This window comes from Nannobrachium achirus, assembly GCF_963921795.1.
Source record: "Nannobrachium achirus genome assembly, chromosome: 10".
In the NCBI taxonomy this organism is placed as follows: domain Eukaryota; kingdom Metazoa; phylum Chordata; class Actinopteri; order Myctophiformes; family Myctophidae; genus Nannobrachium; species Nannobrachium achirus.
The window spans coordinates 46,601,568-46,661,567 of record NC_137819.1 but is presented as its reverse complement, the minus strand read 5'-3'; the positions used below and the strand labels follow the sequence as shown (position 1 = coordinate 46,661,567).

At 42.5% G+C, this 60,000-nt stretch overlaps 2 protein-coding genes across 2 annotated transcripts; both read left to right on the top strand.

Annotated features, from left to right (window-relative positions):
- Positions 1 to 25,717: 25,717 nt before the first annotated feature.
- nfe2l3 (nfe2 like bZIP transcription factor 3) lies at positions 25,718 to 41,346 on the top strand (the record flags this gene model as incomplete). The annotated part of the gene is made up of 5 exons (XM_080735530.1): positions 25,718 to 26,230; positions 28,693 to 28,764; positions 32,140 to 32,247; positions 38,782 to 39,264; positions 40,267 to 41,346. The coding sequence occupies 5 exons, from the start codon at positions 25,718 to 25,720 to the stop codon at positions 41,026 to 41,028; spliced, it is 1,938 nt and encodes a 645-aa protein (XP_080591656.1). The 3' UTR covers positions 41,029 to 41,346.
- A 2,050-nt stretch (positions 41,347 to 43,396) lies between these two features.
- On the top strand, positions 43,397 to 47,042 carry cbx3a (chromobox homolog 3a (HP1 gamma homolog, Drosophila)). Its single transcript, XM_080734389.1, has 5 exons — positions 43,397 to 43,535; positions 45,296 to 45,474; positions 45,585 to 45,741; positions 45,841 to 45,935; positions 46,528 to 47,042. The coding sequence occupies exons 2-5, from the start codon at positions 45,302 to 45,304 to the stop codon at positions 46,652 to 46,654; spliced, it is 552 nt and encodes a 183-aa protein (XP_080590515.1). The 5' UTR covers positions 43,397 to 43,535; positions 45,296 to 45,301; the 3' UTR covers positions 46,655 to 47,042.
- Positions 47,043 to 60,000: the final 12,958 nt, after the last annotated feature.

Below are 60,000 nucleotides of genomic sequence, written 5' to 3'. Positions count from 1 at the left end.
TTAAAGAGATGACTTTCAGGTTCATACCGGCACTTTCTGGCTGCTTACTGGCTGTCACTCAGTCCCTGGCTCCCAGGGGGAGGGACGGCTGGCTCTCATTGGTGTCATTCACCTGTCAATCGGCCTGACAGGCGAACCATAGGGCCCCATGTTGTGGTGCGGAAACTGTCTGTCAGCCGTGCGGCAGCTGCACATGACATCACCCGAGATCAGGTTTGGGAACACATACATACACACGCACACGTTTGTGTGCGTGCGTGTGCGTGTGTGTGTGTGTGTGTGTGCGCGCGCGCGCGGGCGCGCGATTTCGCACGTAGACGCTGAATCTGGAAATTTGGAGTGCAGCCGACCCAACCTGGACTCTGGAGGACCCCATGGTTCCTGTCAACACCTTTTGGCACTCGTGCACACACACGTGCGCACACAGACACACACACACACACACACATCTCACACACACACAGGCACACACAGAGAAACGCAGACAACCTAGACTTTCTGTGGATTGCGTCTCCAGGGGCGTCACAAGGGGGGAAACGTGGGACTGAGTTACTAGGGCCCAAGGTGGAGGGGCCTGGAATTGTTTTATACTTTAGCTATTGAAAAATAGCAGATATACAAGCTCAAGTCGTGAAAATGTGTGCAAATCTTTGAATATATGTATTTTTTAAGCGAACATTTGTAACTCAAATTTTGCTTCTGCAGGGGTCCCTGGAACAATTTTTTTTAGATGGGGGTCCGTGGCTAAAATACATATCATTTTGGGGGGTCCTTGACATGGAATAGTTTGAGCACCACTGACATAGAAACATAGGTTTTTCAAAAAACCTTAGACGGATTTCAAACATTCAAAGACTTGCACAAATCTTCACGATTTTTCAAGAAGATCTGCTTGAAGAGCAGATCTTCAAGCTCGCTGTTTTCACTACTTTTGTGTGACAGCCTTGTGTGATGAAGTAGTGCTTTACTTTGTGAAAAAAATTACAAATTTGAGACTTGGAGATACGAGTTTTCTGCCCGACAGTGACGATATATTTGCACTAAAAGTCTAGTTAACGAGAGCATGTGGTACACTGAACAAGCGGCACTCGTTAAAGCACAAAATAACGCAGTGAATCCTTGTACCCAGGGCCCAGAATTTGGTGCGACACCCCTGTGCCTCTCGTGCACATACACACCCGTCCACACACATGCACACACACAGACTCAACCTTGACTCCCTGTGGAGAGCACCTCATGCGTTTGCCAATCTCCTCCCTGCTCTCCAATAAACTTTGCTCCCCGCATGTCTGTCCAAAAGCCCTTGTTACTGGCATGACAACAAGCATAGGACATCTGCACTGCAGAACAGTCAGATGAACACACACACACACACGCACGCACGCGCGTGCGCGCACACACACAGGCCCAGACATTTGCACTAATACATTCAAACACATCCGTGCGCGGCTGCGCGCGCATGCTCGTGTGAGCACCAGTGGTGGAACAAGTACTCATATATTTTACTCAAGTAAGAGTATCAATACTGCAGTAAAGAAATACTTCGTTACAAGTAAAAGTCCGGAATTCAAAATGTCCTTGAGTAAAAGTATGGAAGTGTTGCCACCAAAATGTACTTAAAGTACCAAAAGTAAAAGTACTAAATGTTTGAAAATGGCCGATCTACAAGCTCACAACGCGTCGCGAAAAGCCTGGGTGGTATAAAATAGGGCTAAAGTCGTTAATTTATGTTTTGTGATATTATAATGTATATCTGCAAAGTAGCTAGTAACTAAAGTGTTCAAATATATGTAGTGGAGTAAAAGTACAATATTTGGATCCCAGATGTAATGGAGTAGAAGTGAAAGTATTGGAAATTGGAAATGCTCAAGTAAAGTACAAATACCTCAGTACTGTACTTGAGTGCAGTACTTAAAGTACATGTACTTAGTTACTTTACACCACTGGTGAGCACACACACAAACACACACGCCCACACGCACACATGCACACACAAGCACACAGGACAGCTGGACACAGTAAGCTATAGCCAAGATCTGTTGCAATGTGGGCCACACACCTTCAAACACACACACATATTACGTATACGTACACACGCAAACATACATACATGCACACACAAAGCTGTGAATGTACATTAGCACACATGCATGAATCTGTGATACACACACCCACACAAACACAGAGGCAGACCAGCACGCACATTAAATCTTTCTCATCTTCTCTTGCTTTCTTCTCTCTCTCTCTCACACGCACACACGCACGCACGCACACACATGCTCGCGGGACACACACATTGCGCTCATTGAGACAGTTTTGGCAGCAAGACAAGATCCATCTGTTTTGAACTAATTTAACATGGTCCCTGAAACAAAGGGGAGAAAAGGGCTGTCTGTGAGTAATGATGAAGTGACTGTCAACTGAGGAACACTTCTGGCTCTTGTGTACACTTTACTCTGTTGGTCCCCACAACACGGCAAAGGATTTTGGTTGGCGCGCAACGCACATGCAAACCATTGAGATGTTAAGATATCGTTGTGGTCGGGTGTAAACCTTGTATATCCGAATCTTGTCATTGTCATTTTAAAAATGAACTAAACTAGTGAAAACAGACGATCTACAAGCACACAACGCCTCGCACCGTAGATCTGCTGTTTTCATTACTTTTGTGCGACGGCCTTGTATGAAGAACCAGGGCTTTGCTTTGCGAAATAATTCAAAAAAATTGAAACTTGGAGATACGAGGTTTCTGCCCGACAGTGACAATGTGGTTGTTTAGTTGTGTTGTGTTCTGTTGCGTTGTGTTGTGTTGCGTGTGTGTGTGCGCGCATGCGTGCGTGCGCGGAGGGGTGGGGGTGTTTGCACTAATGCACACATGCACACACCGCACAGACACGCTCGCACGCGACAGATGGGGAAATGGGAGCCGTTGATCCATATCGTCGTGACAACTATGATGACAGATGACTGTATCATCTTAGAGTGGAGCCCCTCTCCTCCGCTCCTGTGCCCACCCCCCCCCCCCCCCCCCCCTCCCGTCCTATAGGCTATCTACCTCAGAAGTTTGATCCCTCTCACTCTGTGTGTGTCTCTCTCTCTGGGCCGCTACACCAGGGGTCACGAGGGGAAGATGTCAGAGTTCAGAGGGGTTGCGGGAGAAAGGTCCCGCGCAACGTGTGGTTAAATACAGAAGTTATATTTCTTGCAGAGACACTAGGCACACACGCACCACCATCATCACCATCAACCACAGGAGCAGTAAAAATGAGAGGTCAAATGGATGCATCGGATTCTGTGCAAAGGACAAATATGGGTTTTGTCCTGTGGCTGATTTGGTATAGCAGAGTTTTTTTTTGCTCATTTCACTAGTTTCAGACACTCGCTGGTTTAGCTGACAAACACCAACTATCAAAGGAGGCCAGTTGACGCAGGCAGGGAGAGGCCGAATAGTCTTCATTCTGAGAAGGGCAGACTGGTGGATGTCTCTGGCTCCATCTCTCTTTCACGGCGACAGTGTTCTCCATTGGAGGCAGCCAGGAGGTCTTACACATGGTGGTGGTCCTCAGATTCTTTAGATGCCTCACTCAGCTACTAGTGAAGGTTTTGGGCCGGTTGCCAGGATACCGTTGCTCATGGTTACATCCACCAGCAAGTCAGATAAAGCTATGGTTTGGATGTTTGGATGTCTGTTCAATATCGTTCAGGGGATGAGAAAAGTTATTTTAAGTCGCTTTGGATTAAATGCGTCTGCTAAATGCCTAAACTGTAAACTGTAAACTGTAAAAGAGTAATGGCTTGTTGTAATGGCTTAAGAAGTATACATATACAGTATCTAGCCCTAATGCCCTTCTACAGCATGGCCCCGCTTCACACTCGTACACACAATCCCACAAGGAGCTCACACACAATATAGGCTACTGTGGATCAAATGCCTTGCTAAACAAAAGCTTGAGGAAGGGGACAATACTTTTACTCGCCTCGACATTGTGTTTGAGCTATGCATACTATGCATACTTTACATCCAATATATTGTCGTTGGTGGGTGGAAACCTTGTATGTCCAAAACCGTTTGTTTTGTATTTATCATTTTTAAAATGATTTAAACTAGTGAAAACATCCGATCTACAAGCACACAATGCCTCGCACCGCGTGCGTTGTGTGCTTGTAGATCGTCTGTTTTCACTACTTTTGTGCGACAGCCTTGTGTGATGAAGCAGTGCTTTACTTTGCTGAAGAATTTACAAATTTGAAACTTGGAGATACTAGGTTTCTGCCCGACAGTGACGATATATTTGCACTAAAAGTCTAGTTAACGAGAGCATGTGGTACACTGAACAAGTGCTGAGCTGCTGGCTGAGAACGGCTTGCCTGTAAACCCCATGCAGGATGTAATACAGTCTTTGCACACAACTTTTCTCCTTCTTTCAAAATGCCCCCCTCCCCTTCAATTTTCTTTTATTCTTTTCTTTTCTCTGATCTGTTTCTCCTCCCCCACCCTGTAGCTCAGCGTGATGATGTTTTTCCAGACGGTGAGGTGGGCCGCAGAGCTGTATGGAAAGCAGACGGGAGGGATACTTTGTTGAAAATATGAAAATATGTCCACACGCGGACATCATTATTGTGGCTTAGATCAGTTAAGCACCCCCGAAAATTACCTCCAGGCCTTGAAAGAGACGCTCGTAAGTGCACTTGTGTGTGTTGGTACGCGTGTGTTTGCACAAGCGCGCGCGAGCGTGTGCGTGTGTGTGTGTGTGTGTGTGTGTGTGTGTGTGTGTGTGTGTGTGTGTGTGAGTGAGAGAGAGAGAGACTGTCTGTATGTCTTTGAGAGACTACATCTGCAAAGACCTCAGACATGCATGAGATTTCAAACCCGAAAACATAACAGTATGTTTCTGAGGAACTACGATAGCAAATCATAGGCCTATCTAACGCTAACCCAATTAACTTAACATCTGGCTCGGATCCCCCGACCGGCCTGTAACAACACACAGATGAAAAACTAAAACGCAAGACAAAATGAGTGAGAGAGATTCTCCCTCTGAGGCAGAGATGAAACTGCTAGAGCGTGATATATATGTCTACGCCTTGCATTCCTCCTTCACGCCACTGTTTTATCTCATTCAGATTGGCGTGGGTGGGTGGTGTGAGTTTCCATGCAGGGTCTCTCTCTCTCTCTCTCTCTCTCTCTCTCTCTCTCTCTCTCTCTCTCTCTCTCTCTACCTCCGGTGGGTCCTGTGAAAGCACCCTGGTGCCAAATGAGCGGCGTAAAGCATGCCCCTAAAGCATGGCCCAAAACGACACCCAAAACAGCAAAGCTGTCAGCCCGTGAGCCAATGCACTAAAACATGAGTGCAGTCGAACCGTTTGGTTTTACGGCCTACAACTCCCAGTCACAAGCCCTCTAATGCTCCGTTTAACAAGCTGAAAATCCTCCATTTATTCCCTCCTCGCCCCCCCACCCCGTCTCCCTTTAGGAGCTCCCGCGTCGCCATTCACAAACAAAGACTGGGCTGCCGCACGCTCCATAACGCGTGTATGCCACTGGAAATGGTGGGTGAAGGAGAGGGTGCAATGCATAAAGGAGAGGTTTGTTTGTATGTTATGTGCTCGTTTGTGTGTTCACGCATTTGTGTGTGGGTGTGCGCATGCATGCATGTGTGCGTGCTATATACAGTACCAGTGGTTCTCAAAGTGGGTGCCATGCACCCTAGGGTTCCATGAGGCCAGTCCAGGGGTGCATCAGAATACTTTGGTAATATTTGGAATTTATCGATATATTAACCCTCAAAATGTCCTCATGGCATCTTAGGGGGAAAGATTTACATATTTACGTACCGTAATTAAGCAATATTACACGGAACGAGCCGAAGGCAGCGCAGAAGTGCCGATAATCACAATAACACACACCCTCAAGTGTAATATTGGGTAACAGTTTAAGAAACACAGGATGAAATCAACATCTTATCCTGTGTTTCTTAAACTGTTACCCATAAAATGCCACATTTAACTACTACCGGTATGTCCCTGAACTTCACATGAAAACTGCTAGCGTAGCCGTGTTGGGAGAGGGAGCCCGGCAGCTCTTTCACGACGGACACGGCTGATTTCTTTGTTTGATGAGACTCGTTCCATAATGCTCGTTATCATCACGGGTAGAGAGCTATTTCAACCAATCAGATTGCTTCGGCGGAACTACCTGTTGTATAATATTACATAAACGTAAGGTGCGGTAAAGTAACAATAATAATTCAGGGGTGCCGTAGTAGATGAAAAGTTTATTTACAGGGTTGATCTGAGCCAAAAGGTTTTGAGAACCTCTGCTACAGTATATACTGTATGTGCATGTATGTGCATGTATGATGAATGCACAAATGATAAAATCAGATAGTGGGGTGAATGTGTACAGATGACGTAGCGTAGCCTATTTGTGGATCAATTGATGTGCTGCACAATATAGCGTTTTCGTATCGTTATCGTGGTGTGACCATACACAATATCAGTATCGCAAAAGGCAATATATTGCCCATATTTTGCTACACTTAGAATATATCAAATAACAAGTGTGGGAACCCAATAGCACTTAAAATCAAGAGTGATATTGACTTGTTATTATGCTTCTTTTTTTTATAATGCCTAGATTTCACTGTTGCAAAATATCAAATATGGGGGCGCCTGCTGGCCTACTGGTCCAGGCGCATACCACTTAGGCATTGCCACATTGGCATTGATGCCTGACGGCGTCGCTGGTTCGCTTCCCGATCCGGACAACCTTTGCCGCATGTCACTCCCCGTCTCTCCCCCCATTTCCTTTCAGTTTACGGTCCTATCCAATAAAGGCATAAAAGAATATGAAATTACGGTAATATCGTATATCGTATCGATATCAAACTATTTGGCCGAGGTATGACATTTTGTCCATATCGTGCAGCCCTAGTGTTGGTAGGAGACAGACAGAGGACTGTCTGGAAGAGAAGAGGGAAGAGTTGGGGTTGTGAGGTCAGGAGATGATAAGGTCAGTCCCTCTGCTCCCACTTCATGAACACAGCAGATAACATTAAGACTTTTTCAGTGATACACTCCACCAGACAGCCCTGTGACTGGTGGAGACACAGGGCACACGCACGCACGCACGCGCACACGCGCGCGCACACACACACACACACACACACACACACACACACACACACACACACACACACACACACACACACACACACACACACACACACACACTCACACACAAAATATACAAATACAAAGACAAACCAAGGCGGACATAGTCCACATAAAATAAATCATAAATGCATATACAGGCTTACACAGCAGTCGTTCCACAGTTTAGAGACACATCTGATGGAACTCAATAAAGGGTTAGTCAGAATTAAAATGACACCATTGGTAGAATCAGACAGCCTACATTTGTACATGAGGTTCCACAGCATAAGGAGCAGGTGGGTACACCGATACTGACAAACATTTGGCTTGCACTGCTGCACTTTGAGCAGCAGTCTCATGCCATCATTAATCATTAATCCACATTGAGTTTCTGCAAACTGCTCTTTTTGTAGCGCTGCTAAGTGGGCAATATACATAGGTGTGCAAATAGCTTTAAACAGTGTGGACTTCACAGAAGCTGAACACATGCTAAACTTACGAACAATCAGGTTAGCTTGTGCATATAACATTCTGTGTTGCCTGTAGATGTCCCTATCATCAGATAGGTCATTTGTTAGATAATGGCCTAAGTACTTGACCTCATCACAGACCTTGAGGGCAGTACCAGACTTAAAAAAGACAGGAAAGTATAGTTTACTGTCTTCCTTACTTCTGATAATCAAGATGTTACTCTTCTTTGCATGGTAAATTATGTCACAATCTGAGTCATATTGTGAGCAGACCCTCAGTAGCCGTTAAAGGCCAACACTATATGGACAGAGGATCACCACATCATCCGCATACATCAGGTGGTTGATGATTGTGTTACCGACCCAACATGTATCACAGCTGTTCAGCTTCTTAGATAGATCATCCATATACGTAGGCTACATATTAAAGTTGTAATGTGCCTATCCCGAACCTATTCGGGATTTATTCTTTTTTCCCAAAAAAGTGTACAGAAAGTTTATATGTGGCCACCACACCCACCAGTTCATTTTGCATGCCTGGTTGTCAGGTGGGTGGTGACCCAGCTGAAGTTAACTACACCCACAGGGTAAAAGGGGAGGGGATGATTTTATGATGTCATTAAATCTGTGTTTTTCGATCAGTCCTTTTGACTCAGAGGCTTTCAGCTTTCAGGAAAAAAACAAAAACACACATGGCAAATTTGCACATTATAACCCCACACAGTGATCTATTAGAGTAATGTTAACTCCATAGACACGTATACAAAACAAAAAAGTACAAAACTATGGCACCACTTCTTTAACGCGTTTTCTATCTATTTCTCTTTGCTCTCACTCTACCTCTGTCCTCTCCCTTCTCACAGAATACTACTAAATGATGGAGCGTGCACGGAGAAAAAGAAACGTCACCCACTGCTTTACACCTATACGAAACTGTGATGTGACTAATAAAACTTTAGATTAATCAGTTCTGATTCTGATTCTGATTGCAATTAAAGGAGCTAAAGTCAACTTTTTCTTGAAAAACGGATGCTAAAATAAAAATAATGTTTCGAAAATATTTTATAAAACAATAAGCTTCATATATGTTTGTTTACATCCTAGTCTAATAGACCAGAATGTAAACAAAGTGTCAACCCGACAATGGCCAAAATTATTATTTTATCATTATTTTACACTTTTTGTGGTCATTTTTTAATTGAAACACATATGAAGCTTATTTTTTTATAAAATATTTTCGAAACATTATTTTTATTTTAGCATCCGTTTTTCAAGAAAAATTTGACTATAGCTCCTTTAAATAGCTCTCATGGTTATTGTTACCCTGCCTGCATGCATGTGTAGACAGGATATAATAATCTTTCAGGTCTGTGTATCTGCATGTTGATTAAAGATGGTGGGAATGAGCAGTAGGCTGAGATGATTACTCTTAATGTCAGAAAGGCAAAAAGGTCAAGGTCACAATCAAGGATAATTTGGTCATGTCTCTGGAACAGAGAGAATAAGAGATATTGGTGTGGTCATGCTTTTCACCTCAGAATATTTTTAAATTGTTGAAATAGTCGATCTACAAGCTCACAACGTGTCCATGTAGATCACTATTTCTAGTATTATAAAATGTTTTTCAAAATAGTAAAAAGAAAAAAAGGCAAAGAAGTTTTGGGATAAGGGGTGCGGCACGGACGAAAATAGGGCCCAAACTGTCAACCCATACCCTGCGGTTCCAGAACACTAGTAAACAAACGCATCCCTTTCAAATTGGATTGTGGGGACTGTTTGACAAAAACTAAAATAGTAATAGAATAGTATAGGCCTAATAGAAAATAGTAAATAATAATATAGGCCTACTTGTTCCTGTAAAATCTCAATTTCTTTTTCTCTATTCAGGTATACATATATTAGACATTTCTTTATCACAGCCTTTATGACTTTGTATGCAGAAGAAAAACTTTGTTTAGGCCTGGTTTTGCAACATGTTGATTCTAATCCCCCCCACCCCCACCTCCACCAATTAAATCCAGGCTTAACGTGACATGCAAAATTGCAATTAAAGAATTCCCTATTAACCAGATTTAGCTGGCAGGGGAGATTTTCCGATGAGGTTTTTGTTTGTTTGCTTGTTTTGCTGTTTTTCCACACAAAAATATGGGGATTAGCAATGTGTTAACTATGCTTTCTCAGTGGCATAACAAGGCATCAGTCTTGGATTGGGGAACCTGTGCTTGCTTGGTGCCAAAGCGTTTCCCTCACAACCCCCTCTGTTTTATTTCAGTGAAACGTGGCAAATTGATGGTCATCATCGTTCATATGAGCGCTTACTGCTCACGGAAATAGTCCCTCAGTCGAGGAGTAGAGAATTATAAAAGAGGTTGAACCGCCTCTATTTTAGTGCCTGGCTCGATTTGAGCAAACAGCTCAGTGGAGATGATTTGATGATTTGGACCTTAAAGGAGGACTTCACCACTTTTCAACCTATCTTCATAAAATTGGTCCTCAAAAAATAGCTTTTTTTTTCTTTTTCTTTTTTTCTCAGAGGAGGGCTGTGGGCAGGTCAGAAACCCATCGTCTTGTGACATCATCGATTGGGAATCCAAGCTAATAGAAACTGCAGGCTTTCTATTCCTGAAAAGTTGCAATGTTAAAGTGGAAGACATTGTTCTCGCGATAATAAAAATCTAAATATTTTTTTCAAAGATATTGATTCTTTTTTTTTGGTGGAAAATGATGATGTCACAAGACGATGGATTCTGAACTTCCCACAGCTCTCCTAGGAGACTTGGACTGAGTAGAAAAAGATTGCGCTATTTTATTATGAACATTAGTGAGGACCTATTATATGAAGATAGGTTGAAAAGTGGTGAAGTCCTCCTTTAAATAAAAGACATCATTGGAAAACAGTAAACACTGATTGATAAAAGAGATATATGTTGCATGACACTTGGATTTAAACTTAGAGTTATTAACTCTTTTATTTTATTAACTTAAAATAAAAATGTAGAGTGGTATTATGGCACCAAAGCATATCTTAGGTTTTTACCAGGAAGCTAAAATATACCGGTATAACATAGAGTATACAATGAAATTTAACTACATACACTATGTATTGACATATTATTGACAAATGTCGGTACACTTACTAGAACATGAATCAGTGATTTTCACCAGACCACTAGAGGTGTTTACCTTAAGCTTGTTTAGAAAGCATCAGATGGACATGTTTATGTTTAATGGTGTGACAAGCCAAGGATAGAAAACCTCAAGGGCGCAGGGATGGGGACAGGAAAGATCTGAATCCCTCTCTTCTCGCTCTTTTCCTCCACACACATCAGGCAATTTTCCCCACTCCTCACCCCAGATCTTTAAAATAACAGCTTTGACACGATCCACGTCGGGTTGCCGGTAACTCGAGAGCGGCCTGCTAGAAAAGGGTGCACGGTGGAATCCCCTGTGTGTGAATGAGATCCAGTCAGCCTGCTGGTTCAGACCGGAGAGGGCGGGATCGGTGGGGATAGGAGGCCCACACAGAACCCACCGGGCCCTGGGCCCCTGCTGAGAGAGACCTGGGCCATCTGGTTAGGGTAGGGGCCAAGAAGCCTGACAGGGCAGCCCACTGTTTGGCTGTTTGGGCGACAGCAAAGAGGGGCATTCAACGCCTGCGTCCCCAAGGCTGGGGCTGGATGGAGTGGGGTAGACTGGATGGGGGGAGGGTTTGGGGGCAGAGTTTGTGGATAGGGGGTAATGATTAAGCGCCATCCAATGATACACACACGTCATTCATGCGTGTGCACACATGTGGGTACGCACACATCCAAATGTGTCCACACATACAGTCAGAGACGCACATATGCATGCACTGCACACACAGGCACTGCGTTCAGCCCATACAGGTAGACACACAAGCATACCTACAGTACATGTGTATGTAAGAACCTAATTACGAGTATGTGATACACATACAAATACTGTACCCGTACATGAACACAAATGCAAACACAGACACACAGACATGCACATGTGCGCGTGAGCACACACTCGCACGCACGCGCGCACACGTACACGCACACACACAGAAACTTGCAGATCCTTTCTCATGATCACAGAGGTGCAGTCAGGCCTCTGTAAACATCTGTCAGCCATTGCCCCCCCGCTCAGCCCTCCTCTCCAGACTCCAGCAATTCAGGGTGACCTTTGATCCCCCAAGTGAAAAAAAAGCACAACTGTGACTCGCTGCCAAAAACTACCAAAGGGTTCACTTTACTGACAAGTACCTCAAAAGGGACTATTCTATAATACCGCGAGGCACTTTTAGCCGCGTGTCTGTATATGGATAAATCAGGATTAGAACAACAAAGACGCACATGGGCTGTGTGATCCTTCCAATTCCCGAACTTGATTACAGAGAAAAGTACAACAGATCATGGGTAATTAGTTTCTGGGAAATAGAGGTCACTCGAACCACTGAGCAGTTCTGATAAGTTGAATACCTGGCCGAGTCATGTTCAAGGCTGGTAACACGTGTTCTAAAACAACCATGAGTATTTCAGCTTGAAGATAAACCGCTTTTAACGGCATAGAGCGAACTGGGAAAGTCCAGCTGCTGCAATATGTGAAACATTCTCTTGGATTTCAACAGATTTTATTTATTTTTTGTTCCTTTTTCCAGTTTAGTAAACCAGTCCGTTTCTTTTGCCTGTGGTCTGGACAAATGAGGCGTCGACCCAACAATGCATCTTGTCACTGATTAGCTACTCCTGTCTAATAGACACCAGAATCAGATCAGAACATCAGATCCAGACCAAGACGTCGTCGTTGTTGAGTGGAAACCTCGTATCTCCAAGTTTCAAATTTGTATGTTCTTTCGCAAAGTAAAGCCCTGCTTCATCGCACAAGGCCGTAGCACAAAAGTAGTGAAAACAGCCGATCTCCAAGCACACAACGCCTCGTTGTGTGCTTGTAGATCGGCTGTTTTCACTAGTTTAAATCATTTTTAAAATGAAAAATGAAAAACGAACGGCTTTGGACATGCAAGGTTTTCACCCGACGACGACGATACGCAGAAACATTTAGCTTAGGTCCCTCTCAACCCACAGACACGGGACCCCATAGGCCCTTCATCTGCTACCCAACTCCCACCTCCGGGGGCCTCAGGCTTCCCTCCCTCCCTCCCCTGCACACCCACTACAGGCCTCCTTCAACCACATCAATTACGCCCGCTCCCATAGCGCCAGCCCCTCCCTCCTGTGACCCCCGGGGGTCACCGTGTCAGGGGGTCAGAGGTCGTCCTCGCCGCAGTCACCCCAGGCATCTCTCAGAAGTTTCCGGCGCTGTGTCTGAAGCCCTGCGGCCCTGCAGAGAGTGACACCCACACGACCCTCGCAGGCAGGCCAGAGGAGACCAGCAGGGGCGTCGGAACCAGATTCTGGGCCCTGGGTACAAGGATTCACTTCAGTTATTGTGTGCTTTAACTATTGAAAAATTGCAGATATACAAGTAGATCTGCCATTTTTGAAAGATCTTGAACATTCGCGCGAGTCTTTGAATATTTCGAATCAGGTTTTTTGAAAAACCTATATTTCTATATGTCAGTGGTGCTCAAACTTTTTCATGTGAAGGACCCCCAAAATGATATGTATTTGGACACGGACCCCCATCTCAAAATATTTAGTTCCAGGGACCCCCCAGAAGCAAAATTTTAGTCACAAATGTTCGCTTAAAATAATACATATATTCAAAGATTTGCACACATTTTCACGACTTTTCAAAAATAGCAGATCTACAAGCTCGCAGCGCGGCACTCGGTGCCGCGCTGTGAGCTTGTAGATCTGCTATTTTTCAATAGCTTAAGTATAAAATAGTTCCAGGCCCCTCCACCTTGGGCCCTAGTAACTCAGTCTCACTTTTCCCCCCCTTGTGACACCCCAGGAGACCAGCATCCCCCCACCGGCCCTAACCCTGCCTCGTCAACAATGGCGCGTTCCGGCCGGCGCGTCTCAATGCATCACGAATGCACCCCAGCAGTGTCCCCCTCTCTGAGCTAATGTCATTGTTTAGTGCGTTCGGCGCAGGCGCAAGCATATTCATCACCAGCAGTGGTGGAAAGAAGTACTCACATGTTTTGCTTAAGTAAAAGTATCAATACTGCAATGCAGAAATACTGTTACATGTAGAAGTCCGGAATTCGAAATGTACTTGTGTAAAAGTATGAAAGTATTGGTATCAAAATATACATTAAAGTACCAAAAGTAATAGTACAACATGTTTGAAAATAGCAGATCTACAAGCTCAAAACACGTCACAACGCATTGACAAGTTGTGAGCTTGTGAGCTATTTTCAAATAGCCTAGGTATAAAATAGGGCCAAAGTGGTTATATCATAATTTAAAGTAACTAGTAACTAAAGTTTTCAAATAATTGTAGTGGAGTAAAAGCACAATATTTTGATCCAATATGTAGTGGAATAGAAGTAAAAGTGTTAGAAATTGGACATATTCAAGTACAAATACCTCAAAATTATACTTAATTTTCAATAATATTTTTTTCACATTGTGAAGCCAATAATTTGAGTAGACTCTTTGTAGGCCCATTGATTCCGGATGGAGACCCAAATGCATTTGGGTCTCCTTCCAGAATGTCTCCTTCTGGAATCAATGGGGGTTCATGTATTATAATCAAATTATTGTCTTAGGAATGCGACAAAAACAAAAAGATATTATTGAACTCAAGTCTCCACAGGGTGAGTAATCGATAGAAAAAAAGTCATTTTAGGGGTGAACTACTTCCTTTAAGTACAATACTTGTAAATGTAGGCTACTATAGTTACTTTACACCACTGATTTACCAGATCTACCAAGCACTACCGAGCAGCAGTATGTGTTTTTCACCACGCAGCGATTTGCTTCCAATGCCCGTTCTATACTCTGCTGTGAATCCTTACCGGTCGATCAGCAATATAGACACATTGCTTTGTCAGCTAAGTTAAACAACGAGCCAGTGACTCAGGGTGTTCTAGCCGAGCATGGGGTTTTGACGCGAGGAAAAAGCGCCTCACCCGGCGACGCTGTGTTTCTGTCGTAGCGCTTAGAGGCCAGATCTCACCACTGAGTGTCAATACCAGACACATTACCTCTAATGGGAGAGTCTGCTGCGGAAGGGAGAAGAGACAGGCAGGCGTGTCACACCAAATTCTGGGCCCTGGGACCTGGGTACAAGGATTCACTCACATTTTGTGCTTTAACTATTGAGAAATAGCAGATATACAAGCTCACAGCGCGAATATTTCAAATCCCTCTAAGGTTTTGTGAAAAACCTAAGTTTCTATGTCAGTGGTGCTCAAATATTTTCATGCGAAGGACCCCCAAAATCATACATATTTGGCCACCGACCCCCATCTCAAAATATTTAGTTCCAGGGACCCCCCAGAAGCAAAATTTGAGTTACAAATGTTCGCTTGAAAAGTACATAATTATATTCAAAGATGTGCACACATTTTCACGACTTTTCAAAAATAGCTAAAGACAGGCCCCTCCATCTTGGGCCCTAGTAACTCAGTCCCACTCCCCCCCCCCCCCCCCCTTGTGACGCCCCTGGAGACAGGGACAGAGAGGGAGGAGACAAACAGAGAGAGGAGACAGAGAGAGAGAGAGAGAGAGAGAGAGAGAGAGAGAGAGAGAGAGAGAGCAGAAGGATGCTATCTCTATTGATTAGCTGGAAGAGGACCCTCTCTCCACCCTCCTCAGTCCAGACATATGGGGTAATAAGGACCACTCTCCTCCACTGTCCACCACCACCCCCACACCCCCCTCGTTCTCTGCTCTCCTCCCTTCTACCCTCAACCTGGCTGGAGAGGCTTTTAATCAGACCCCAGGGGAAAACATGGATATGATATGAGAGGAAAAAAGGATGGGGGGGAGTGGGGGGGTTTCAAAGGGAGACGGGTGAGCAGTCCATTAGTGAAGTAGACACAATATCTAAGCTCTGCTGCAAGCGTAGAGTGGGTGGGTGTATACTTAGAGATTTCCTTCAAACACAGAAAAAGGCAAAGGCACAGAAAAACCATGTGTAGTGGATAGCGCGCCTTCCATTGTAACCTGTGAGGTTCCGTGATCAAAATGTGTGTACAGTAACCGTTGCGCCCCCTTTCGTACCCAAGAATAACACTGGCCGGGTAACCAGTGATAACCCATCATTCACCCAGTCCTAATTTGGTTAGGGCTAGGTTTTAGGGTTAGGTTTAGGCATAGTTTTACTGAGGTTAGGGTTAGGGTTTGGGTTAGGTTTAGGAATAGTTTTACTGAGGTTAGAGTTAGGGTTAGGTTTAGGCATAGCATTTTCACCTGGTTAACATTCACCAGATTCGGACTAATGGGATGTAGGAACAATGAAATGTCGGACCAATGCCATGGCACCTTCACACCAACAGCAAACATGGGCCTTTCCCAGGTCAACGCTTAGGCGCGAAAGGGGTATTAGTCATACATTGGGATTAATAGCTGGATTTCTCAGACATTTCAACACATATTGTTCTGTTTCCAGTATTGATGTTTTGTAATTTGAAGAAAAAGAGCCTTGATGCCTCACAAAGATCTGGCAAACATGTTATCACTCTTGGTGTACATACGGTAGTAGTGTGTGTGTGTGTGTGTGTGTGTGTGTGTGTGTGTGTGTGTGTGTGTGTGTGTGTGTGTGTGTGTGTGTGTGTGTGTGTGTGTGTGTGTGCGTGTGCGTGCGTGCGCGTGTGTAAATACATGTGAGGGCATGTAATATGTGCGCCTGCGTGTGTGTACAGTATAAGTGTGAGCTGATATCATTCCAACGCAACCAGGTCACATCGTACGGGGCTGTTTTTTCTGTGCGGCCGGGGCCATTTTCATCTGTTTATGTAGGGCCTATCTGTTTTCTTTTCCAGGGAGAAGGCTGCCAATCTCTGCGAGCCAGACCAGCTTTATCAAGGCGGCCATCTCAGCCTCTGACATCAAATCCACAACCGCCTCGCACTGAGAAACGTACTGTCAACGCCTCGCCCAACTGCCGGACCCTTCAACCTCGGCACTCCTGGGGTTGGGAGTGTGTGTGTGTGTGTGTGTGTGTGTGTGTGTGTGTGTGTGTGTGTGTGTGTGTGTCTGTGTGTGTGTGTGTGTGTGTGTGTGTGTTTGTGGGTGCGTTAGGGCATTAACGAAAAAGTCGACAAGTCATACACAAGTCGACTCCCACCAGAGAAAGTCGAAAGTCGAAAATAAACTTTCTATTGTGAAAATAGCCGATCGCGAGGCGTTGTGAGCATGTAGATCGGCTATTTTCACAATTTCTGCCTCTATATATTTGACAATTTGGACAATGTTTAATTTGCCATTTTAGAGGTATTAAAAAGTCCTTAAATTGGCACTTTAGAAATGTGAAGATACCCTCTCTATACAATTAAACGTTATGTTGGTTTGTTTACAGTTGAGTGAGAAAACAATGTTTCACATTAAGTTAATCATCTGGGGACCCCCCCCCAAAAAAAAATAATAATTGGGGGGTCGTGTGTGATGTGATGACGTCGTCAAACGATAAAGTCGACTTCAACTCAACTTTTTACTGAGTCGAGGCCTATACTATTTGAGTCGATCGAACGTATATTAATAGTCCCATTCAGTTTGAAAAACTGAATGGATTGCATTTCCCATGCATTTCTGTAAGGTTGAACACTGGATTACTGTTGTATGGATCTTATTTAAGGCCAAACCAACATGGGCCTTGTTGAAGTGTTGTTATGGCCAGTGGCGCCTTCAAGTGGTCAAAACTGTATTAGCAGCAGCTATTGACTGCAGCAGCAGCAGCAGCAGCAGCATGTTGTTGAATGTAGTGTGTTAAATTATCTATTAATTATAGCCTATCATTGAGTAATATTTTCTGTTGCGTGGCATTGCATGGTAATGAATACTGTAGTTATAGTAGCCTATGTTTGTGTCAATAAAGGAATTACTCTGGCAAAACAGATGTAAGTAAGTAACTGAAAGCACAAACGGCACAAATTGAAATAAATAGGTAGAGGCAGGGACATGGCCACTCGATTTCCTGTACTGCAGGACACAAAATGTTGAGAAGGTCTGTCTGTTTATTCCATCAATGTAAAACAAAGGCCCGCATTGAAAAGGATAGAAATAAATGAAAGAAAAGTGCATGGCATTTATCATTATAACGACTCATTTTGCAGAATCGAGCCCAGTCCAATTGATCCCATATGCCTCCGCTGCGGGGCGCCAAGGAGTATGCCAGAAACGTTATGGTAATTTACCCTCCCCTGATAGGCCGGAGCAGTCCCTCGTATTTCCAGCGACGGACGAATAGAAGGACTTGTATACTGAGACGGTTGTTTCATTGGCCAAATGTGGGTGTCAATCAAGCAGCAGCCGCGGCTCTCAGCGGAGAGGGTCGTCAGTTGGTTGTTTTGCACTTTGGGAGACGGACCTCCGCAGGAGAGAGGGTTCTGCTTGGAGAAGACAGCCAGAGAAGGAGAAAGCCTCTTCAAATTCACTATAGCCATTCAAACTGGATATAGACAAAACATTTCTGAAAAATTATCTATAATTCAATTGATGTTTTATTTTATAGATTATTTTTTTTATTAATTTGGTCATTATTAATTTAGAGGATTGTTGTAGCCTAGTTGTGTATGAATTTAAATAAAATAAATGTTATTGTCAGGGAATTACTTTTTATACCTTTATAAAGTATGTGAAATGTTTGTGATGGGTGGCTGCCTTCAAAATATGCTTGGTAATTTGGCATGGAACAATTCTTATCAGACATAGGCTATAAAAAAACTAAAAAAGAAACTTGTATAACTTGTAACTCCAATTTGAAGAAAATGTGTAGGCCTAATAATAAATTAGAGTAAAATAAGTGTAATTTAATAATAATAGTTATCTCAATTCAATAAAATAGGTGTGATCATTTGCAATTACTTTTGAATATATGGATTTTTGCATTGAATTTGTAATAAATGGATAGGATAGTTTTCTTTCTTAAAATAGAGAAGAACATGTTTACAATAAAAACGGCTTCGTGTAGGCTACTGTAATTGTGTAAATGTAATTCTGTAAATCTATTACTTGATCAATTAGTTGAAAGTAGTTGATTGATGGACTGATAAAACTCTCAATTAGTCTACACTTTATCCTGAGCCATGCTGTATTATTTCAGCACTGAGGTACACATCTAAAAGGGAAATAATAATCTTTAAATAAAATGTATTTATTTTATTTTGTGTCAATAGGCATTTTCCACCCAATTAATATTCATGACATATAGGTCCAAACAAATAATTGGTTAAAAGAAAAACGACTAAATTAGCTCTGTAATGATGCCTGGTTTCGATTAATAGGGAGGTTCTGAATTCACCTAGCAATTAAAATGATTAAAGTGCAGAAAACGAATCCATAGTGAGCAAAAAACTAACTTCCCAGTAACGTACAAGTGCAGTGACAGAACCATACAGCCCGCTCTGCTCTCAACTCCACTGCTCTCTGTGCTTCCCATGATCCCTTGCGGTAATGGAACCTCTGCGCATGCTCTCCAGCAGTGGTGGAAAAAGTACTCACATTTTTCACTCAAGTAAAAGTAGCAATATCGCAATGTAGTCGAAATTTACTTCAGTAAACTAAAAGTACACAATTATTGGCATCAAAATGAACTTAAAGTAGGCTACCAAAAGTAGAAAGTACTCGTTGCACAGTTCCATTTCACAAGTTTTCAAACTGAAAAGAGCAGAAGTGAGCTTGTAGGCTAGATCGGCTATTTTCAAATGGCCAAAGTGGAGTGGAGGGTGGTAAATCATGTTATTTTGTAATCTAAAGTTACGTTTACTTTTAAACTACTTGTAGTGGAGTAAAAAGTACAATATTTGCATCTGAGGTGTAGTGGAGTAGTCGAACTTGTAGTAAAAGTATTGGAAATTGGAAATACTAAAGTAAAGTACAAATACCTCAAGTAGGCTACAGTACTTAAGTAAATGTACTTTAGGCTACTTTAATTACTTTCCACCACTGCCATACGTCATGTGATGCCTAACCAATCAGCTTCGTTCTGAGGGGAGCTGTGCAGTGATTTAAGGGCTCTGCCCCAATAAATCTGTCAGAACTTCACAAAGTTGATTTAAATGTATTTCACATCGTTATGAAAATACGCGTGGATTAATCAAGTGACTACATGTTGGCGTCAGATCAATTGGGAGTAGATCGGTCTTCACAGAAGTTTTTTGGAGTGTTTAACTGCATTGTACCGGTACACACTCAGGACATGTCGCGGGGCCACCGAGACAATTTGTAAAACCATAATGTGGCGGAGCTCGAGCTTGCTTTAAAGCGCTTTGCTTTATTTATTCGGTGCTTTGGGGACTTTTAAGACAATATTGAGAGCATGCTGGATTATTTATTACGTGTCATGTCGTGTTTTTAATGGACTAAAGCCTTCTACATGGGAATGGTAGAGTGATCAGCCAATAAGGTGTTGTTGAGATCATTTGGCAAATGTGTTGATTACGTTACTAAATTACATTTTCTATACCGTACGCAATTGTGTTAACAGACACGTGTTAGAGTTCAACTGGGCTCATATAGGCCAAGTTCACATGGGCCATAGCCATAGAGCCTATATGGAGGGTTAAAGTTTGATTGGATGGGTCTTGCAACAGCCCTTAAGCCATGCAAAAGGCATATTTTGGACAAATCTGTGACATTCAGAATGTCAAATGACTAGCATTAGAACCCAAATAGCCTACTCTCGATTCACAGTCTCAGCAAGGTCATGCCAAGATGGTGCAATTACAGTATCTGCCTCTTCATATCATTGTTCTGGTGTCATATTAACAATTCGGCGTTTCTATCTAGTCACATTATTCCTATTACAGATTTTCACCACCAGGGGTCGCAAAGGTATCAGATCCGAATTTTAGGTTTAGGTTATTAAACTAATAAAGGCACAAAAAAAGAAGAAAAAGGAAAGAAAGGTAATTGGCATAATCTACAACCTGAATATTTGGTGCATGAATTATTTGTCCTTCTGGTCTTATCCCTGACACGTGACAATCTATATTAATTAATCAACACCACTGCCTTCCTTGGCTATTGCCAATAGGCTGCATTAAATTGAACTCAATTTATTGCCTGTTTAACAAGAGGTGTATTGCAATATTTGCTTTCTAAAATCTCAAACAATTCAATAAAAAAATCTTTTTAAATCTGGCACATTTTATGGCTTCACTTGTCTGTCAATAATTGTTCTCAACAAAAATGAACATAAAACGCTGACATAGTACTGTATAGTATCATATATTGACCAGTTCCAGTTGGAAAGAAGCATGCACTTTATATGAGCTGCTTACATTCTCCTAGCTTAGGCATTCTCATTCTCAAATACAACAACAGTATTGTCCTTAGGAAACCGGGGTTGGCTGTCTCACGAGGTGGTTGTCACAGTGCTACAGCCAAACTAGAGGGCGCTGTTTCATTATGTAAGTTTCATGTTGGTGTTGTTTGTGTACTTAAAGTATGTACTGTAGCAGCTGATGATTAAGCATTTCATAAACACTTAATAAAAAGAGCAAGGTAAATAGAGAGTTTTGATGGCCAATAATTTCCTGTTAAAATACACAAGTTATAAGAATGAAAGGGATACCCTTTCCAACCCAAGACCTTAAAGGAGTAGTTCACCCCAAAATGATTTTTTCCCCCTGTTGGTTACTCACGCACAGAGACTTGAGTTCAATATACTTTTTTTGTATTTGTCGCATTCCTAAGACAAAAATGTGATTATCATAAATTTACCCCCATTGATTCCGGATGGAGATCCGGATGCATGGCCCTGGTTCCATTTGTGGAGCATAATAAATGAAAGCAGAATCATACGTGGACTGATATGTCTGTGAGTGAGTGAGTGAGTGTGTGTGTGTGTGTGTGTGTGTGTGTGTGTGTGTGTGTGTGTGTGTGTGTGTGTGTGTGTGTGTGTGTGTGTGCGTGCGTGCGTGCGTGCGTGCGTGCGTGCGTGCGTGTGTGCGGCTATAGGCCTACTACATAGCTATTACTAGTTCACACACACACACACACACACACACACACACACACACACACACACACACACACACACACACACACACACACATGAATTTGAAATATGTTATAATTGTCTTTCTCTCGATGATCACCTTGTAAGCAGGTTGCAGAACATAATGTACAAGTGGGTAGATGTCCCTGATATTAGGCCTTTGTTGTTCTGGAAGCATACCATCAGTGCAGTTTCTGTCTGTATATAGGGTTAGAACCGAATGGCAGTGAATCATAGACTGTATACAGTGAATAGGGAAACTGTCAGAGTACTTTTTTTAAATGTATTTTTAATTTAATTTTTGTCTTAGGAATGCAACAAAAAACTAAAAATATTGTTCTCTCAACTCAAGTCTCCATGGTATGAGTAATCAATAGGAAAAAAGTCATTTTGGGGGTGAACTACTCCTTTAAAGCTATGTAATCTAGGAGTGATATTGTAAAGATGTATTGATGATGATGAGCAATTCATGTAAGCGTACAAAGTGTGACAACCAACCCCGGTGTCCTCTATATACATTTTACTCAGATCCCTCCCCATGCCTCTGGAAGCTGGTGATGATGTTATTATTCTGCCTAGAGACAATAGGGCTATTGACCTATTGGCTCCTCACAGTATAGTAAGCATTTATTTTAAATAACAGAGTATTGTGAAAGGAGTGAAGTTAGATTCACCATCACTGCCATCATCATATGATGATTGACATTAATCTGAATAAGATACTGATATGGAGTTTTTGGTTTAAGTTTGTTGTGAACTTGTGACAGGAATTCCAAACCCTTTAATTAGGGAAAACATGTTTAAAAAACTAGACCAGGTCAACCTGGTTGTGCCAGACCCCCTGTCTGTCATCATCATTTATGACATCATGCCTTTTGTAGGCATGTCATCATCATGTCATCATCATATATACCCTTTATATAGAAAACCCGGACAGACATTTGCTTATGTAGGCCTACCCATTTCATGGGTCTGGCAAATATATAGTGGCTCAATTGATGTCTTATGTATCTTTTTCAACCCTTTGATGCTAGACGTTACTTTGATTCAAGGAGGGGTAAATAACAGTACAGAGTACACCATGTTCTCTTATTTAGCTCTGTGTCATATTTGTGTGCTTATGTCATCGACTGGCCTGAGATGTATTCTCACCTTTTGCACTCCCAGCCCAGGTTATCCGTTGCATAACCATGCAGTATAGTTACCCAGCTTATTTACTGTTCACTTCAGTTCACAACTTTGTGTTTGTTTGGTTTACTGGGGTTAAAAACATAAATATTACACCTAACGGAAGCTCTTTCAATGGTCCAATGGTGTTGAACTAACAACACCAAACAAATATTTCATGTCCAAACAAACATACCAGGCATGTTACGTTACATTTGAATAGCAGTGTAATGTAGGAATGTCTAATTAAATTGCCAGGCAAGCACTAATTATATGAAATATTTCACATGCTGTTTGAGTACTAAAAAGTATGACATAAGTAAAGTATCACAGTTTTGTACCTTATATTACCAGACATCATGCTGTTACATATGACAGTGGTTCTCAAACTGGGGTTCAGGGACCCCAGGGGGCCTTGAAGGCGTTCCAGGGGGTCCCCATCATAGCTGATCTAAGTTCATAACACATTGCATAATGATGCCTTGTGAACTAGTTTTGAAAAGTTCTGGAAAAATCTTGAACGTTTTTGAATGATGTTGTAGAACACTTTTTAACAACACTAAGATTATGGGGTCACTGCCACCAAATCGTTTCAATTGGGTGTCTGTGGCTAAATATATATGCACAATTTGGCAATAGCAAACATCTGAACCACATTGAAACAAATCACAGATGCAAATAAATATATGTTATATGAAACAGGTGCAGTCACAATGTGTCCTCAAGAAGTACCCTACATGTCTGGTATGGAAAATGAAGACCAATCAAACCAGTTTCTGAGAGTCCTGAAGTTTGTTCCATTTGTGGAGCATAATAAATGAAAGCAGAATCATACGTGGACTGATATATCTAATGTGTGTCTGTGAGTGAGTGTGTGTGTGTGTGTGTGTGTGTGTGTGTGTGTGTGTGTGTGTGTGTGTGTGTGTGTGTGTGTGGCTATAGGCCTACTACATAGCTATTACTAGTTCACACACACACACACACACACACACACACACACGCACACGCACACACACACACACACACACACACACACACACACACACACACACACACATACACACACACCACACACACACACACACACACACACACACACACACACACACACACACACACACACATACACACACCCATGAATTTGAAATATGTTATAATTGTCTTTCTCTCGATGATCACCTTGTAAGCAGGTTGCAGAACATAATGTACAAGTGGGTAGATGTCCCTGATATTAGGCCTTTGTTGTTCTGGGAGCATCCCATCAGTGCAGTTTCTGTCTGTATATAGGGTTAGAACTCTCAGAAATCCCTCAGACCTTATATGACTCTGTTGTCATGACAACAGAGTCATTTGATTAACTGCATTTAATCAAATTAGATAAAACTAAAGGCTATGTAAGCTTACATTACTCCAGTTTCAGTTAGATAAGAACTGGCAGAACCAGAACACAGATTTTGCACAAGGTCTACTGAGTTGAAGTTCAAAGTGTAATTCACCCACTCACCAGTAGGATATCAGATAGGCCTAATACATGCAGGTTGTGTGTCCAGAACTAGCAGTTCCATAATAAAGCCTGAACGAATACTATTCTGTTGCTTGCTTAATGAGTTGAGTGAGTATTTCAAAACAAATATCTGTTTAATATGGTGTAAAATTCTGTGTCCGATTACATCAAATGAACTCATCCAAACGACCATCCATAATGCTTTGACAAAACATTTTGATGTGCTTCTTTGGTTGAAAATGCAGAGGTCATTGACCATTTATCTATCATTATGTATTTGCTTGCTGTTTGTTTGTTTAATTAGTAATAGTGAAACAATGTAATCTATGCCTATTCCATCCCATGGTGACGTTTACAGTGGCGTCATCTTCAGCGCATGTTTATAACAACAATGAACCAATCACAGAATAAAGCCATACTTCGTCACACGGTCGTGTCGCGCGAAGAGATCTCCAAGCTCACAACGTGTCTAAACGTGAAGCGTTGTGAGCTTGTAGATCTGCCATTTTCGGAGCTCAACACGAGCGTAAGACAGAGAATAACGCTGTAACTGTCATTCCGGGTCACTATATACTCGCTAGCCAATAACAGAGCTAGTGCGGCCTTCCATTCTATGGGATCTAGACTCCGCCAATAACAGCTAGCTAACAACAACTTCCTCCTGGCAAATACATAGAAGCAGCTGTACTTCACTGTTTGTTCAGAGGTTTCATACGAAACTGATGAAAGCATAAAGTTGCCACATTAACCAGGTGATGGGGATCATATAGGCCTATAGAATATTTAGACTAGTAAGTATTCGTCGTTACAATCAGGAGATCCTAAATCTTCCACGGCAACAGAGTTTGATTGGATGAGAAAGAAGCCAGCCAGTTGTTTTTAATGGAAACCACCGGCATTTAACCCCTGCCACAATCCCCCCACCCCACCAAACCACAACAATGAAATCAACAACAAGGGATGATTTGAACCAATTACACATAATTTAATTCTAATATCATGTGTCTAAAACGTGAGTTCCAGTAAAAATGTAGGCAGGCTATTGATATCTATAAAGTCAGTAAGTTGATAGGATGGATGTGCTGTGTGCCTAGACTGCCTACTTTGCTGTTGCTGCCCAACAACCAATGTGTCAATCACAGCGCCTTGTCCGTCCCTCCGGGCCATGGGATCGTTACTATAGCCCAACAGTTTTTGCCGGCTCGGGCGGACCTCTTTGTCTGACAGGGGAACGCATGCTCTTTTGTTAGTCTTTTTCTTTGTTCAGACGGGGAAAAAGGGGGTCGGTTGAGGGATCACAATTTCTCACCCGTCGTAATTCTCCAGAGTAATATAGAAAATGCAAATCGCGAAAAAATATCTCACAGAAGGTCTGATCCAGTTCACGATCTTACTCAGTTTGATTGGAGTTCGGGTGGACGTCGACAGCTACTTGAACGGCTACTTCACGCCTCACGAGATTAACTTGGGACCCAGCTCAGCCTACATCCAGACCCCCTTCCACAGCCTGAGAGACAATCTAGATGGATACAGCGTCCACCCCAAATGTCCCGAACTGGACTATTTCTTCGCCAGTCGCCGGCTACTGGACGAGGTTCGGACACTCGGGTCCCCGCGGTTCCCCACGCAGCTAAACGCGTGGCTGGTCCACCAGGTGCCTGACACTGACAGCACCGGGACCGACGAGCACTCGGACAACAGCGACGGCGTTGACACCGTCCCTGGGCTGGACGGCACCGGGGAACATGCCACCGATGACGGTCATCAACACCTGCCTGACAGGGGACAAGAGGAGTGCCAAACAACAAGGCCTTGCCCCACCGGAGCCTGCAGTGAGGAGGATCTGCAAGAGGCAAGTGTTTGCAGTCAGTGATTCTCAACCATTTTAATTTCAAGGACCCCCAGTTTGACATGCATACGCTACGGACCCCCATTTAATGGTATTTCTATCTAGGAGACCCCAATTTATATTGTGAATTCAATGTTAATTCAACTGTCGAGGGTACAAATGGAACCAAATGGGCCCCTTGTGTCCATTTTGTACATTCTGATTCTGATCCAGAAGTGTCCATTTGGTTATAATTTAGCTGGGGACCCTCTGAAACTCCCTCAAGGACCCATGGGGGTCCCCGGACCCCACTTTGACAACCAATGAGCTAAGTGATCTAATGTAGGCCTATGTCGGATCACTGCTGCGTGGTGAAGATAAAGTTCCTTTAGGTAGGTAGGTAGGTAGGTCTACTCAATTAATCCCCGAGGGTAAATTCAAGTGTTACTTTACTGATGTTAAACCACAGGCCAACTGGAGCTGATGCGTGAACTAAATGTTTCACATGTGGCTTTAATACTATGATGGAGAAGCCAGAGGAGCTGCAGTTAGCTATATGTGTTGTTAGCTTGCTAACGCCAGTCTATGAAGTTATGCAATGATTGGCCATTCCACAGGTCACTTATGTTCCATACACAAGGAAGCTGAACTCAGCATACAGTGCATTCACATTTTAACTTTCACTTTGGGTAATGTAAAATCAACTGGTAAAGGTTGACTGATTTAAACGTGGGTATCTGTGATACTTTAAATTGCACATAAATGCAATTGTTATGTACACAGTTACAGTATTTAGGCTTAACCCAGTCTTACTGGTTCATTGCACATCTTTGCAAGTCTCCCAGCTGAATGTCCAGTGCACCTGTTAGCCCTCATTGTTTAACAAGCCCATTGTAATAGGCTAGTAAGGCTACCTAACCCACAAGTCAGAACCTTTTGAATTGTGACTTTTCTCCCAGATTAAGTCATATTAAGCTACTTCCTCAACAATTCAACTATATTCGCTGTGAGTCAACTATTCTTTTGTGCCTACAGTACATCGTTACTGTTTACATCAACCAATCAGCAATCCGTGATTCAGATTGGAGTTCCTTATTGGCGCAGATACCTAGATTGCATTTTTATGACCATGAAGTTGTGCCACTGATAGATTGTCATACTCATACAATGTCTATCTTCGTGCAGTCGTTCATAAAGCCCACCTCTGATTCCCCATAGTGAGCCAGTTTTTCTGGTTCATGGGAGAGACAGCTGCTACATATAGGCTCTATCTATGTGATCCCAGAGGCCTGTCCTGACTCTGTAACTGTATCCCTCTTGTCTGGCTGCACCACCACCAGCTGCAGGGCTGCAGAGAGGTGGAGAAGTGAGGCTTAGTCACACACCCTGTTTGCTTACACAAAAGCAGTGGACCACACTCACACAGCCCTCCAAGGAAAGTCCTGGGGACAGAGATCATGTTGACATATCTTTGATTCTTCACCTACTTCTTCTGCTCAATATTTTTGTTAAAGAGCCTACATTTTGTGTAAATGTTTTCTAAATGAGGCATGAGTGAAGGACTACAGTTGAACTTAGTGCAGATTATCAGAGGCATTTTGGGCTGGACCAGCATCATCATCAGAATTCTGCAAGTCCAGACAGAGAGCCTGCTTAGAACTTTCCCAAGCATTTACATATACCGTATGTCAACATAGCAGGCGCTCCCCTTGACTCCTCTCATAGCCCCATAGCTTATGTAATTGGGGCAATGAATTTAGAAATGAGAAGAACATTCTGTCCTCGCAGATAGGTGGCAACCTACATTTAATGCTGCAGTAAGGTGACTAGGGTGTTGTTGCTGACAGGTGGAAGTAAGCGCTTCCTTTATGATTAGCCTTATTAAACACTTTTGAGAGTTAAAGAGGACCAAAGGCCTAGTTTTATATGGGAGAGTGTTTTTTGCAGGTCTTTCAGTCTGAGTGTATCAAAAAAGCACCTGGTGGCATTCACCAGTATCGGCAGGTTAGCATTTCACCAGGTTAGCATTCACCAAGTGCCGGCAGGTTAGTATTTCACCAGGTTAGCATTGACCCACTCACACATTCCTAATGCAAAGTGTCCTGGCGCGCGCACACACAAAGTCCTTGAGTTCATGTATCAGGAGTCAGGACTCCATGACCACAGTTGACCGGCGGCAGATAATAACAGTTGTGTCTGACAGTGAGTTAAGCTGGGCTCAGCTCCTTGAGCAGTTACAACCACTGCTCATTACAACAAACTCTCTGCGCCAGAACAGACTATGGATTGTTGTCTCAGACATCCAATTAAAAAAATTGCTGGATTGGGCTCACTGAGCCAGAAATACAATGATCTGCATTAAATTGCTTGCAAACAAACCAATAGAATGTTTCAGTTTTTCCTTATTTTTCTCTTTTCTTTGTTGTGCTGTTTGTCAACTGTATCTTATGTTTTTCTTTCTATCTGCATTTCTTTGCCCCACCTAGGAAGATGACACCAAAGAGGAGGAGGCCATTGTACTCAGTCAGCTGACGCATAGTTCTACACTGGAACAAGAGGTGAGTGTCCAGTGTTCACCTCCTTGCTTTATCAATTGGGGCCGATCCTGATCTTGCAGAGTCCTAGACCCATTGATTACCGATCGGTGGGTGACGGAATAACATCAGTATGTTATTCCAAAACTTCATAGACCAAGGTTATTCTCCTCAAAGAAATTACCGACAGTACAAAGGCAGGGCCCATAGCCACTGAGGAGCAGCCAATGGATAGATCTTTGTGCCCATACATGGTGTTCCATGCAAGCCCACACTGTTTCGTAGGAACACTTATTTCTAGTTTGAGAAGTGTTATCACAGGTTCTCCAGAACTTGTATCATGAATCAACAGAGTATTCCCCATTAGTTACAAATGTCATCCTAACTCACACAAATGTGAAAAGTTTTGACAGAGATATTAGGTTCTCACGAGTCTCACAACCCAGTGGCACTGGGGACGCGGGAAACCAAACGCATTGGCAACCAAAACAAGATTTTTTCTATCAAGAAATGGTAAAAAAAGAAAGAAAAGTGAGGTCCTGGCGACCAACGTGAAGAGGACAGCTACTTGACTCCTCAGTCCTCTCCTCCTCATACATACATCTGTTCCGCTTACACCGACGGAACAAGCAGCAAACGCAATACACACCCACAACTGTTTCAGCTGTTCATAAACGATTTACTTGGGTATTATGTTCAATATGAGCGGGTGGTACAAAATACAAATACATGGACCATGGGTCCATTTCGTTCCATCTGTACCCTCGCAGAGTTAATTTTATATTGCAATGACGTAACGTTACCGAGTGGGGAGATAATTCTCACAGACAGACAACCAGTTACCAACAGCTGATGCAATAGAGAAAAACGCCACAGATAAAATCTAGAGCTGGATCAAGAAACTCCGGTTGCTCCTGGCTAGAATGAAAATGCAATATGTTGTTACACTTCTAGCAACAAATATTGTCTAAATGCTTCAGTTTACAAATGTGTGTGTACAGAACCAAGAACCCTCGTAATACTGATGTGAATAATCCTAATTTATTGTGTATCAGCAAAATCTGTACTTGGCTTTCCGATAACAATCTGTCATTACACCTTGGTAAAACGGAATCCATTCTTTTTGGGTCCAAACATTCCCTTAGTAATGTAAATGCAGATGATTTCAAGGTCAGAGTTGACAATATAATCATCTCAAGCAAAGAAGAGGTTACCTGTTTAGAGAGGTTACCTATTTGGGCTGCATTCTTGACAACAAACTGATTGGGAAAGAAATGATCAAGAAAGCAAATCAAAGAACAAGATTCTTGGCCAGAATGTCCTCTGTCAATAAAAGTGCTCTCAAGACTCTTGCTGTACCCCTCATTCAATGACTAAGCTTGCACTTCTTGGTTCACCAACATCTAAATGTCACTACAGTATAAACTAAGCTTCAGACCTCCCAAAACAAACTGATCTGACTACTTCTCAGCCTAAAGCCCATGACCCACCTAATTCCAACACACGTTATAGTCTGGGATGGGTCAGGGTAGAATACTGGGTTAATCAAATAAAAATGGGATTGGTATTTAAGATGGTCAAAGGGGCAGTAAGGACAGAGAGAGGCATGCACATCCCCAAAAAAGTGGTACAGGGTGCTGGACTAAAAATACGTACATGAAAAAGAAGGTGAAGTCCGCACACTGGTGGCTTGCTCCCGAAGTTGATACTTTATTAATACATTAAAATCGACAACGTTTCGACGCCCTTCGGCGTCTTCATCAAAGGGGCAGTACCCTCAATACCCTCATACCTGACTAACTACTTCTCCAAAGTGAGTGACACCCACAGCCACAATACTAGAGGGAGTGACAACAATCTGGTGCCACCCAAATATAGAACAAACATGGGAACATTCTCATTTTACAACAATGTGAATCACTGGTTTCTTTCAAAACTAGCCTGAAAAACTATCAGGAGACCACAAGGGGAGGTAAATGCAATTTCCCATAGAAAAGCGGTGTTATCAGGGGTTAAAGTTCTCCGTCCTGGGGACGGATTTCCGTCCTGGGGACGGATTTCCGTCCTGAGGAGTCCCTAGGGGCTATTTATGAGATCAATGGAGATTTGCAAAAAAAATAATAAAGGGAGTGGGGGGGTGTAGCCATGACCGCGATGTTAATAACATGACCGAAATCGTCAAAATGCAGCATAATACTTGCTAGTCAAGTCAAGTGATCTCCAAATTACAATGCATCCCTCCCGAGCGAATTATTTTAAAACATCTATGTGACTATGTATGAAGATGCGCTGCTCAGATGTGCAACAGGCTGGCCGCTGCCGCTGCCCAAGCAGCTGCTGTAACTTGACACCATTCACACCAAGTCAAGGTCCAAGCGTTAGCCATTAGCCTCAGTTAGCTTAGTTTTTAGCCCTGGTTTGTGGCTGACTGGCTGTGTTGTGTGCATGACGTGCAGATGTGCAAGCTCATAATGTGTACTTCGGATTTTAACGGTGAAGTTATGGAATTCGCTCTGTATGGATAGCAGTGTCCAAAATATGAAATCACGAGAATAATGGAAGTCACAGGAGTTTTACACCATGTAAACAGCAGGTAGGCTATGGCTATCTACACACAGGGAAGGCAGCAGTAATTGACAATAAACGGTTGCTTACGTTCTCTTGCATTAAAATAAGCAACTGAACACTTGTTATGTTTGCCAATCAGAGATTCGGGGGGGTTTACTTGTCACTCACAAAAGTTATCCATACAGATGCTAATTCAAAACTTCGGGGCAGTGTTTCATTTGGGACCGACGCAGCGTAGCCTATCATGATTGGTGCTCATGGCTGTACTAGGTGGAGGTTTCTCCACTACGTGGGCAGTGTTTCTCATAACATTACCCACGTGTGGTGGTTCAGTCAACAATATGGAGCGGTTTAGTTGTGAATGAAGACTCGTCTCGGACGTGCTTAGCACAGTCAAAAACAAATGGAGGTGGCCAGACTCTATACTAATGCAGCGAACTAACTGCAGTACTGTATAGCATCCCCACTTTGTTTTAACATGGGTGGATTGTTTAGCTGTGGTTGGCTGGATGAAACGTTTGACACAGGAAAGCCATTCAGGTCCCTGTTTCTGTTGGGTGTGCAACAGAAAGCTATGTTATGGCATCAACGGTAAAAAGACGCTTTTCAAACGGCGGCGGGGGGAGGGGGAATACATTTCCGTCCGTCTTGGGATTTCTTTTTGCTTTAACCCCTGTGTTATTCATTGCTGATACTGACTTAATTTTTTTCTTCTCTTTTTCTTTCTCTTGTGTTATTCTTTTTGTGCTATGTTGTCATGTTGATTAATTGAATACATACGACCACAAGCATTCATGCTGTCAATGTTGTGTCTTGATTTGCCTTTTTCAGAACCTGCTGGATAGCCCTGCTACCCTTTCTGACCTGGTGCATCCTCATCCCATTGACATTGACCAGCAATGGAGCAATTTCCTTGCACTGCCTGTCACCGACCTAGATGTAAGTTATCTCCATTTGATAATGTCAGATGTCTAAAGGTGGCTGCACACCAATGCAGACACACTGTCTGACAATGTCTCAGCTCAGATTTGCTATTTTGTTAAACAACAGAGTAAGCAATGTTTCCCCATGTATTTCAATGATCCTCGTCTGTTGCCCTGAGTGTAAAGGTTGTTGCATTTCAACATTGTGAGCATGCACAAGAAGAGGCTGAGACAACTACTACTACTGCTACTACTGACAACTCATCCAGCAATGGCTTGCAATAGCCAAAAAGCTGTTTATTACAAAGTAGAATCAAATAGCAGCAGGTCTGCTCAACAGCAACCAGGCGTGTAGGGCTTGAACAAGATATAGCTACTATGCAGACAGACATATTTAGTTTTTGTTTCGTAGCTTTTCTTTTCTCTAAAGTGCCCTCCAGACGATACGCGTTTGCCGTGGGGGCTGCCGCTAGGATCAGCGGTGGCCATGCCGCGGTGAGACACAAACACACTCGTTCAGTGAGTAAATGCCGCACGGTATTTCACAAAGATGAACACAATCCATCTCTCACCGCCCAGCGCCCGCATGCACACACAAGCACGCTCGCGGGGATTTTCACGGGACTGCGCCCGCTCGCTTCGCCGTCTCTAAACTTCGCTGCGTGGCTGAAATAGCCTCCCGCCTCTCATTGAATATGAATTACTAGGAGGCGGTGACCGCGTATCGTCTGGAAGGCACTTAAAACAAACGTTAAGAATGTGATATAGATAGCACGATGCTTTGCTGACCTAGTTTCAAATGTACAGAATGTTATTTGGATAGCATGTTGGTCTGCCTACCATTGTGTACTTGATTGTCCAGTTTCTTTGAGGCTCTTTCTAGTTTAGATTGTGTTTTAGATCAATTGTATTTATTGCGACCATAGGTCGCAGTTAACTTGTCAGTAACGTCAGAGGGTAACGCCTCAGGGTCTATATAGCCTCAATGTCTATAGCTGACCTATGACATCACATTGTTGTGACATCACATTCCGTCCTTGTCCCTTGTATGCCCAAATATGGAGATCCCTGATGCCATCAATATTAAGCTCATAACTTGGAATGCCTGGTCTATAACATAAGACATCTATGATATCAGACGTCAGTCATATCCATATATGGGGAAATATTTTGTCCACATTTTGTCCAACTTAAACAACCAACCGCAACATGAATCACACTTGCAAATGAATTCCGTCATGTACGAATTCCGTCCTGCGCGGCCTCTCCCTTTTCGCCCTTAGGCGTCTTACTGGTGTATATATACTGTTAGTATAGTTGCGACCGTCAGGTCGCAGTTTAGTATCAAAACCTCCACCGGCCGTCCGTCGGTCACACGTCACACGTCACACCTTTGCCCTGCTCATATCTCCGCATCAGTATGACATCACACTGCTTGGTGTGTGCCGTCAGGGTCATTTGTGTACGGTGTGATGTCATACTGATGTCAGCAGTGTGATGTCATACTGATGTCAGCAGCTATGTCTCTATATATGGAGTTATATGTTGTTCGTGTCCAAATATGGGGCTTGTGAGGTCAGACTTAGTGAGATTCGTCGGTTATCTCCATATATGGAGGGAGAACCAGCTTATGAGCCGATGAGTTGTGTCAGAGTCGAGATCCTGCTTGCATCTAATCTGTCGGTAGATAATGCCGGTCTTATATAAGGGTCATTTGTGTACGGTGTGATGTCATACTGATGTCAGCAGTGTGATGTCATACTGATGTCAGCAGCTATGTCTCTATATATGGAGTTATATGTTGTTCGTGTCCAAATATGGGGCTTGTGAGGTCAGACTTAGTGAGATTCGTCGGTTATCTCCATATATGGAGTGATGTGTTGGTTATCTCCATATCTGGAGATTCAACCTTCAACGATTTTGACATCTTGTTACTAATCTGTCGGTAGATAATGCCGGTCTTATATAAGGGTCATTTGTGTACGGTGTGATGTCATACTGATGTCAGCAGTGTGACAGGAGATAAGCGACCAACGGTCGCTTATCTCCCGATTAGGGAGTCTTACTGGTATATATCTATCTATAAATGCGACAAATCTCTGTCTGTCTGTCTGTCTGTTTGTTTGTTTGTAATCCGCGTATCTCGAGAACCGTTCGTCCCACCGGCTTCAGATTCGGCACGCGCGTTCCCCGCTGCGGCGCGGAGTGCAGTGCCGGGCCTCGGCCCGACTCGGCATGCGGTTTTCCCGAAGCGGCGCGAAACGTTCGGAATCTCCTTACGCGGAGCTGATTGTTAACATCAGGCTGTTCCTGAGGAAATCGGCACAATCGCTGACTCATTGTGACATCACTTCATAAAAGGCTCTGACATCAAGTACGCCAGGAGTCAACAAAAAATCTCTGTTAATGTGTACTGACTCATTGTGACATCACTTCATAAAAGGCTCTGACATCACGTACGCCAGGAGTCAACAAAAAATCTCTGTGAATGTGTATGTATGTATGTGAATCTCGAGAACCGTTCTTCCCACCGGCACGCGCGTTCTCCAGATATGGGCATAAAATGAATCCCCGAATGCGGAGCTGATGTCTGACATCAGAGTTTTCCGCATCCGGTACTGTGTGTGCAGAGATCTCCATATATTGGGGTTTGCATTAAAGGGTGGGGACAAAGGCTAACAGAAGGCAAACAGATGGTCAAAACGGGTCCTATGACAACATGACAACAGGTATATTGGGGTTTGCATTAAAGGGTGGGGACAAAGGCTAACAGAAGGCAAACAGATGGTCAAAACGGGTCCTATGACAACAGGTATATTGGGGTTTGCATTAAAGGGTGGGGACAAAGGCTAACAGATGGTCAAAACGGGTCCTATGACAACGGGTATATTGGGGTTTGCATTAAAGGGTGGGGCAGGCATAAAATGGACGCAAATAGACAGATATCTCCATATATGGGCATATGGGCATAAATGGGCATATGGGCATAAAATGGACCCAGAACTATATCTGCAGTGATCTCCATATATGGACATAAAATGGACGCCGACAGACAGACAGATACAGATATCTCCATATATGGGCATAAATGGACACAGGCAAACAGATGGTCAAAACAGGTCCTATGACAACAGGTATAATGGGGTTTGCATTAAAGGGCGGGGCATTCATTCTCCTTACGCGGAGCTGATTGTTAACTCATACAGTGCCAAACGACTTTTAGATCAACTTTCTCACTATGGACTTCCCTGCCAGACGACTTAAATCGACTTTTACTTAGAAAAAAACAAAAAAAAAAATTTTTTTTCAAAAAAAAATGTTTGGACCCCATTAAATCTAGTAAACATGATTTCAATCGCGATTTTGCATGTTCCACCCCCATACAACCCCATCTTTCATACAGGATAGCCATCTTTGCTTACATAACATGTAAAACATAATGGCTATTATCTCAAGAATGCCTGAACGGATTTCCAATCTGTTTTTTTTTGTTTGAAAGCTGTGAACAGCCTGCACAAACATGGTGCATGATCTGTGCATGGGCGTGCATGATCTGTGCACTATAAATTACATGGAAGTCTATGGAGAGGGCTGGCAGGGAGAACCCAAAGAAGGCATATTTAATTGGCAGTAACTGAGTTAACATCAGGCTGTTCCTGAGGAAATCGGCACAATCGCTGACTCATTGTGACATCACTTCATAAAAGGCTCTGACATCACGTACGCCAGGAGTCAACAAAAAATCTCTGTGAATGTGTATGTATGTATGTGAATCTCGAGAACCGTTCTTCCCACCGGCACGCACGTTCTCCAGATATGGGCATAAAATGAATCCCCGAATGCGGAGCTGATGTCTGACATCAGAGTTTTCCGCAACCGGTACTGTGTGTGCAGAGATCTCCATATATTGGGGTTTGCATTAAAGGGTGGGGACAAAGGCTAACAGAAGGCAAACAGATGGTCAAAACGGGTCCTATGACAACATGACAACAGGTATATTGGGGTTTGCATTAAAGGGTGGGGACAAAGGCTAACAGAAGGCAAACAGATGGTCAAAGCTGGTCCTATGACAACAGGTATATTGGGGTTTGCATTAAAGGGTGGGGACAAAGGCTAACAGATGGTCAAAACGGGTCCTATGACAACAGGTATATTGGGGTTTGCATTAAAGGGTGGGGCAGGCATAAAATGGACGCAAATAGACAGATATCTCCATATATGGGCATATGGGCATAAAATGGACCCAGAACTATATCTGCAGTGATCTCCATATATGGACATAAAATGGACGCCGACAGACAGACAGATACAGATATCTCCATATATGGGCATAAATGGACACAGGCAAACAGATGGTCAAAACAGGTCCTATGACAACAGGTATAATGGGGTTTGCATTAAAGGGCGGGGCATTCATTCTCTATTTACATCGTTCCCGAGTTGGCCAGGTCGCCGACTAGACGCTGGGCCGCCCTTCGGGCGGCCCAGCTTCTAGTCTATCTATAAATGCGACAAATCTCTGTCTGTCTGTCTGTTTGTTTGTTTGTAATCCGCGTATCTCGAGAACCGTTCGTCCCACCGGCTTCAGATTCGGCACGCGCGTTCCCCGCCGCAGCGCGGAGTGCAGTGCCGGGCCTCGACCCGACCCGACTCGCGGTTTTCCGAAACCGGCGCGAAACGTTCGGAATCTCCTTATGCGGAGCTGATTGTTGACATCAGGCTGTTCCGGAGGAAATCGGCGCAAGGGCTGAGTCATTGTGACATCACTTCATAAAAGGCTCTGACATCACGTACGCCACATGAGTCAACACAAAATCTCTGTGAATGTGTATGTATGTATGTAATCCGCGTATCTCGAGAACCCTTCTTCCCACCGGCACGCGCGTTCTCCAGATATGGGCATAAAGTCTGACATCAGAGTTTTCTGCAACCGGTACTGTGTGTGCAGAGATCTTCATATATGGGCATAAGTGGACAAAGACAAACAGATGGTCAAAACGGGTCCTATGACAACAGGTATATTGGGGTTTGCATTAAAGGGTGGGGCATTCACGTGCATATGTAATCCGCGTATCTCGAGAACTCTTCTTCCCACCGGCACGCGCGTTCTCCAGATATGGGCATAAAGTCTGACATCAGAGTTTTCTGCAACCGGTACTGTGTGTGCAGAGATCTTCATATATGGGCATAAGTGGACAAAGACAAACAGATGGTCAAAACGGGTCCTATGACAACAGGTATATTGGGGTTTGCATTAAAGGGTGGGGCATTCATGGGGTTTGCATTAAAGGGTGGGGCATTCATTCCCTATTTCAAATTCGGCACGTGCGTTCCCCACCGCAGCAGGTAGTGCAGTGCTCGGCCTCGACCCGACCCGACCCGATACACGATTTTCTGGAACCAGCACGAAAGGTTCGGATTCTGATGTCTGACATCAGGATTTTCCGGAACTGGCACTGTGTCTGCATAGATCTCCATTTATGGGCATAAAATGGATGCAGACAGACAAATACAGATATCTCCATATATGAGCATAAATGGACACAGGCAAACAGATGGTCAAAGATCTCCATATATGGGCATAAAGTGGACGCAGACAGACAGATACAGATATCTCCATATATGGGCATAAATGGACACAGGCAAACAGATGGTCAAAACGGGTCCTATGACAACAGGTATAATGGGGTTTGCATTAAGTTTGTCTCCTCCTCCATCTGTTTGTCTGTGTCCCTTTATTCCCATTATGGAGATCTCTGTATCTGTCTGTGCCACCGACTGTGTTGCAGACACAGTGCCGGTTCCCCCTTTAATGCAAACCCCATTATACCTGTTGTCATAGGACCCGTTTTGACCATCTGTTTGAAAAAGCGACAGAAATCTCATATATGGGCATAAAATGGACGCAGATAAACAGATATCTCCATATATGGCATATATGGGCATACAATGGATGCAGAATCACAAAGATCTCCATATACGGGCATAAAAGGGACACAGACAGACAGATACAGAGATCTCCATATATGGGCATAAAATGGACGCAGATAGACAGATATCTCCATATATGGGCATATATGGGCATAAAATGGACCCAGAACTATAACTGCAGTGATCTCCATATATGGACATAAAATGGACACCGACAGACAGACAGATACAGATATCTCCATATATGGGCATAAATGGACACAGGCAGACAAATGGTCAAAACGGGTCCTATGAAAACAGGTATAATGGGGTTTGCATTAAAGGGCGGGGCATTCATTCCCTATTTACATTGTTCCGAGTTGGCCAGGTCGCCGACTAGACGCTGGGCCGCCCGAAGGGCGGCCCAGCTTCTAGTACTATATAAATCAGTAAGACATCTAAGGGCGAAAAGCGACCTCGCCCTAAAGGGCGAGGTATTGATGTCACCTGTCATGTCACAGTGATGTGTCAGGGGAATCACAGTGTTAGGCGTTACAGCCAGGCAAAGATACGGTCAACCACGTTTATTATTTATTGTAACTGTGCTGTGCAGTCAAATTGATTATGATCTCCTATTTAGGACTTGGACCCTTTGATTATGGAACGACTTTCTGATCTCGGCTCGGACATGGGCGGAGCCATCAGCCAGGATGTCAGTCTGCGTGATGCCATGGTAACCAGGGCCGGACTCTACGGAGCCATGTCGGAGAGGCCTGAAGGCAGGCTGGCAGCCCAGCGCCCGCCGCCATTCTTTAGACTGGAATCTGCCAATGCCTCTCACTCGCCGTCAGGGCTGAGCCTTGGCAGCGGGGTGCTCCCCTTTGCCTCGGTATGTAACGCCACAAGGAATGTGTCATCGTCCCATGGCACTCTGGATGGTTGTCTGGACGAGGCGGTGTTCGAGCAGATCAACCTGCTGGGTCTGGAGGGCCTGGATACCATGGACCACCAGATTATGGAGAGTCTAGGGAACATCGACCCCCGAGTCCTGGAGGACCTGGACTCTGATTCTGGTCTTTCCCTGGAGAGCAGCTCCCAGGGTCCGACCTCCCCAGGTCAGTTGGTCTGTAGTTATTCCCTTGATGAAACGTCCTCAATGTAGTAGTCTGGAGTATGGCTGGAGTATGGCTGGGCGATATGACTTTCAATTAAACTAATATTTCAAACGTTGGTCTCGATTACGACTAATAATTACTTTTATATGGTTGGCAGAGGGACAGCAGAGCCCAGGATTACAGTTTAGGCAATTGGCACCGGTTGAAAAAATGGGTTACAAATTTGTGGGATAAAATGTTTTAAATAAATAAATAATAATAATGACTTTTATATGTAGTATACTGTAGTATACTGAAAATAGCCGATCCAGAGATGGACTATTTTAACTGATTTGTACGCCACCATTATACAATGAAGTATAATACCATGGTTAAGTGGTTAATCACTAATCAGTCTAATCCAAGGGTCTTCAACAGGGGGTCCGGGACCCCTAGGGGGTCCTCAGAGTTACTACAGGGTGTCCTCCAAATCTTTTTTTTTTTTTTATATTAACCACTTGAATCCTAGCGTCCATATCCTGAGAACTTTAGCCAAAAATAGCAGATCTACAGCGAGGCGTTGTGAGCTTGTAGATCGGCTATTTTCGGCAAAGACGTTTGGTCTAGAGGGGAAAAAGAGCAGAATAAGTACAGAGTGAAATGTCAAGTTAAGTATTGACGGTTCAAGTGGTTAAATGCGTATCTGAAAAAACAAATTGACATGAATCCAAAATACAATGATGATTGTGCTGTCAAACAATTAAACTATATGGAATCTATGAAAAGGTTGTGGGAGCCCCTGCTTCATCTCACTCTCATCTAAGGGGTCCTTGGCTTGAAAACGTCGGTTGAAGACCCCTGGTCTAATCTATTTATTCGATTATAATCTAATAATATTTTTTTGTGTCGATTTGTTCATGTGTAAGGAAAAAAGTATACAATTAAAAAAAGTTTTTATATGTTTTCGGTAAATTGCCCAAACATCTGATAATCATTTTGAACTCTTCACTCGCCCAGGTACATTGGAGGAGGTGTCATCGTCGTCGTCCAGTTCATACTGTGGAGATGAGGGCGGGGCGACGGGCTACAGCAGTGAGGTGGACTCCATCCCCACCAAAGGCGTTGCCGAGTACACCACACTGTGGTCACCTGTGGATCTGAGCGAGAGTGTGTGGCACGACCACAGTTACTCCTCCCCGGCTTTCCTCCACCAGCCTTCAGCAGCAATGTTCCCCCACAAAGGCATCAAGGAGGAGCCTCTGAGTGAGGACGAGGACCAGAGCATGGAGGACCGGGAGATGAGCCGCGACGAGATGCGCGCCCGATCCATGTGCATCCCCTTCTCCGCCCTGCAGATCGTCAACATGCCCGTGGAGGAGTTCCTGGAGGTCCTGGAGGGCCACGGCTTCTCGTCCGACCAGGTGACCCTCCTGAGGGACATCCGACGGCGCGGAAAGAACAAGCTGGCCGCACAGAACTGCCGCAAGCGCAAACTCGACGCCATCTCTGGGCTCCAGGAGGAGGTGGCGAGGCTCCGCGCCCAGAGAGACAGGCTGCTCAGGGAAAAACAGCTCACCACCAAGACGATGGGCGCCGTGGGTCAGCAGATACAGCAGCTCACCAGGGACGTGCTGTCCAGGCTCAGGGATGAATCAGGACAGGCCCTGAGCTCAGAGAGATACACCCTGCAGTGCGGGGCTAATGGAAGGGTTGTAGTTCAGCCCATAAGAAAACCTACTGTCTCCTCAACAGTAGGAAGTAAAACGGACAAGAGGAAGAAGGACAAAAAGTGAAGCAGCGTGGCCTGCTGGGACATGGGTGTTTTGTAGGTTTTTGCATATTTGTGAAATCACTTGCCTTTCTCTGGTTTGGGGATTTCCTTCTTTGAAAGATTTGGGATTCAACTCTGTTGGGAGCCCAAAAAGGGCAATAACTGAAAAAATACAAACTCAACATATCTGTAAATACAACTCCTTGGTTGGGGAAAAACGTAGCTTACACACTGGACAGTTATATTTTGCGTATGGTTTTACATGGGCTATTTGGTTACTTGTGGGTGATACACAAGTGATGATACCAATGACTTTGTCATCTCCTACAAATTTTACACTGTTGACCGAGGAGACAGCCACATTGTATAAAGGTCACCATAGCTAACCACATGAGCCCTAGCGTCCCTATTATTGGGCAAGCTTTTGTTAAAAATGGCAGATATACCTGTATAGTTCACAACGTGACCTGTTGAGAGCTTGTAGATCAGCTATTGTCTACAAAGAGATTTGTTGTAGTCTGGGGAATGGAGGGTATCGTGTATAGAGCCTTGGGGGACCCCGGCCATTAGCGTACCGTATATAGGCTTGAATTAACAAAACAAAATGGAGGTTCAGATTTGGTTCACTCTTGAATACAATTACAGTATGTGTTTTTGTGGAAACAACCTAATATCTGTAATCACAGTACTGTCTCTCCAGGAGATGCAGAGTAACTATTTGGAGTCTGAAAAGGTAATTTTTCATTCTTAGATCGTCAAAAGGCAGCATCAATGCATTTTGCTTATAGAGCAAATGTAACTTGTACTGTATGTGACAGAACATTTTAGATAATCATTTCACATTTGTGAGGAATTCAGAGATCAAAGGTAGTAGACAGTTATAATGCTGCCCCTATTTCTTGTCAAAGGTAACTTACAACAAAATACCAATGACAAATCTCAAAGGCCTTAAGTTAAATTTGTATTTTGATTATTGTGTGTATCAGAGATACACAGTTGTGCGTTTGTTATAATGTCTTATTTTTTTTAAGTGGCTACCTTTTTGTGTTATTTAAATTTAAAGCACAGTTAATTTGAAGCATAGTGAATTTTGCTTATGCCCCTCATTTGAAGTACTTTTGTTTGCGTTTTTGGGAGTCAAAATGTACTCCCTTTACCTCATCCACAATTTATTACATGGTATGATGGTATGATTTGGACAGAGTTTACAGAATACCATTTATATTTCTTGCCATTGCATTCGTATAGATGGGAGTTGAGGGAACTGCTATTACTTCACAACATATTGTCACTTAAATGTACCAAAATCACTTATGTGTGGAAACGCCTATATGTGTGCTATGTGAGACGATACTATCACAAAAAATATAAGATATGTTGTATATTTCAATTTCAGCATATGAATAGAATAAGTTGAACAGAATGTTTGGAAACTGAAAAGGAAAATATGTTACTGGTTTAAAAATTAAGATTTCAAAATTGTGGATACAAATATCCATAATGCAGTTTGTTTGTATGTGCGAGTGAGTGAGATATTGAGAAAAACGCACTAAATATACTAATATGTTTGTGTGGTCTTCAACCTTGAGGTAGTTTTATTGAGTCCTCATAAATTCATATTTATTTTTTAATTTCCTTTTCCTTTCATTTTTTTTCTCTTTTTGGTCTGACCAAATTCTTTCATTACATTTTTTTTTCCTGAGTTGGAAATTAGTGATTTTTTTCTTTGTTTTGTTTGTCTGTTTTTTACTTCAGTATGCATGGTGATTGACAAATGTAGAAATGAGTTCTCTGAAGAAAGTGCTGTTCTTGCACTTTCATTCTTTCTGATTAAAAGAACTAAAGGAAAAATGAAGCCTGTTATTTTAGAACTTCGCAACTGCTACCGTATGTGTGTGTGTGTACGTGTTAATGATAGATGTAAATAGTGTATAAAGTGAACACTGACACGAAGAATGTTGAAAAATGGCATACAAATCCGACATGGCAATAATGTTATGGAACTGCACTGTATCTGTAAAATGTTAGTTTATAATCAGGGGCAGTGATATGACAGGACAATGGACCTTGATGTGATGATCATCTGGGCCTTAATGGGTGGGTGGGAGAGGTAAATGCCAAAGACAGTTGTGGTTAAGATCCCAGAAGTTTGAAATTAATATCCTTTTTTCGGATTTAGAGATGACCAAGGCCTGGGTTGGTTGTTTGAGCTGGGTTTTACATGATCAACTGGCACTAGAGTGGGATGTATTTCGTATTATGGACTTTGAGGGGCAGCATTTAGCCGAAGGTCGCCTTCTAGCCAGCCGGAAATACCCGAAGAAGCATTACCTTCCTTGGGTAGCGCGTTTTTGTGGCTTCACGGCTCCCGTAGAAAATAGTTAGTTTGGCGCGTAGGTGCAATCAGAGAACAGAACGCATACAGTAGGCAGAGTCTTCTCTCTTCATCCCAATCCACGCGGTTCTGCAGGTCCAACACAACAAAACAACTCTACAAACAGTTTTCTACTTTTTTGGCAAGTAAACAAGGTATGTATGCATGTTAAGTGTTGTGTTTTTTTTTTTCCGGAGTAACGCGCGAGCACACTGTAAAGGCTACCAAATAGTTTAACGCATGCTTGTAAGTTTGGAGACGCCGCCAACAGACAATGCATTGTCTGCAGAGTTGCTAAGTTGCATGCTAGCCTAGCCTAGGATATTTAAACCACGGCCGGTGTGTTTTTCTTGCGTGCTTATCGTGTTTATGAACATGCAAAAAGTGTATGGCCCATGATGTGAAGCAAAACGGACGATGTTATCCCTTTTAGACATGAGGCCGAGTCTACAAATGTCTGCTAAAGGCTTTTAGAAAAACTTATCTTTCAGTGGTTCTCAAACCGTTTCATGTCAAGGACCCCCAAGACTTATGTATTTGGCAGCGGACCCCATCTCAAAATATGTTGTTCCTGGGACCCCCAGAAGCAAAGTTTTTAGTTAGAAATGTTCACTTGAAATATATATTATAATATTTAAAGATTTGCACGTAATGCACCCAGACGAGGGCGACGCGTTGTTGTGAGCTTGCAGATCTGCTCTTTGCGCGAAAACGACACGCAAACAAATGTAATTCAGGCTTTTGCTGCTGGCTGACTGCGAACGACAAACCCCTGTCTAATAACGCACGGATATTTAGCGACAGGCGGTCTATTGCATCGAATTATACTTTAATTAACTTTCATTGATGCCACCTGCCAGGAGAAACTCCAGCATAAGTTTAAATGTCCATCTAATCTAGGCCTGCGTCTGGTGGCTAACGGCTAATGCTAGCAAGCGGACCATCTTTTTTCAGCTGGCCCATCCTACCCCATTGAGTAGCTTATTACCGGTGGTTCTCTAACTTTTTCATATCAAGGACCCCCATATTGGCACTTGGCTATAATAGCCCGCGGTTCCCCATTTTAAAAGATATGCCAGGGACCGCCGCGAGATTTTCTTAGCGGCTCCAGCCTCCAGGAGTGATTCTCAACCATTTTAATTTCAAGGACCTCCAGTCTGACATGCATTTGGCTACGTAGTACGGACAGACCCTCATTTAATGGCATTGCTATCTCTGTGACCCACCTTGATATTGTAAAAGCAATGTTATTTTAGCTCTGGGTACAAATGGAACCAAATGAACCCGTTAGGGTCCATTTGGTTCCTAACTATCATTTAGCTGGGGACCCCTTGGAGCTCCCTCAAGGCCCCCTGAACCAATGCTTATTAGCAGTTTGCATAAGAAAAGCACAGGACAGTACTGTTCACATACAAGGTCTACTAATAGGATTTAAACCCAAAAGCAAAGCACACTGGCTTGGGGTCCTCTTGTACTCATTGGAGACTAAAGTGTATGGTTAATGTGTACATGAGTCTTTCATGTCAAGTACCCCCAAGTTAATATGTATTTTTCCATGGACCTCCATCTGAAAATGTTGTGCTAGGCACCCCCATACAATATTTGTTATTAAAATTCTTCAAGAAATATATTATTTAAAAAAAGAATAAGAAAAAAAATCTATTTCCACATAGTGTGAAGAGCTTTTGCTTGAAGCGTCGCTGCTTTTTGGACGTATCTCCTTGTTTTTTTTGATCGCCGACCCCTCAAGGTGGTGCACCACTAACAAAATAATTAGAGAAACTAAATGTTGATAATAGAATAATAAGCCTGTGTGAGATGGGCACCACGGTAACCGATTTGCGCATTTATATGTCTGAATTGTGCATCTATGCCAGTTTATTGCACTTTAAATCAAAGTTTTCTCCTGTTTTAGTGCAAGATGGGCAAAAAGCAGAAGACAACAGCAGGAACCAAGTCGAAGGACGCCACTGCGGCGACGACGACGACGGCCACTATTGAGGTTCCTGAAGAATTTGTTGTGGAGAGGGTTATTGACCAGCGCATTGTCAATGGCAAAGTGGAGTTCTTCCTCAAGTGGAAAGGATTTACAGAGTGAGTTCACGGTGTCCCTGCTCCTGCACCCCTGAGCAGGACGTTCTTCCTTTGTGCATGTGAATGTTGCTGTTTATGCTCATTGTCGTCATTGTTGCCATTTTCTTCAGGGCCGACAACACCTGGGAGCCAGAGGATAATCTGGATTGCCCTGAGCTGATATCTGCATTTCTTGAAGCACAGAAGGGCGTGACGGAGAAGCCTGTACCCGTCAAAAGAAAGTCTTCAACAGAGGATCCTGAGACAGACGCTAAGAAGAAGGATGTGGTGAGTTTCATAACATTCTACCTTTTCCTGGAACATGAGCCATGACCATTTATTGTTTGATAAATGTTCATTGCGTTTGTCGTTTTCTTCTTCTTGTAGAATGAGAAGCCCCGTGGATTTGCCAGAAACCTAGATCCAGAGAGGATCATCGGTGCGACAGACAGCAGCGGCGAGTTAATGTTTTTGATGAAGTGGTGAGTTACAGATAAGCAGCAAGTCATTCACACAGCTGAACATATAGCAATGATCTGGCAGATTTGAAATTAATTCACATTTCATTAATTTGAAGCTCTAAAGCAGGTCTAAGCAACCTTTTTGATATAACATTAAGTGTCATGTTTTTTTGTTTTTTTCTCTCTCTTCTTGATAATTGGTGCCATAGCCATAGCTGACCCCCTTCTCAAAGTATTTAGTGCCAGAGTACACGATTTGTAAAAAAAAAGAAATGTCTAGGTTCTCTTGAAAATGGTATATCTAAATGCTCACAAAACATTGTGAACATGTAGATGGGCTGTATTTAGTATTATAGAGGTTACCCCCTGGTACCCTCACAAGGACCTGGGGGTCCCCGGAACCCACTTTGAGAACCACTGACACAACAACGAAATACCATATGCTGTGAATATAAGGAAGTGTTATGTGCAGGGGGTAATTTGAATACAGATGCGAGGGGACGTAAATTAATTGACTACATTTAAAAGAGAAATCCTCTAACTTATGCCAGTGATGACGTTCCCATTTTTGCCTAGGCCTGCTCTAATACTTAACCTCTTCTCTGCCCTACAGGAAAGCCTCCGATGAAGCAGACTTGGTTCCAGCCCGAGAGGCCAACACCCGTTGCCCTCAAGTGGTCATCTCTTTCTATGAAGAGAGACTGACATGGCACTCATGTCCCGAAGATGAAGCTCAGTAGTACCTCCCTCTGCCCCCCCCCCCCCCCCCCCCCCTCTCACTCCCTCAATTTTCCTCAGGACTGACATTTACAGTTCTTTCATGTTTCGTTCATGGGGTTTTCAAAACATAGTTTAAGAGGTTTTCAAAACGTTTCTAGTTTGTGTCAGGCACAAACTCTTCATCTGGAAAGAACCCAATGGAAATAGTTGCATTGCACAGTGAATAGAACTGATTTGCTTATTACATGTGTTATGAGGTTTCTTTTCTTTTTTTTTTTATAAATAAACATGTTTTTATTTCATTCTTGTACTGGGTTTTTGTTATGAAAAGCAGCACATGTTCCTCCTGTTTTGTCTATTTGTTTTGTTTGTTCCCATTTTACAACTGATGGTTTTTAAGTGCATTATGGGGTGTATATTTTATTTCCCTTGAAGTATTTGCACTTGGTCAAATATAATAAAGTTTATATTATGGCTGTCACTTGTTTTTCCTTGATGTTTATTACATGAGGTGAGGGTGACTTGTGGATATTATAAACTGGAGGTCAAATCTCTCAAAAAAGATATATGCACAAATAGTCCTGACTCAAAATCATACTTCTAATGATGTCTTTAGTAACAAAAATATGAAGGAAAAACAATCATTGTGTGACTACCTAAGAACTGAACTACTGTGCTATTATTACAGAAGTTAAATGAATTGAATGACCCCTCTGGGCTAGAGCTAAAAGCACACTGTCTACTAACATATTAACATCTAAAACCCTTCCGTTGACAGGTGTCACCCAGGGATCTAATGGCCAACTTTGGTCCCGCCTTTTAATCCTGCCACCAAATCTCTGCAGAAAATAGCCCACAGTGATGATGGGTGATAGCCCAATGTGCATCTTGTAGATCTGTTTTTATTGCAGAATGTTTGCCTATTATGACATGCCCAGAATAGGGACGCCATAGGGTTCATGTTGGTCAAATGTTTCATGATTAAAACCATTACTTTCTCTGTGTTCACAAAAACAAACTATTTGGCATGTACTGGGTGATAAGGTCAATACAGCACAAACTATATTTGTGTAATTGACCTCAGGCAGTTATCAGTTGTTTACATAGGTAGATAAACCAACCTTTGTTGATACTTGGGGAAATTCAGGTGTTATAGCAGCACCGCAGTAGGCTTTAAATATACAGGTAAGAGTAGTGAGATACACAAGATGTATAACTATATAGGTAACAATAATTATGTGTAAAATACATTTTACATGTGGGCCAAAAGGATTGTATTAGTATTTTTTACATGTAGGCATAAATATGGGTGGCTGGGATAGAACAGAGAAGACATGATAGGCCTACTACAGAAATAGTCACAATACAAATGTGCACACCCCATATCCATGCAAGACCTACAGTAAAGCTATTAGAGTGCATACATGGACAGAGCGGTAATTTACAGACAAGTAGCGCTCCCATAAATAAAAGAGAGGTAGAACTCTGTCACTTGTGAAATCAGCTGAAATAGCCTATGTAGCTAAAACTCTATAGATGGAGCACCCTTAGGCTATTTGAAGAAAAATGGGAAATAAATAAATGCAGATAGAATTGTTTTAAAATAAAAATAAATATGTATATCTTGTAAATATCTATAGATTTCTATAGACCTTTATTCATTCCAAGCGAAATTCAGGCGTCATAGCAGCATCACAGCAAGGTAAGAGATAAAATAGGTAGACCTACATTATTTCAAAAATATAAACAAGAATAGTTTTAGATGGGTAGACTCTAGCTCTGGTCCAGACAGAGTTAGGTAGACTCTTGCTGAGCCTTGGAACCTTTTTACCTTGATATTGTTGACAATAATATAAATGGGTCTATTCAATTAGATTAAAGTTAAGGTTTCTCCTCCCTATATGATAGACCTATCTAATGTTTTTAATATCAAATTATTGCTATTTTATCATGTAATGCAACACATAGGCCAATATAATGGTATAATGTAACAACAAAGAATCTCGTGTTGTATGCCTTTTGGAAATAGATTATGTGCGCTCTATTGCTTTATTAGCCTAATTCTCTCCTCTTGAATGACTACCAGGTGATTGATTGCAGTCGTGCGCAGGTGGACATGATGATGATAACTCATAAAGGATCGAGGACTGGCAAACAAGCGTGTTTTTAGCTTTTGGCGCTGCAGTGCTTAGGCCTACCTTTATGCAATTTTAACTCCGTAGCAATCACATTATTTAGACATTTTACTATGCTGTTTTGGAGTAGGAGGCCTAGAAGTTTATACGTTTTAACCGGAGAGCCACTCCGAGCATTTGTAATCAGCCGAGCCGATATCAGTCTGAGTCTGGACTCTGGAGCTCAGCCCCGAGCTGCAAACACATGACCACGTTTGGTTGTGGTTTTCCCGTTCGAGTATAAAGAAGGTAGGGTATGCTGACAACTTGTCAAATCACATCACTTGTCAGTGACAAGTGATGTGATTTACGAGATTATAAAAAAAAACTGCAACGCTCTCGAATGTAGTCTACATGCAGTCATGCGCTGCTCACAATGTAAAGGTTTTGGGAATAGTTTGTTATGGTGCTTCTCTCGAGGTTTGAACATAATTGATCAATCAAATGATGGGCTATTCAATTTGTCTCTGCCAGGCCGAAAGGCATGTTTTGCATCTCTATGGATTTGCCCAGTTCTTCCATGTGTCTGTCTGTCTGTCTGTTACAAGCTAATCTCCAGCACTGTTGGCTGCCAAACTATGCCACACACTTTTCATATGGGCCTGTTCTAGCGCCACCATGAGGCCGATTTTTGCTAAACATTCTTGGACAGTAGCCTACTCCTACAGATTTTGTTCAAAAAATCCCACAAATCGGTAGACAATCTAGTCATGTGATCAACATGGATCTGTCAGATTTCCCAAATTCCATCCTGAATTCCAGATTGGCTAAAATTGGCTTCCAAAGTTTGCATGCAATTTTGGTGAAATTGTGCACGCAGCCACGCACATTACTACTAGGCCCAGAAAGAAATGGCACTTATTTTTTTCAAATCGGCTTCATGGTGGTGCTATAGCAGGCCGATTTGTGTTTTTATAGGATAACTCCACTGATCAGTGTCAAACTATGTATGTGCACTCCATCAAGGCTTTTTATAGTGCCACCAGGAAGCCGACTTTCAGTATGTAAAACCTTTTTAAAACGTATTACTCCAGTATCCAAAACAAATAGGCCGGGAGTGGCTTATTGTCGGTATGGGGCTTTTAAGCCTGACATCATTTTGTAGGCAGAGGAGAATCTGCCCCCAGAGCATTTTCTGTCCCTCGCTATTTCAAAAAACAGCTACTAAAAAATAACGACTAAAGTATAATTCTAACACTTTCCTTTCAACAACAAAGAGAAGAAAAATGTGTAAATAGTAAAAAGATTTGCACGACCTGCCAAGCCGTGCTACTCATACGCTGAGTTGGTGGTGCCCGGATTCGAACACATGACCTCGTAGGCCAAAGGCGAGAACTCTACCGAGTATCCAAAAATCACGCGAATTAGTACACAGTATCTCTATAGTAATGTGACCAAGACGGATCTGTCCGATATTTCATATTCTCTTCTGATTGGCTAACATTGGCTTCCAAAGTTTGCAGGATTGGTCAGTTTTGAACAAAATGCCTCAAATCAGAACGCAGCTTGCCAATGCCACTTGTGTGAAACTTTGCATGCACATTCCCTGTCTAGATCAAGGAACAAATGCCACCCTTTTCACATTGGCCTGTTATAGCGCCACCAGCAGGTTGACTTTTGCTTAACAATTTTTGGGAACAAAATGCCTCAAATCATGCATGCAGCGTCTGATTGCCGTGAAAGGCCGTAGACATGGCACCCTTTTCACATTGGCCTATTATAGTGCCACCACGAGGCCACAATAACCTACCTGACCTTGCGGAGACATTTGCTCGGAAGAACACTGCTTCTAATTCTGAAGTGAGCTTAAGTCTTTTTAGGCCACAATGGGGCTTACATAGATTCAGTCTAGTGTTGATGCAGAAGATCTAGTGGTTAATGGGAATAGTCAAATCATTAAGCAGTCTTGAAATTGCATTCAAGAACATAAACGTGTAGGTCATATAGACCTATCTACAGAAACATAGCCACATAGCACATGACATGATATAACTAATTGTGGTCCCTTAAAAGATTGATACACTTTATTTCCCCTTTAAAATATTTTATTTACTTCATCTGCCCTTTAATTTTGGAAGTGCAATCTTCAATTATATGATTAGATGGAGAAACTATTCTGTAAATAGAAATGTAAGTTGAGTGCTTCTACCTAATTCCACGACTATACCGTTAAGTTAATAATGGTGAGACAATCTACCCTTATAGGCAAGTGGCTTCATGTGATATCTGTGGAGAGTTCCTGCAGTGAACTAACTGTTTGTGCTTATTGATTAGTTGTTTCACGTGTTGTCTGTGGAGGACAAAAGGTGATGTTACACATTATCTACTCTAATAGATCATTCCAGGATGCTCACACATTCTGGAATGAGGAACAAGATTAGTTGACATCCATACTGCAAGTGAGTTGCTATTTATTTTTATTTTTTTCATAACTAGAGGAAATTAGTAGAGTCAAATGTTGGGCTGGTTAGCCTTGCAATGTGCCACCAGATGCGTCATACATTTTAAATAGTGCTGACTGTTTGAGTTTATTTATGGCCTGTTAATGGCTTGGCCTTAAAGGAGTAGTTCACCCCCAAAATGACTTTTTTTCTATTGATTACTATGGAGACTGGAGTTCAATAATATTATTTTGTATTTGTCGCATTCCTAAGACAAAAACTGTATTAAAGTAAATTTACCCCCATTGATTCCAGATGGGGACCCGAATGCATTTGGGTCCCCATCCGGAATCAACCCAAAAATATTATTGAACTCAAGTCTCCATGGCATGAGTAATCAATAGAAAAAGTCATGTTGGGGGTGAACTACTCCTTTAAAGACAGTTCTATGCCAATCAGAAACGCTTGTGTGGGTCCTCGACTCCTCGTAGGACTACAAATGAAACCCATGATGGCATTGACTTTTCCTACCTGAGCAGCAGGCAGGTTAAATCTGTAAGGTGAAATCTATTGCTGGTGTTTGTCATTTTGCCACACTAAACTGTTTGCTGCCCTTTTCTGGTCCAGGCATGGGGGGAATCTTTCAGGTGAATCCCAAACTCATGGTTTAGCCATTGCCATGAAACTGACTAAATGCCTCCATTTCTTTTTCAGGTTTCTTTACCCAGTATGGAAAATATTTTGGACAGCCTAACTGAAATTGAAACGGTGAGTGGCAGCTCTTCACACAAGAAGCACAATGATGGCTTTGAACTAGTTTCTAGATGTCTCATGCTTTGTGCAGTTAACCCTTTAACGCTGGTATACCTTTTTGGGCAAATCTTCAAACTTTTTTTAAATCTTCAAAAATATCTATAAAATACAATCATTTTGATTATTTGTCTTAAAGTTATACTATGTAACTTTTTTTATAAAACATATCTTAAAATTGTCCTAACTATTAAATCGCTAAAGTTTTAGAACCCCCACTCCGTTAATTTCAGCCCCAAAAGCCTTTTCTTTATATGTTTTCTACTTAGCCGTGACAGGGGCGGGATTTCGCGGCAAAATGACGTCATCTGCATCATCCGTATACGTTGTGTATACGTTGGCCAATCACATTGCAGATCATACACACATGATACACTATCGGCCAATGACAGTGCATCTTGAGGTCTCTTCAGGAAATAGCTTGCTTCAACAGCTTTGTTTACACTGGTCTAGAAGTCTAGCCTGTAAACCTCCCCAACGCCGGTGCGCAGAGGGACACTACGGATGCGAGGCGGACGCGGGGGTCTGAAGGCCCGGTCCGCGGCGAAAAACGGCCGAAAAAAGCAGACGCGACCGCGGTTTGCTATAGCGCTACTGACCACTAGTTGAGCAACTTACACAGTATAGCTTTAAAGTATATTGTGCCTAAGTGTTTTTTATGCCTTGGCAACATTTTACGTGAGTTCTAGAAGTTGGCGCTTAAAGGAGTAGTTCACCCCCAAAATGACTTTTTTTCCCCCTATGGATTACTCATGCCATAGACTAGAGACTTGAGTTAAATAATATCTTTTTGTGTTTGTCGCATTCCTAAGACAGGCATTGACACTAAGGCTTGCCCACCTGCCCCCGGCAGGTAAATAAAACTTTCCCAAAAAAACTGTTTGCTGCCCTTTTCTGGTCCAGGCATGGGGGGAATCTTTCAGGTGAATCCCAAACTCATGGTTTAGCCATTGCCATGAAACTGACTAAATGCCTCCATTTCTTTTTCAGGTTTCTTTACCCAGTATGGAAAATATTTTGGACAGCCTAACTGAAATTGAAACGGTGAGTGGCAGCTCTTCACACAAGAAGCACAATGATGGCTTTGAACTAGTTTCTAGATGTCTCATGCTTTGTGCAGTTAACCCTTTAACGCTGGTATACCTTTTTGGGCAAATCTTCAAACTTTTTTTAAATCTTCAAAAATACCTATAAAATACAATCATTTTGATTATTTGTCTTAAAGTTATACTATGTAACTTTTTTTATTAAACATATCTTAAAATTGTCCTAACTATTAAATCGCTAAAGTTTTAGAACCCCCACTCCGTTAATTTCAGCCCCAAAAGCCTTTTCTTTATATGTTTTCTACTTAGCCGTGACAGGGGCGGGATTTCGCGGCAAAATGACGTCATCTGCATCATACGTTGGCCAATCACATTGCAGATCATACACACATGATACACTATCGGCCAATGACAGTGCATCTTGAGGTCTCTTCAGGAAATAGCTTGCTTCAACAGCTTTGTTTACACTGGTCTAGAAGTCTAGCCTGTAAACCTCCCCAACGCCGGTCCGCAGAGGAACACTACGGATGCGAGGCGGACGCGGGGGTCTGAAGGCCCGGTCCGCGGCGAAAAACGGCCGAAAAAAGCAGACGCGACCGCGGTTTGCTATAGCGCTACTGACCACTAGTTGAGCAACTTGCACAGTATAGCTTTAAAGTATATGGTGCCTAAGTGTTTTTTATGCCTTGGCAACATTTGACGTGAGTTCTAGAAGTTGGCGCTTAAAGGAGTAGTTCACCCCCAAAATGACTTTTTTTTTCCCCTATGGATTACTCATGCCATAGACTAGAGACTTGAGTTAAATAATATCTTTTTGTGTTTGTCGCATTCCTAAGACGGGCATTGACGGCTTGCCCACCTGCCCCCGGCAGGTAAATAAAACTTTCGGGCAGGTGAAGTTTGCTTTCAGGTTGCCCGGCTGGGCAAGTGCTCATTTGAGAGGGTACACAACTGTCACAAACACAACACCAGATATCTATCTAAACACCTGAACGTGGCCAGAGGCTGTCTTCTGGTCTGTGGAATGTAAAATAAGAGCACTGTTTACCTATAATATTCTGTTCTTACTGTTGCTAAAAATATGAAATAACTGTGTGAAACCACAGACATATTCAATCATAGCTATGTAGGTATTTGGTATTTGGAGGTATTGAGGTATGACATTTTTTATCGCACAGCCGAGAAAGTAAAGAAATAAGTGTTAAATTGAGCAGTAATTAAAATCTTACCTATGATTTTATAATGGAAGATTTACTTTTGGGCTAGTGGGCATGACCTTTGGGCAAGTAGAACATGATCTGTACTTGCCCGACGGGCAAGTGCCTCTGATACCTTAGTGTCAACCCCTGCCTAAGACAAAAATGTCATTATTGTACATTTCCCCCATTGATTCCGGATTGGGACCCGAATGCATGGCCCTGGATGGGGACCTGAATGCATGGTAAATTTACTTTTTTTTTTTTGTGTTTTTGTTTTTTTTCTTAGGAATGCTACAAAAACCCAGAAATATTATTGAACTCAAGTCTCCATGGCATGAGTAATCGAGAAAAAGTCATTTTGGGGTTGAACTACTCTTTAAGTGGAAAAATTGTGCTGAGACATCATGTCCAGTTTGTATGCCTTCTCCATTGTAGCCAGACTATCCACACATGCAGCTTTACCTTTAATTAGGTCCCCCATATGAAATGCAGGAGCCCTAGTTTGTATTTATCATGCTACATTGCGCCACTACGTAGGAGCCCTTTCTGACCCTTCAAGCCCAAGTTTATAATTTGTTTGCACCACTGTAGGAATTTGTCAGCGTTTGTGTTCAAGATCCTATGAGCCACAGAGACAGCTTCTGGCACACGTATGTCGACTATGAGATCCGTTTGCATGTGAGTGCTTTTTGGCATATGCTTTGCTTTAAGTTGACCTTGAGACAAAGAGTTAATTATACTTCACCGTACACACGTCTCTCACCAAAGCATTTAATTTCATGGTGTCAGCAAGTGAAGCCATTGTATAGTTAAGTATAATGTTGACTAATGAAGCTTGTATTTGTGATGGATTTACTCTGCCTTGTGTTAAATTGTGTTCTCTTTTGTGTAGACAAACAGTATGTGTTTTGCAAAAAAGACTTCATGTGTAAGGAGGCGGTACAATGAGTTTGTTTGGCTGCACCACAGTCTGCAACAGAATGCTTACATCTCGTAAGTTCACTCATCTCGGCTATTTGTTATGTTTTTCTTTAGCATGCTATCCTTGTATTGTGATATATTCTTTTGTATTCCTTACTTGAAGTCTCACTATGATGGGCCATTCATGCATCTCAATAATTAGATTTGGGAGCAATTTGGCTAGTCCTACTAACGAGACAAATGAGATGAGAATGGATTCCTTTATAGTGCAAGAGCAAGGTACCCCTGGTTGATTTTAAGTGTTTTCTATTCAGAAATGTACCCAAGCTGCCCCCCTGGAACCCCTTCTTCAGACTCGACAACACAGAACGGGTCAACCAGCGGATGGAGGGAATGCGGAAATTCTTAGATGTGTAAGTCTCCATCTCCCCCCAAAAATTCTTAAATGTAAGCAGTGGACAATGTAGTCTCGCCATCTACTGGTACGCAGCCAAGCCCCCCCTCACCCCTCTCGAAACATGTCTGATAACTGAAAGTTAGAAGTCCGTGACAAGTGATTCATGTCTTCACTGGTCTTCCAATTCATAGAACACAGTAGAGATGATTTCTTAGTCATTTCTGTTATTACTCATTCCTTTTACTCTTTTTTTTGTCTCCTGTTAACATTCACTCTTCCTTTTGGCAGCGTTCTCTACACTCCATTGCTTCTATCAGACAGCCGGCTTCACCTGTTCCTCCAGTCAGATCTGAGTGTGGCCAAAATAGAGAGGTGTGTCCAGGGCTTGACCAGGTATACAGTGGCTCAAGCAATCCTTAGGCCTAGGAGAAGCTGCATTGAGCGCCTTCCCCTGGAAGATGGGTGCAAAGTTTCCTACGACTCGGATTGTGAAAGGTATTATTATTATTGCAGGATGCATTTAGTTATTAATACTGCAATTATTACCAAGTGGCTGCTATTGTATTACTGATGCAAGTACGATGGACCAAAATGGAAACAAGCCCCTGGGGCTTTTTGTGTCGTCCTTTTTGAGATGTGCAAACGCTCCCATGATTGACCAAAATGTGTGTGTCCCTATGTCTTTGTCCCTATTTACTTCTCTTTTTTTTTCTGCAGTATACTCGTACGCCTTGTATGTGTAGCAACAGCTGCAATACTGCCGGGTGACCAAGTGGCGCTGTTGAGCAGCCTTGACAAAATGACAACGCTACACTAAATAACATCTAGGCTAATTTTCTTCCTTATATTGATCTCAAATGACTGTCCATGGGGTCTATTAGGCAGAAATGCCCCTGTCGTCCAGTTTCCCCAGCTGACCCCAGCAACCCTCATAGCATAGAGTGGAGCCCATAAGCCTATCTCATCCATGCCATCATTGTCACACACAAGCTGCCCACACTCTGCTAAACGGATGTTATTTGTTTTGCAAAGTCCCGGAAAACATGCGCTGTGATAGGCTAGTACTGTCGCTTTGATTGGCTGTTGTGCTGAATGCTCACCCAAAAACATGATTTATGAGACGGTTCATGTGGGACAACCCAAGGCATGGATGTGTTTGTAATGATAATTAGTAATACATTCATGGGGGGGGAAAAAACTAAATTTTTGATGCAACAAATAGTGTAAAACGCAATAGGCTTATGGGCTCCACTAGGTTATGAGGGCTGCAGGGGAGACTGGACAACCGGGGCATTTCTGCCTAATGGACCCCCATGGACAGAGATGTCTAAGTAGGAAAATGAGCATAGATGTTTAGTCTGGAGTTGTCCTTTAATGGACAAAATAAGTCATACTTTAATGGACAGCAGAAACATTTATTTAGTTTAACACTGCTCAAAAGCACAGCTCACTTCACACCGGGTGTGATTTTGGCATAATCTTTGACTGTACTGTTAAAAGGGATATTTCACTTTCAAAAATTGTTTTGGTCATTATCATCTAAGTAAGGCTTTTGTGAACCCCCCAGACGGCTCGATTTAGATATTTGATATTAATTTTATCAGACACGCCACCTTCCTATACAAACCCATTGTAACTTCAATATCCATTTTAACCATGATGGATTAATCGAACACCTCTCATTGGTTCTGGTGGTTCATACTGCCCTCCATATTTGGGCAAGACTGACATCAACATGTCACACATCCACAGGGACGCTGTCATTGAACCAGCCGTTTTTTTCAGATATCTGAAAAGCACAAATTGTATGCATTTGTACTTGTGTTTACTTTGAACAGACCCAGGAATGGTAAGATAACCATCAACCACAAAATACTGCTTTTAATAATAGATTTCAGTTTGGATACAGCAGGTGCCCCAAACAGAATATGGCAATATTCCATAATTTGATCCATTTGCTGTGTCTTTGATAGCAATGATCAATAACTCATTTAAATAAAACTTTGTTTTGTTAACCCTGTTGGTGTACATGCACATATTTCGATCAGAATCTTTTTCATTTGTGGACCATCCCAAATGACAAATATAACCTATTTTACAGCAGCTCATCGGCATCATCAGGTTTGGGGTCAAGTATGGACTTCACACTTTGAGCCATCATTAGTGGCCATAATGAGCTCTCACCAGCAAGTTGGCGTTCTCTGAAGATGGACATCGGACACTGATGTCCGTGCAGACAGTCGGCACTCAGTGGAGCACGTGTTGTGTCTAGTCAAGTAAGGGCCAACAATGGGCTCTGTGCGTAACTGTGGCCCTGGGATTGACTGAAGGTGGCATACCAGTTACCTGCACCGGTTCACTGGCCCTGGGTTTGACTGAAGGTGGCATACCAGTTACCTTCTCCGGTTCACTTCCCATAGCTTCGTTTGAGCAGATTTGAACCAGAAGTGTGTACTTGTGTTAGTGCTGACAGCAGAGAGGTAACACTCACACGTTTTCGGTTCAAATCTGCTGCTGAACCAAACAATCAAACAAAGCTATGTCAAAATGAACTGTACGGGTATGCTGCCTTCAGGAAACGGGGACTACAGTTATGCACAGAGACTGTTGTGTTAAGCCTGTGTTGGCTTTTGGCCCCCTTACCTATACCTTATCTCAAAACATTTAAAGTGTATATTTAATATTGTGTAAGCAATTTTGCCTAGTCCTTTAATTCAGGCTGCTTGTGTGATCCCTTTAATTCTGTTTATTATTTATTTTTAAAGTGTTCATTAGTAAATCTGTATTGTTTTTAAAGTGTTCATTTGTAAAATCTGTCCGTACTGAAAAATGTAAGTACTGGGACACATTCTTAATGACTATATTACATTCTTAATATATTGAATGATGATTATTTTATCTGCCAATTGTGTAAAGGCTACCAAGGGATCTTATTTTGAATGTGAACTGTTTTTTAGAAACCACTTTTATATTGTCAATGGATGAATAAAACAGCCTTTCATTTGACCTGTGTCAGTTTCACTTGCATAACTGTGTTTTCTTTTCTCCCCATGTAATGCCAAAGGGGTGGAAGTAAAATGGTCTCAAATTAATGCACTTTTGTAACCGCCCAGTAGAGGGAGTGTAGACATCATGGGAGACTCAAGAAAGCTTGTCACAACATGATGAACAGTGCTCCCACAGAGGATATCGACTTATTGCATCAATGAATTGATCATTTGAATTATTTACTTGATGGCTGAACGTCTTGGTAAGGCTGGCTGGAGCTAGGTTTTGTCGTAACTAGAGCCTGTTCACATGCACGTTAATAAGCAGCTCTTGGGTTTTTGTAGCATTTAATTTCATGGGTGTTTATGTAAACACATTGTACCTGTGTATCAAAAAATAATCTGGTGCATCTGGTAATGGGATTTTTGTTTGATCTCTCTGACCAGGCAGCAGAAGGCTTAACGTTCCTACCAAGGTGAGTTGCAGCGAATGGCAACTTTTTAAATGTGGCAACTGGCAAGCCCCCTTTTCATACACATCAACTGTTGTAGCGTTGCCAAACTACATGTTTTGGTGCAAGATCATGAATTTAGGCTTTATGCTGCCCACTCTTCTGTTGTCCTAGACCTGAACGTCCTGGCACTCTACAAAGCAGAAATATTGTTTGAGAGGACAAGGAAAGAAGGCAAGTGTATCATGGCAGACCCCAGATCAGGGTAAGGCAAATGGGACCGTTCCATAGCATACAGTGACATTTACTAATTAACATGGAGTTTCTTTAATACTGTAGTTTCCCTGTTTGTGGAATATGCCTTAGGTTCCAAACCACATCCTGTGAATTCCTCAGTGGAATTTTACTCAATATAAGCTGATGGGTCCATTTGGTTACATTTGAATCCTCTTCTGAGTTACATAGTTTAAAAATAATCACAGAAAGTTTTACTTAATTCCATGAATTGACCTACTGTACACAATGTATTATCTTCCATTTTATCTTTACTCGTTTACTTTTACACACTTCAAATGTGGAAAAAGTGTCTTCCCTGTGCAGTGGCTTTTACACTCATTTGAAATGGGTCGTCTGGACAGTTGTCATATTTCGGTTTGATGTCAATGTTTTTCTGCAGACAGTCTGTAAAATTTTAAAAAGACTACTCTTAGTCTTCGGTTGGCTACAGAGGGAAAGATATAAAGTCCATTTAGATTTGAGCGTGTCTCCCAGATGCAAACAAGACAAGTCTGCTTGTACCTACACTGCAAAAACCTCAATGTTTAACCATATGAACCCTATAGCGTCCCTTTTTTGGGCATGCATAAAGGGTGATGATTTGCTGAAAATTGATCAATCTTGTAGATTGGCTATTGTCAGCAAAGTGATTTGGTGTAGAACAGGGAAAAAGGATAAGTAGGAGGTTAAGTGGTTCATTATGAAAATGTGTTTACACTCTGA

Excerpts from the sequence above, each read along its gene's own strand:
- cbx3a (XM_080734389.1), top strand. The coding sequence starts at position 45,302 with ATGGGCAAAAAGCAGAAGACAACAGCAGGAACCAAGTCGAAGGACGCC. Across the intron at positions 45,475-45,584 it reads AAGTGGAAAGGATTTACAGA|GGCCGACAACACCTGGGAGC; the intron begins GTGAGTTCACGG and ends CATTTTCTTCAG. Across the intron at positions 45,936-46,527 it reads TTAATGTTTTTGATGAAGTG|GAAAGCCTCCGATGAAGCAG; the intron begins GTGAGTTACAGA and ends TCTGCCCTACAG.